This window comes from Ylistrum balloti, unplaced genomic scaffold (assembly GCF_031769215.1).
Source record: "Ylistrum balloti isolate Yb309-2 unplaced genomic scaffold, AGI_CSIRO_Ybal_v1 Utg369938, whole genome shotgun sequence".
Classification (NCBI taxonomy): Eukaryota; Metazoa; Mollusca; class Bivalvia; order Pectinida; family Pectinidae; genus Ylistrum; species Ylistrum balloti.
In genome coordinates, this window is record NW_026782047.1 from 1768421 (window position 1) to 1840509 (window position 72089).

Here is a 72089-nt window from a genome sequence, read left to right on the forward strand (position 1 = left end):
GATAATAATACACATGGTGATGTGTCTGTTTGACAATATTGTGTGATAATAATACACATGGTGATGTGTCTGTTTGACAGCAGTGTATCATATTAATACACATGGTGATGTGTCTGTTTGACAGTATTGTGTGATAATAGTACACATGGTGATGTGTCTGTTTGACAGCAGTGTATCATATTAATACACATGGTGATGTGTCTGTTTGACAGCAGTGTACCATATTAATACACATGATGTGTCTGTTTGACAATAGTGTGTCATATTGATACACATGGTGATGTATCTGTTTGACAGTAGTGTGTTATATTAATACACACGGTGATGTGTCTGTTTGACAGTATTGTGTGATAATAGTACACATGGTGATGTGTCTGTTTGACAGCAGTGTGTGATAATAATACACATGGTGATGTGTCTGTTTGACAGCAGTGTGTGATAATACGACACATGGTGACGTGTCTGTTTGACAGCTGTGTGTCATATTAATCTGTTTGACAGTAGTGTGTGATAATAATTCACATGGTGATGTGTCTGTTTGACAGTAGTGTGTGATAATAATACACATGGTGATGTGTCTGTTTGACAGTATTGTGTGATAATAATACACATGGTGATGTGTCTGTTTGACAGTAGTGTGTGATAATAATACACATGGTGAGGTGTCTGTTTGACAGTAGTGTGTGATAATAATACACATGGTGATGTGTCTGTTTGACAGTATTGTGTGATAATAATACACATGGTGATGTGTCTGTTTGACAGCAGTGTGTAATAATAATACACATGGTGATATGTCTGTTTGAGAGTAGTGTATCATATTAATACACATGGTGATGTGTCTGTTTGACAGCAGTGTGTGATAATAATACACATGGTGGTGTGTCTGTTTGACAGTATTGTGTGATAATAATACACATGGTGATGTGTCTGTTTGACAGTATTGTGTGATAATAATACACATGGTGATGTGTCTGTTTGACAGCAGTGTGTGATAATAATACACATGGTGATGTGTCTGTTTGACAGCAGTGTGTGATATTAATACACATGGTGGTGTGTCTGTTTGACAGCAGTGTGTGATAATAATACACATGGTGATGTGTCTGTTTGACAGTATTGTGTGATAATAATACACATGGTGGTGTGTCTGTTTGACAGCAGTGTGTGATAATAATACACATGGTGATGTGTCTGTTTGACAGCAGTGTGTGATAATAATACACATGGTGATGTGTCTGTTTGACAGCAGTGTGTGATAATAATACACATGGTGATGTGTCTGTTTGACAGCAGTGTGTGATATTAATACACATGGTGGTGTGTCTGTTTGACAGTAGTGTGTTATATTAATACACATGGTGATGTGTCTGTTTGACAGCAGTGTGTGATAATAATACACATGGTGATGTGTCTGTTTGACAGTATTGTGTGATAATAATACACATGGTGATGTGTCTGTTTGACAGTATTGTGTGATAATAATACACATGGTGATGTATCTGTTTGACAGCAGTGTGTGATGATGATACACATGGTGATGTGTCTGTTTGACAGTATTGTGTGATAATAATACACATGGTGATGTATCTGTTTGACAGCAGTGTGTGATGATGATACACATGGTGATGTGTCTGTTTGACAGTATTGTGTGATAATAATACACATGGTGATGTGTCTGTTTGACAGTAGTATAAACATTGATGTGCCTGTTTAACAGTATTGTGTGATAATAATACACATGGTGATGTGTCTGTTTGACAGCAGTGTGTGATAATAATACACATGGTGATGTGTCTGTTTGACAGTATTGTGTGATAATAATACACATGGTGATGTGTCTGTTTGACAGTAGTATAAACATTGATGTGCCTGTTTGACAGTAGTATAAATGGTGATGTTTTTACGGTTTTTATATTCCCCAAAGGTAGAGTATATAGTTCCTCCGTCCGTCTGTCCGTCATGCTTTTATCAGCAGTTTATCACAAAACCTATACGAATGATCAACATGAAACCTTATAGTTAGATAGATCTCGACATCGAGAAGTGCAGTTTACCAGAACCATAACATTCTTTTGCATTATTTAGGAATAATTGAATCTTGGTGTATACATTGGTTATACTAAAATATTGTGCAGTATACTTTATTCGGGGTATGTTACTTCTTATTTACAGAATTATTGCCCTCTAATTTTGTGTCCCATAAAGTCATTTCCGGGGAGTATTCAACAGTTTCACTGACACTCTAATTTATCAGAGTGATCACTGACAGATAAGAATTACCTGTCTCAGTTTTATTACAAGTGAAATCAAACCTAGATTTGTGATTTAGATTTTTAAACACTATACATTCTGTATAGTCGAAGAATGATCTCCAGTTCTGCCATAGACATACATATCTCGTGGCTCCACGTACTGTAAAAAATAATAGGGCAGATCTTTTTATCTGCTTGTCTGAAGTGAGTGCATCGATAAAATGTAAACTGTTTGTTTTATTTTGACCAATTAAATTAAAACATAAGTTATGTACACTATTGGTAGGTATTATCACGCCCTGTCCTTTTCAATGATCTATATCTGTATTTGATGCTCAAACATCTTTACTTCACATTGTCATTTCTGTGATTCTGTTTCTTTCACAGCCCCCTTTTTTTAACCGTTTCTTGACCCTAATGACCGTGACGGGCGTTAAAAAATACATGTACATGTATGACAATCGATATTTTTTTAATATCGACGTTTTGTGCTTCTTTAACATAATAAAATTTCATTACATGTTGGCTGTCAACTACTATTAATAACCTAGAATACGTGTCATCACTAAAACGGTCAGTCCTTTTGTGCACAATACCATACATGTATATTGCGTGTTTTTGTCCCCCGGTGGGAGACATCGGAACCGGATATGACGTATTGAATTTTTCACATTATTCGTAAATAAGAGGTAGGTTATAAACATACTTTCCATTTTCTGGTTTGTTTAACAAGGAACTGACCTGGACCTTACTGAAAAACGCATCAATGATCTTAATGTCGCACTATATAAACCTAAATTTAAGTTACATCTAAGATCATCTATGAAATATTTAAATTATACATCTGCTTCTGTTTCCCCCAGAGTGCATTGCGGTACTCTGTATGTTATGCGGTAACAAGGAACGACAACTCTCTTATGGACTGTTACGTGCTTACACATTTGTACGTGTAGGTACGTATACATACGTGCGTTCGTGAACGTAAGCGATACGCATGGGTATCAAACATCATTCAAAAAAGTATACCAGCCTAAATGACCTGGATACTTTGTATGTAAAGTTAAGTTATGACGGAAATGTGGCCACAGCTAGCTCCTACTCAAGTCAACACTCCATACATAGAAATTTTATCCGGACCAATATATCAAACATCACTGTGAAGAGGTTAATAAACAACGGACATGCGTACATGCACCTTTTGGCACGGTTTTTAATGAGTAACAAATTAGATCAAATTATAACCACTAATTTTTCCGCCATTCTCCGGTGACAGAATGGCGGGGAATAATGATGATAGATGAAGTGTTTGGGTAGACACGGAGAGAACGATTATGTGGGCCCCGGTCGTTGTGTGCTTTTCCCGTGTACCCCGGGTTGATGCAGTCATTTATCAAACCGTATAGAGTAGCGAGGCAACAGAGAATGTCATGGTTGTTTACACACCTCTCGCGCGGGATAATTTAGAAACCTGTAAACCTAAGTTAACGATCACAACCTGCGCCCGCTAAAAGAGCGTAAACGTCGGGACAATCTTGATAAACATGTTTTCTAGTTTATTGTAATACGCGCACGCGCGCGTCGCGTGCAAAATAACAAATAGAGGTCAGTATGGCCTATTATAAATCACATGTTTGTATCTTGTATACATGAGAACGGGAAAAATTGTTAATAAATAATATTTGGACCATGCACTAGAGAGTGAAATATCAGAAGAAAGAACAACTATTTATACATTTATAATATGTAGTTCATGGATTTCCTATTTCATATACTACACAGAATCGGTGAAAAAAAAATCCCTGTCATGTTGATGAAGTCATTTCAACAGGAAAAAGAATGAAAGAAACTAAAAGGAACTAGTTTTATCGAAAATAATTCAAACCGCACAGGTATGAACGTCTATTTGAAACTTTGTAGGCATATGTGGGTGTTCATAGGAAAAGAGATAGGTACGTTGGCTGATTTGCGCCATTTCGTTATTTCGTCTTTACTCGCGAACGAAAAGACGAGAATCAATATTTGTTAATTCCTAGTCTTCTAACCCGAAAAGACGAAAGAAAGAGAATTTCGATTTTTGACTCTCGTCTTCTCGCGTCGAAAAGAGGAAGGAAGGCGAAATGGCACAAATTAGACACCGTAGACTTGGGATTTTTTGTAGGTCTGGACTTATATAAAGGGAAATTAGAAAACGGATCGCGGAAAGTCTAATTATAGTGTAAAACACCAAAAACAATCGTTTTATTACAGATTGATTTTAATGTTTGAATTAACATTGTTTCCAAGTAGATGTCGCTTTTTTTGTTCAGTGAACAAACGCGTTGTTAACCATTACAGTGTATTAGTGTAAGATTACACGGTAAATTCTTTACATTGGACCTTACTGATATTCCGCAAGTTGCAATAAGACAGACCGCATTAACTTTTCAAAGTATTTCAGTTCAAACTAAAGGAAGAAATAACCTGCATCACATTAACCTGTATTACATGTGCCTAATACAGGAATTGTATATTAACTAACGTACATGAGCATTATCTTGTAAAGCTGATCTCTCACCGCTCCTATTGTATACTTGGAAATAATTTTAGGATTATGAATAGGATAATATACATTATATTTGTAAAATCACGAATTTAAAGAATAGATAAAAGATTGGCGTGTGTGACTGGAAGCATCATCTTTACGAATCTGATTAGCAATAGTCTCCTTTGACACTGCCTGATTTTTGTTCTTTAGTTTAATGAGCGTCCTTGAGAGGAAGGTTATGGGTTCTGTTCCCAGGTCGAGACATACGAGCATCTCTATAAAGGCAGTTGTTACTCCTGCTCAATGTTCAGCAAGTTGGGAGTGTCACGATTGGTTTGTCCGTTGTTAGTGTAATGTGAAGGAATGCCTTACTGGATGTCTGAGGAAGTATAGTTCAGTGAGGTAGCACTATAAAGTCGGCACCAGTTCCGCACTTTCAAAAGAAGACAAACACGAATGTACTTGTACCGCAGCGTTCCAAATCACACATGTAAGCAGCTCTGACACAGGTGAGGTCGTCCTGCAATGATCGTGACTGCTAAAAGAACAGTAAGAACAGACATGCTTTCCTTCCTGTGACTTATTGTTGATCACGTTTTTCAATCCAACCCGACCTTGTCCTGCATTTCTTCTTTTCTTTGATTACTTAAATTTCTGCGGTTCTCAGTGTACCACCAAGAACCGCTTTTTTATTGTGTTAATAAACTACAATAGTTTTACTGCCCAAGCTCGTGTTTAAATCAATTGCCGCGAGATTAATCTCGCAATGGGGGTCACACTTTAACTTAAAATTTTACATTCCAAAACATTTTGGGTTATTCTTTTGTTCTTGAACGCCATAAATTTTGTATAGTGTTATGTTTACGTTAATGGTGCCATGTTGTTAATTACAGTATAGCCGAACGCTGAATATCTTATCATCCTTATCCGTCGTTATTTATAATAACTCTCCGATTCAATTATCATAACCACTGAGTAATATATTATATAAATATTGTGAAGAGAGCTGAATGCATTGGCAATACATTGGGGATATTGTATGTTGTTATGAAGGGGACTGAATATATTGGGGACTTTAAACGTTTGATTTTTTTTGCAGTATCATATACATGTATGTCATAGCGATCTTACATTTGTCACTACAAGGGAAGCTTTCGTTTCTTTAGATGTTTGTTTAATCCGATTTGTGGGTTATACTTGACGGCATAGAATCTCATAATGCTTCCTTATTAAGTGTCGATGTGATATGGAAATTATGTAAAGGTGCATGACATAACAAATTATTTTAACTAGGTTAATATAGTCAAGGTTACAAAGGTACGAATGTAAGATTCTATTCATCATGTAATTGTAATCTAACCAAACAATTAACAAACTATGGAGCTAGAAAACTATTCTTCAATGTCGTCTTATAAATCGAGCGAGCACTCCTAATTATGATATTTTCAGAGCAAATCTTATAAGAGTCCCCCGAGTGTCAATATGGACATCCCTGTGAAGATTCTTATCATTTCTTTTTGACTTGTCCTTTATATGATAATTTCCGAAATGCGCTAAACGGAGAAATAGCATGGTACGACGGGGATATAAATGTTGACATGTTCTGTAAAGGTTATCCCAATATCTTACTTAAAGACAATATGAAAGATTGTGAAATATATATATGTGTATATATGTATGTAAGGAGAGGTCACTATTGTACTTCTACCATTTACATATTTTCATGTTTATAGTATAAATATGTGTTACGTGCGGTATATTTGTAATTTATTTTATAGAGAAGAGTATATAAGTTGTTATAACTTGTCTCTGACCCATTTATCTGCTACCGATGATAAAATATGTTGAAATCAACTTTATTTAAGAGCTAATACACCTCTTCTAGATTTTGACATTTCTTTGTATCAGTTTTAATTTTTCACTATGCGCCCTAAGGTTTAAAAGTTTAGGCCCCTTAGCATCACTGAGTCCAAGATGGCGCTACCGTAATTCTTTTGTACTTTAATACTCTATTCACTTGTGTGTCTTTTGTACATTTCTCTTTATCAAGATAGTAGGCCTAGGTATTTTCAAAGTTAATCGTGGCGGAAAGTAGATAACGTTAGCATATTAACCGTATCTCGCCAGGCTTTCTCTAATATTTTATTGTAAATGTTCTGTCCATATTTGTCACTGACGTAACCACGGCTGTCAATATTTAGATATGTTATAGGAGAACGTTGTTATCGCTCCTCTATCAATTGCCCTTCGCTCAAACACGGCGTGACAGTCGCCACTTCTATCCTCCACATAAGTGCTGTTGGGCGCGTTCTATAAGTGCATTGGCTGATCTTTTGACACTCTGCTTATCTCTGCCGAAGTCAACTTGTTAAAACGGATTTCATTGGTCGATAATCCGCAAGAGTGATGTGTTTGGATTTAGTTAAACATAACATATTACATTTCCTGGAATACATAGCAACGCTTGTGATCTAATTCTACGCGTGCAATAAACATGTATACATGTACGTGTAATATGAATAATGATATCTTCCATATTAAACTCAAGAAACATAGCTGTATAATATAGACGTCGCCATTAGCAACCTATCTTCTGTCTGGACAGAAAGGAATGGCACGCGCCTGCTGCGTATGTACAGGGCGATAACGGTCCTGATTTGATGACGGAGCTCAAAGAGGGATGTTTACAGGATAACACACGGGATCGGAGTGGTCAGTTATATTAGAGTGACCATTTCATAGTTAACTACTCGCGTGCCACTTAGTGTTCCGGATTTGTTTACATGTTCAACAAAGCCAATATAAAAGGCATTCCTTTCACGAAAGATGTGGGACAACAACAGCATAACGGACCATAAGCCATTGATCATCACATTTGTATCAGTAGAGAAAATAGCTCGGGTAACAAACGGAGCTAGAAATGAAACTATAACGCAACCGTTGTTTGTGATCATTACAAATGTAATTTTGGGAATTTACATAATTCATGCTGACCGGAATATATGTAAAAAGCTACCAGACATTACATACATGATCATACATCTTATCTCCCGCCATAAAGTCTCGATGAGAAAAATATATTTATTTAAAATCTTAGAACGCAGCTTTTCGTCGGTTCTGGGGAATTAGCGGCAAATCCCCCACTCTTCTCTCCCTTCAGATACATGCCGTTTGGAGCTCGTATCATTAGCTCAGAATTACCATTAAATTCAAACGTAAAGGGAGTTGGTGTGGTCCCATCCGCCTGGATCGAGTTATCGGGACCAATCGACCAGTATTTGCCGTTCTCGCCCTTCACGAAGTACCCTCCGCCCGGCCCTTGCTCAAGCTGCAACACGTCGTAAGTTGACTTGTTGCAATCGTACTTTGCTTTCCTAGAACCGGAAGTGATCATGGACAGGTAGCCACTTTCTCCTTTCAACACTAGAATTGGTCGGTTTACAACCCTGATCATGAACATTTCCTTTTCTCCTGTGACTTCACTGGCGGCGATGAGAGCTCCCGTCCCTCGGTGACGTAAATATTTCTGATTACTGGCCTTGATCACGGCAGTTCCATCCTTCTGCCAAACGATGTCGAACTGACAATTCTCGTTAGCAGATTTGGCATCAGCAATGATAGATTCATTGTCATCTAGCCGCCAGTATTTGCCATTAGCGGTGTATACCAACCATTTCTTAGTTTTCTTCATGTACTCGATCTGAAATGGAACAAGAACAGATGAGCAAGCATCTAGAATCTCTTATCTCAGATTATTATTCTTCTGATGAAGCACTAGCAAATGGAGCTCAATGTTGTACTTACCTCAATATATGAACAAAGTAAATTTTGACACAGAGATATAAAAAATCCCGCCGAAATTTAAAGTGCTTTTCCGAGCTGAAGATAGAACATATTTATTCTGAAGCGATAAATAGCTCAACAATATCAAACAAGTAAAACAGCATCGTTACGTCAGTGATAAGGTGTGAAAATTGTCGGTCTGATGCCTGTTGAATAGTCAAACTAGTTGAAGGTGTGGTCTGTGCATTATAGTAGCGGGCGGCTACCTCACTGAAGAGCATTAGGCTCACCGCATAGGACGAACATTCTGTTAGAGGGATTTGCTTATGAAACACCCATTTCCCCTATAACTATATGAAGTGTTCACGGGTCAGCTTTATTGTGTACATGATAATGATATGTACCACATGTCACGCTGGAAACTTTAAGTTAAATATTTTGCAGCATTCTTTCTATGCACACAAAAATATGTGGCGCTCTATCTTTTACCTGGAATATCTCCTTGTCGCCAGTCTCCGTCTGGGAAGACAACACCTCTAATCCTTGTCGGATAGACGCTTGCTTGCCGTTGCTAGATACAAAAATAACTTGAAGGTGGCTTTCAACGAGGAAAAACAACTCGTCTCGACTGACAGTCTTATTTCTGGTTTTAAGGACACCCGAACCTGCATACGCTGTCAAATATTTCCCCTCGCAATCTTTAAATGCAAGTCCTGCCAAATCCGAGTCACTGCTGAGCTTTAACTCTAGAGAGAATTTCGTATTCTTGCCATGTTCATCCGTCAAATGGCCCGTATGGGTGAGATAACGGGAGTCAGCTGTTTTAAATGCATATTTTCCGCATTTGAATTCAAGGGTTATGAGAGCTTCCGGTCCCCAAGGCGTCAGCTGAGTACACTGTAATTCATCATTTTCAAGTTTCACGTATCGCTTCCGGTTTATGTTAAAGAAGGTTATTTGCGGATGCATTGCCATTGGGACGTACCAGAGTGAGAGTTCCTCGTCAGAGGCTCCCTTTGCTAAGCAATGGATGTCCTGTTCTGTCCCACCCAGGTAGTAACCATATTTTGTGTGTTTAAAGCTCCACCTTCCAGTTCCGTCGGTGGCGTACTCTATCTGAAATTTCCCATCCTCTCCATGACTTTCACTCGAGCAGGCCACATTTCCGAACTTATCTGCTTCTAGGTAACGTCGGAGGTGACTCCGAATGTACACAGTTTCGTCCTTGTTCAGCTCGAGAACCCATATCTGTTTTCCTTTCAATGATGTCCCAGATACATTGACCTGATTCCCGTAGGGCTCAGCGGTCAGAAACTTCTCCGTCGGATTCTGTAGACCTACTTTCCATTCTAGACGTTTTTCTGAAACCGTCATCGACACTTTCTAGTTGGGAAACTCACACTTACAGCAGTTATTTTCTTATACTCTATTATCATAGGTTAGCAACGCGATTTTCATTGAGACGACATTATGACGTCAAAGCAATTGATAAAAAGATTATGACGTCACAATGAGAATATGCATCACGCTTTCAATCAGGCCCGAGAGCCATAACTTATCTAGCGTCAAACCAAACGTAACTGCGGTTTACTGAGGTATATGAACGAAGTGGGGTAACAAGTTCCGGGGAGGCGAGATAGTCGTATGTGTACCCTATAACTTATCGCTTAAACGATGTTATTTTTTTTATATTAGTCCGTTCTAACATTCGGCATATATCCTCAAGCGCTCGACGTATCTTCTTGAGCGCTCAATTTATTATCTCGAGCGCTCGACGTATCTTTTCGAGCTCTCGACATATTTTCTTGAGCGCTCAACTTATCATCTCGAGCGTTCGAGATATTTTCTTTATTTACTTTATCATAACTCATATACTATCACATGATGGTAAGTAAAATCCGTCGCATCATTGATATATTGGTATAAATAATATAGAAAATTTTGTTATTCATGTCCTAAATGAACACCCGTACCGATGTGAAGATTTTTCTGATAAATGAAAATCTGGTACAATACAACTGAAACATATACAAATACAATATTACAATGTGTTGCCGTGATGAATGATTTGTAACATTCGGAAACGAAGCGATATAAGGCGAATAAGGTGGGTGTTCAATCAATTCAAAGTCACAATCGTTACTGGCGGCCACGGCAATGACAAATTTGTGGAACAACACACCTTTACTGAGTTTCACGCGGCGCTTGAGTTTAGTATTTTCTTAACTTCCTATGAAGTGATGCATAATATGTGCCATTGATTGTTTGTCTCTTTTGCAGATAATCTGCCATCAGAATACTACCAGCATCCCAGAAAACCGATGCCTTTCCAGCTGATGGAACAGTGTTTGCCTTAGTTGGCGGGGGTGAACCAGGATGTTACTATTGTTAAGACTGATCTTTGGCCTCTGGAGTGAAATGATGGACCCACGTTTCATCTAGAACCACAGACCCCTACGGAAGGTTAGCAGTATCTGCCTCTAATTGGTTCAGTCCGCCTGGTGTGCTTCTGATCAACTGTCAGACGTCTTGGTACCCAACAGGCTGAGAGCTTTCCCGTTGCAAGATCTTCACAAGAGAATGGAATGTACTATTTCCTGTGAAATCCTAACTGCACTGGCTAAATATATCTGTAACTCACCTCTCAGGCAAAACAACATTATAGACTATATTGACCATTTCATGGGTTGCAACAGGCCCTCCAGGACAGGCGTCATCCCCAAGGTTCTGCCTTCTACGTTTAAAATTCCGCCGCCTACCTTTTCACTGTTGCATATAAGGGTTATCATCATTCACTGGTGTTGATACCATATCAGTATAGATATCCTTAGGTGCTAGATCTTTCTTATTCAAATAATAGATCACTGATTTTTCATCGATTTTATCCATTTTGAAAAAGTCATCTGCCTTGGTTACTTTAGAGAGCTACCTCTCCGACATAAACTTACCAAATGACACCAATCTTCAGATGTACAGCCCTAATAGTTAAGGAATAGTAAAGCTGAAAAAGGACATCCCTGCTTAACGTCTTCAATACAAAGCTGACAACTTATCAATTAGTCCCAGTAGGTACATAAACCCATTAACAGAATCTGCAATTTATATGTCTAGTATCTGTTTAAGAATCATACATTCTTTCGATTATTTTTTGACATTCAGTGAACCATCCAATAACGATTCACATTTCATCCGGATTTCCATAACACGGCGTGTTTATCTTTCTAATACTTCTTTACAAGTGATCATCGTGTAATCGCCGTCTTTACCTAGCTAGACGTCCCTCAAGGTCATGGTATTTAAAACGACACAGGAGCACTTCGGAATTGAAAATCACTATCTGTATAAAAGTCAAAAACGATTATATTTAATTGATACTAGCGTTGTCCCTTGCTGCTACGAGAGCGTAGAATTGTTCCGGGGTTCAATTAGCTGTGGGGCTATCTCCTCATCAGAACGAAAGCCCCACTGTTTCGGCGTAAGTCCTCGCGTTCTGAGCACGTGGCGAATAGAAGATAGTCATTAGAGCTAATTCTTAATTGCCACACGACCTTTCGAAGAAGATTGATAAAAATTCTGTTGTTTCGTTCGGTTGCTTTGACTTGTTTCTGGTTACAAGTTGTCTGTTAATCTTTACCTGTCTCTCTTACGTTAGTAATTCGTCTGTCCTATCTTGTCCCACAGTAATTAGTTGACTGTCCTCTCTTGTCCGTGTTGTTAGCTTTTTGTCCTATTTTGTCAATGTGTTGGAGTATATGTATTATCATGGCCCGGTAGTTAGTTTTTCATTCTATCTTATCCCGCTGTTATTTGTTGTCTGTCCTATCATGACTCGGTAGTGTTTTTCGTCCTGTCTTGCCCCGCTGTTATTTGTTGTCTGTCCTATCATGACCCGATAGTTAGTTTTCCGTCCTATCTTGTCCCGCTTTTATTTGCGGTCTGTCCTATCATGGCTCGGTAGTGTTTTTCGTCCTGTCTTGTCCCGCTGTTATTTGTTGTCTGTCCTATCATGGCTCGGTAGTGTTTTTCGTCCTATCTTGTCCCGCTGTTATTTGTTGTCTGTCCTATCATGGCGCGGTAGTGAGTTTTCCGTCTGTCCTATCATGGCTCGGTAGTGTTTTTCGTCCTATCTTGTCCCGCTGTTATTTGTTGTCTGTCCTATCATGACTCGGTAGTGTTTTTCGTCCTGTCTTGTCCCGCTGTTATTTGTTGTCTGTCCTATCATGACTCGGTAGTGTTTTTCGTCCTATCTTGTCCCGCTGTTATTTGCGGCCTGTCCTATCATGGCTCGGTAGTGTTTTTCGTCCTATCTTGTCCCGCTGTTATTTGTTGTCTGTCCTATCATGGCTCGGTAGTGTTTTTCGTCCTGTCTTGTCCCGCTGTTATTTGTTGTCTGTCCTATCATGGCTCGGTAGTGTTTTTCGTCCTATCTTATCCCGCTGTTATTTGTTGTCTGTCCTATCATGACTCGGTAGTGTTTTTCGTCTTATCTTGTCCCGCTGTTATTTGCGGCCTGTCCTATCATTTCTATCTATCTTTCTTGTCCTGGTAGTTAGTTTTCTTACCTATCTTGTTACGTTAAGGACAAGTCTTCAGAAGTATAAAGCAAATTTGACGGGAAAAGTTACGATTTGGTTTCAAAAACAAATCCATCTCGGTGATGACTTGGTCCAGTTAATAATTGCAATGGGATTTAGCATTAAATAAAGTACCTTGATATCTAAACATATGTTATATCTTCAGTACACTTAGTTTGTTTTCAAAAAGTATTTGAGTACAAGATTTGCTAAGAAAATTTGTATTATGTTTGCTTTCAGGGTTATTTATCGAAACATGACATTTTAATGAAAAGAAAAAAGAAAGAAAAAAAAAACAAAAAAACAAAAAAACAAAACAAAAACAAAAACACATACAAAATTATTCAACTGATTCAAACGCCATGCGATGTATGTCATCAATTTACATACATGTATGAGATAACATTACATGATATAGGTACAAGAATATGCAAACCTCGTGGTAAGTATATTAATATCCTTTCGACATAAAATCTCTGCGTTAGAGTGTACATTTGGTCGATCATTTTGATGAACACAGACAAGAGCAGTTCCACCATACCGCACATTGTGAGACATCCCCCCACCCCCGCCCCTTCTCTTTTGACAGTGTCGTGAGATTTGGTACAATGTAGTTCCATTCGCAGTTCCATGATCTCGCTTTATTACCTTGTGACAGGAGAATTCCACGAAAGCGCGGCACAGGGTGTCAAAACAGAAATTAAGTGTAGGTGTTTGAGAGACGTAAGACTAAACTACAAAGTCTGCAAGTAAAACGGAAGTTGCTAGTCGTTATGAGGATATGCGTCTGGAGTGCCGTTTATTTGACGAACCGGGGTCAAAACTTCTTGAATCACTTGCCGATGTGACGATTTTAACTGGCCACGGACATTACTATTATGATATTCTTTACTTATCTGTTTCAGCTCAATAAAACTATTTAGTATCCTACAATATATATTACAATTATTTGCCTCGTTTGTCGGTGGGAGCACCGTGTTAGGACAAGAATTCGCGTGGGCCTGTATGAGACCCTGCGGTCGGAAGGGAAACCGATTTATAACTTGCCCTGTGATTTGCAGAAGCTATGCGATTTTTACTTTTACAAACTTGTCAGTGTAAATACGTAACTTTCTTTTACACAGTCAATTCATTATCTGCCAAAAAAGTAATAATAACAAATACTTGCTGTTTATATCTGAGGACCAGTCCGTCACGCGAACAATATTTTTTTTCCGTTTTTTGTGAATATTATAGGGCGATGAGCAAAAATAACATATAGCTTAAAAGCGGATTTATTGGACAGTCTCCTTGACAATAAAAAAATCTTAGAACCATAGACTGCTTAAATGTTTCGATATGAGCAAAATCCCGAATCGATGCTGAATTCAAAAGTTCGCTCAACTTTGCTAAAGGCTCATAATTACTAATGAGCATCAAAGTTTCATATCAATATTGTAACAAATTGTGAATATTTCTGAGGTTCGCGTGGTACTTGTCCAGGTCAGATTTTCTTCACAAAACGGTGACTGTGTAACTTAAAGTGAGTATGTACGACTATATACGGTGCACGGTAGTGAGTTTTAGTGATCGCAGTCCCTTTATTCTTACTACTGGTCACTTTTCTCATATTTCTTGGTCCCATTAATGGGTTGTTCGTTCTTCTTCTGTACATTTTGCTCTTTATTTTTTTTATGACGAACGCGTGTCAGTTTTTAATCTAATTTTATTTCAATACAGCTGTAACTTATAACGACAAAGCATGACACAGTGAAGGTGTTCTGAAGTTTTCATTTCTTTCACTGTTGTTTTTCTTAGATGTGTATCGAATTCATTTTTTTCTGAAATGATTTTTATGGTATAAAAACTAGCTGGTAACTAGGTAAGTCCATTGTTTAACTCCAAAAATCATTAAAAAGGAAGTCAGAGCGCATTTGTATATTTCACGGGAAAAAAAGGTAATTTCTTTACAGTGGCACCAAAACTACTTCAAGAAATTTCAGTAAAATATCATGAAAAGCATGAAATGAATATTAAAACAAACAGGATGAAGTACTAAATTAAGCCTCTGGTTCGCCAGTGTATCACTGCATAGCGACCGAGATCTTATTACAAAAGAACAACAATTTGCAATTGAAACCGAACGTATAGGATTTGCGTTATTTTTTAATTAAGTTAATCAATTATCGGAGAAGTCCATAAATTACTAAGTAACGACAGAAATGGTATGATCGTATCTGTTTCGCCTTTACCGGAGAAGATCCTGAATACCGCGGACTTCCGCAGGTGTTTCAAACACGGACGACCTCTAGTCTAGATATGATCTCGTCGATTTATCTAATCCGACGTACTCTACCCAAGTCTCTCTGCACATCAGGTCATCCCCGAAACCAACTTAGATATTATATTACACAAGGCTGGTGTTGTTTTATGTAACTTTATTCAAATCTCAACGAAATGTTGTCATCCATGACAGTTACGAGAGTTGAATTGAAAGCTGTTAAGTGAGGCGTCCTATTTCACAGGCTTCTTACTCTAAAGCTCAGCACCTCATCATACTGCGATCGAGTTCAAATTAACAAAGACTATCCATCTCAGGAGCACGGACCTAGCTGAGCACAATGTAACATTTATTGTCTGTTTGAAACTGAAGCAAAGTATGATAATATCAGCAGTATGATGGATTTAATTTTGATAATTTAAAAGAGGCGGTAGCATCTTTCGGACACCTAACGCACACTGTATACGGGTCGGTGTTAAATGGGTCAGTCTGTCGTATCGAACGCTCTGAACAGATCTTGCTATTTTTGTCGTTTCATTTACGACACAATTGATATGCACTTTTATGTCTATAACAGGAGACATGTCTGTAAGGAAGGAAATATATAACAAGATGTATTGTTTCGAACGCGATATATCTGTAAGACAGAATATATTACATGTTAAAATGTTCCCGTGTTCTGTTTGGATAAGAGTTCGTAAGGTAGAGGTCGATACGTATAACATATGAGCTTAATGTACATCGCATCTAAATTTAGAGGAGTCAAACCATAAGAACCCCGGAATATGATTTACATGTGTGTGTCTTAAAGAATGATTTGTGATATTCCAATTCTTTGTTTTCTGTATTCTGTTAGGAACATAAACACATTTGTCTATTAGAATGTATTTGTCTGGAGGGCAAATTTTAAGAGAATATTATTTCATGACTACAGCACTTTACGTACTTTCAACAGGGTTCATATAACAACATATGGCCTCATCAAAGGTTCTGAGATGATAAATATTTGTTCTTGTGCTGTACAAATATATTTGTATGGTCGGGATTATCTATTTTGAATGATTTATCTGTATGGTCGGGAGTATCTGTGTATCTGTTTGGCAGATGTATATATGTACCGCTGAGGATATCTGTTGAAGGGATAAATCTATATAGTCGGGGATATTTGATGATGGTTAAATCTATATAGTCGGGGATATCTGATGGTGGTTATATCTATATAGTCGGGGATATCTGATGGTGGTTATGTCTATATAGTCGGGGATATCTGATGGTGGTTATATATATAGAGCCGGGGATATCTGATGGTGGTTATATCTATATAGTCGGGGATATCTAATGGTGGTTATATCTATATAGTCGGGGATATCTGATGGTGGTTATATCTATATAGTTATATATATAGAGCCGGGGATATCTGATGGTGGTTATATCTATATAGTCGGGGATATCTAATGGTGGTTATATCTATATAGTCGGGGATATCTGATGGTGGTTATGTAGTCCGGGATATCTGATGGTGGTTATATCTATATAGTCGGGGATATCTGATGGTGGTTATATCTATACAGTCGGGGATATCTGATGGTGGTTATATCTATATAGTCGGGGATATCTGATAGTGATTATATCTATACAGTCAGGGATATCTGATGGTGGTTATATCTATATAGTCCGGGGATATCTGATGGTGGTTATATCTATATAATCGGGGATATCTGATGGTGGTTATGTAGTCCGGGATATCTGATGGTGGTTATATCTATATAGTCGGGGATATCTGATGGTGGTTATATCTATATAGTCGGGGATATCTGATGGTGGTATATATGATAGTATATCTATACAGTCAGGGATATCTGATGGTGGTTATATCTATATAGTCCGGGGATATCTGATGGTGGTTATATCTATATAATCGGGGATATCTGATGGTGGTTATATCTATATAGTCGGGGATATCTGATGGTGGTTATATCTATATAGTCGGGGATATCTGATGGTGGTTATATCTATATAGTCGGGGATATCTGATGGTGGTTATATCTATATAGTCGGGGATATCTAATGGTGGTTATGTAGTCCGGGATATCTGATGGTGGTTATATCTATAATGTCGGGGATATCTGATGGTGGTTATATCTATATTGTCGGGGATATCTGATGGTGGTTATATCTATATATCCGGGGATATCTGATGGTGGTTATATCTATATAGTCGGGGATATCTGATGGTGGTTATATCTATATAGTCGGGGATATCTAATGGTGGTTATGTAGTCCGGGATATCTGATGGTGGTTATATCTATAATGTCGGGGATATCTGATGGTGGTTATATCTATATTGTCGGGGATATCTGATGGTGGTTATATCTATATATCCGGGGATATCTGATGGTGGTTATATCTATAATGTCGGGGATATCTGATGGTGGTTATATCTATAATGTCGGGGATATCTTATGGTGGTTATATCTATATTGTCGGGGATATCTGATGGTGGTTTATCTATAATGTCGGGGATATCTGATGGTGGTTATATCTATAATGTCGGGGATATCTGATGGTGGTTATATCTATATTGTCAGGGATATCTGATGGTGGTTATATCTATATTGTCGGGGATATCTGATGGTAGTTTTATCTATATAGTCGGGGATATCTGATGTTGGTTATATCTATGAAGTCGGGGAAATCTGATGGTGGTTATATCTATACAGTCGGGGAATCTGATGGTGGCTATATCTATATAGTCGGGGATATCTGATGGTGGTTATATCTATATAGTCGGGGATATCTGATGGTGGTTATATCTATACAGTCGGGGAATCTGATGGTGGCTATATCTATATAGTTGGGGATATCTGATGGTGGTTATATCTATATTGTCGGGGATATCTGATGGTGGTTATATCTATATTGTCGGGGATATCTGATGGTGGTTATATCTATATAGTCGGGGATATCTTATGGTGGTTATATCTATTTAGTCGAGGATATCTGATGGTGGTTATATCTATTTAGTCGAGGATATCTGATGGTGGTTATATCTATATTGTCGGGGATATCTGATGGTGGTTATATCTATATAGTCGGGGATATCTGATAGTGGATATATTTATATCTGTTGGACGGATATATCTATACGATCGTGATATCTAATGGACTGATATATGTATAGCTGTGAGGTTGGATTTTTCCCACGATGGTGTCATCAGTTGGACGATAGGTCGTAAGTTTGGTAAGAAATTGAATTCTTTTCATTATTGTACACTACAGAGAGAGATTCGCTTTTTTTCTCTGGTGGAAATACAAATAATCTTCAGTGCTGATATTTCAGCTCTAAACATGCGATCATCTGTTGTTTTTCATGCATTCAAGGATAACCTTTGAACTTTGTTAATTTCGATAAGTTACGCTATCAACTTGAGCTAATGATGACCGTTATCAAATGTCACAATCTCGTAACAGTTTCATTCTGACGTCATCTCGCGCAAGGCTAAACAATGAAAAAAAGTATGATAAGGGGGCTATATTCATTCATTACTGAGACATGCGTTCTTGCAAAGCTGGACTCTGCTATAAAATATGCTAATATAAAACACTCGACGCTCGGCAGTTACACTGTTACCTATATTCCCATTGACCGCGGCAAAACATTAATTTTCCACTAATTCAATCAACTCATAATCTGCCTGGACTGCTAGCACGAGATCTTCTGCTAAATTGTTTGATACTTTTTCAATTGTTTATGTCACCGCGCGTGCAGATTCGCGCCATCTGTCATTATATTTTTTAGCAAATGTCTAAAACGAAGAAGAGTTTCAATGCCAGGCAAAATAGATCTCACATATGGCACTAGAGTGCTTTTTAGATAGTTTCTGGTCCGCGACTGAAATGATTCTTTTGTTAAGTTTGCGAAATATATTGATCAAAATTCATTAATTAGACAACTAAGGTTGGATGGAAATCTTATGGTGTTTCCGTGCGATCAGCCTGGATTCACCCGTCAGAAGGCTTTCGGTACAGCACATATGGCCATACAGTCAGACTCGTCCTTTATAAAATCATGATTCATTGCTTCCCAATAAATTTTGCTTTAAACAATAAAATGACTGATTAAATCATTAGATGTAACATGAAACAACGTGCTTGATAGGAGACTAGAATCTGCGGTACGTCACGACATATACCGGGATATGCCGATGTCACAACTGTCACGTGGATATACAATAACTATCCATTAACGTGTGAACAGCGTCTAAATATGAACTTACCAACGGAAATAAGTGCACAATTCCGGCACTTCTGAGGTGTAACATGAATTTAATTATACTTTATTGTTATTATAATCATTTTTTGTTTTGATTTTGTTTTTGCTCTTCATAGAACTACTTTAAAACAGAGCAAATTTCTCCAATCATCGCCTTTTTCGCAAAAATTTGGTTAAAGACACTAAGGATAATTGTTTACTCAGCCGTTTTGAATAATAATATCGACATGTTCTGTAACATCGGATATTGGGAATTACCAATCAATGCAAATCATAGGTTTGCCGAAAGATAGTGCACCAATATATATTTTTTTTCACCATGAATATTGCTTAATGTCCTAATCGGGACTGCCCGGTTCCGAATTCTACTTTATCTAGTCAGCATCCGGATCTACGTTTAAGACAGAACATAAAACTTTCCGATAATAACAAAATAAACTTGAACAGTGACAAGTAGTATGTGTTAAATATCTTTAATAATGTGATTTGGTACCAAACATTATACGGGGCGGTATTTTGAGCTAACGACAGAAAGTGTTACATGTGTTTCACTGTCAATCTAAGGTAGAGGATGAGGAACACTACATTGGAACGGCTTCAGACTTAATCCATATCGTATTATAGATTCAAGGGTGGTGATAAAATGTCCATAAATCGGCGCAAAATCCTGTTTTCAGATTTTGAAGAGACGAGGGATCTTTTACTGGAAATTTCATAATGCATACTTTCGGTTACTTGGAGGAAACAGTATAATTTTTGTGGTTTTTTTTTTTTTTTTTTGTTTTTTTTCGTCTCTCGTAACTCTTTACTAGAGAGGTGGCATTGTTTTTATTGTCAAGTACATATAAATAACTGATGAGACGTAATTAAGATACAGTAATATACTTGAATTGTCATTAAATTTACTGATCTGTAAGTGCAACTGCATGACTAATTTGTAGCTTTTTATAAGTCTGAATATTGATCTTCCCAATCCACACAAATTGTATTACAATATTGAAGGGAAATACTCTATAGATTATTTTCCATGCTCGTTATTTTAAGCAGAAATGTCGTCTTGGTTAAGATAGCTGGAAATAATGAATAAGTTAGTTTGATCGAAATATCGCCCCGAGCAAACTTGACTCAGCCTTAAAATTTTTTTTTTGTTTTTTTTTGTGTGTGTTTATTTTAAACAAATGAGACGTGTAAATATTTTTGTATTTGATCAGCTTGATAAAAATGGCAGGAATTACGGCCATAACACGGTTTGATTAAGATAATTAAGGTTAAGATGATACATGTAAGTTTCATGAAACTCGTGGCTTTACGTGAATAACCCAACTTACATCATGAGAACAAAAGTGGTTGGATTTTTTCGGTAAAAATCATCTGTATTCAGGCTGTGGACTTTGGTCCTTTTTTTTTACTATATTTTACCGTTCATGCAAAATTTGAACATCATAAATTGAATACATCTATAACAGTCATCTTACCAATATGTAAGTGTTTACAAAAAGTAGTAAACATACACCAATGTATATGAAATATGGATCTTTTTACAATTACACAGAGATAGGCTCAGTGAATGTAATGTAAAACCAAGTCGGCACTACCGGCCAAATCTTATGGTTAATATTTCAAGTACCCGAATTTGCAATCGGTCACGCGCATGTATGAAAAATACACACATTTTCAAATTCTAATCGGTTGAATCAAACCTCATATGGATATGAATTTATATTTTTTCAAAAGATTTCGAAAGCAAATTTAGTGACATTGATCAGTAATAATGGTAGTTCAACCATATTTCAATGCCGTTTTTACAGTAGAATATTACAGCAAATCTCTCCTGTTTAACTAATACTGTGTTGTTACCTATACCTAGGGTTACAAGACAGATTTTATCATTTGAAGTTGGTTGAATATAGCTTTTCTTACTTCCTTGATCTGGCACAAAAATAACCCCATTTTCCATCAGAGCCATGTTATAATGTAGATAAATGCAGAAACCTACCATTCTCAATTAAGACTTAATTCTGTTGGTCTCATGTCAAGATTTGGAACGTATTTTTGAGTAAGAGAAGTAGACCATACCTACCTCTGTGTCATACACTAGTGGGTGTTCATAAGATAATACAACACATATGAATAAATTTCATAATCAACGTTTTATTTTACTAAACATCAATATTTCCCATACACAACATTTGGTCAACATCTCTCACCCATAACATTTGATCAAAGAATACCTATATTATGTCACAGACAATAAAGTACTGACCCAGGGGCTTTACACAATGAAGTACTGACCCAGGGCTTTACATCATGAAGTACTGACCCAGGGGCTGTACACAATGAAGTACTGACCCAAGGGCTTTACACAATGAAGTACTGACCCAGGGGATTTACACAATGAAGTACTGACCCAGGGGCTTTACACAATGAAGTACTGACACAGGGACATCACACACAATAAAGTACTGACACAGGGTCATCACACACTAATATACTCACTCAGGGACATCACACACTATAAAGTACTGACACAGGGTCACCACACAACAATATACTCACTCAGGGACATCACACACAATAAAGTACTGACACAAGGGCATCACACAAGAATATACTCACTCAGGGACATCACACACAATAAAGTACTGACCCAGGGGCTTTACACAATGAAGTACTGACCCAGGGGCTTTACACAACAATGCACTGATTCATGGATATCATACAGCAAAGTACTAACTCAGGGACATCACACAACAAAGTACTAACTCAGGGACATCACACAACAAAGTACTAACTCAGGGACATCACACAACAAAGTACTAACTCAGGGACATCACACAACAAAGTACTGACTCGGGGACATCACACAACAAAGTACTGACTCGGGGACATCACACAATAAAGTACTGACTCAGAATCATCACACAATAAAGTACTGACTCAGAATCATCACACAATAAAGTACTGACTCAGAATCATCACACAATAAAGTACTGACTCAGGGACATCACACAATAAAGTATTGACTCAGGGACATCACACAATAAAGTACTGACACAGGGACATCACACAATAAAGTATTGACTCAGGGACATCACACAACAATATACTCACTCAGGGACATCACACAACAAAGTACTGACTCAGGGACATCACACAATAAAGTATTGACTCAGGGACATCACACAATAAAGTATTGACTCAGGGACATCACACAACAATATACTCACTCAGGGACATCACACAACAAAGTACTGACTCGGGGACATCACACAATAAAGTATTGACTCGGGGACATCACACAATAAAGTACTGACTCAGAATCATCACACAATAAAGTATTAACTCAGGGACATCACACAATAAAGTATTGACACAGGGACATCACACAACAAAGTACTGACTCGGGGACATCACACAACAAAGTACTGACTCGGGGACATCACACAATAAAGTACTGACACAGGGGCATCACACACTAATATACTCACTCAGGGACATCACACACTATAAAGTACTGACACAGGGTCATCATACAACAATATGCTCACTCAGGGACATCACACACAATAAAGTACTGACACAGGGTCATCACACAACAATATACTCACTCAGGGACATCACACACTATAAAGTACTGACACAGGGACATCACACAATAAAGTATTGACTCAGAGACATCACACACAATAAAGTACTGACACAGGGTCATCAGACATTAATATACTCACTCAGGGACATCACACACAATAAAATACTGACAGAGGGGCATCACACACTAATATACTCACTCAGGGACATCACACACAAAATTAAGTACTGACAGAGGGACATCACACACAATTAAGTACTAACACAGGGGCATCACACACAATAAAGTAAATTTTACTGAATGTTGATATCACATAACCAAGTATTGACCTGACATTAGGGCATCATATTTACTGTGATGACACCAGTGATTCAAGTATAACCACATGATATTACATAACCTGAACAACAATTGAAATCTGTATAAACAACTCAAGACATCACATAACTATGGAGATATGTCTACAAATTACTTAAAATCATATTCCCATGGCAACAGTAAAACAGAAAGCTTATCATAAGATAATCACAAAATAGAACAACAATTAATGTAAACATGGCAGTATCATATTCCTCAAGTAAAACTAAAGTTTAAACTGAATCTCAGAGCATCACATGTGGATAATCATATTTCAATTCTAAAACAAAAACTACCAAGAATAAATTAAGCAACATAAACTTGGACTAAAATTGAAACAATGTTACAGAACTATTTGAACATCAAAGCCACAAATTGACTTCAACTGTCTGTAAAACATCAAATTTCCCAAATCTGTTAAAAAGTTAGTTTTATTTCATCAGCAAAAACTGTGAATGTATTTACTATCTTGTCTGTATAAAATTTAACTGTAAATCAAGGTAAAGTGTACCTATGAGTAATTATTAACCTGTACATCAGGTGTAATATTTAACTGTAAATCAGGGTAAAGTTTACCTCAGTCATTATTAACCTGTAAGCCTGGTATAAAATTTACCATAAGTCAATGTAATGTTAAATTTACCTTAAGTCGGGTATAACATTTGCATGTAAGTTTGGGGTAAAATTTACCTGTAAGTCAGTATACAGTAGCAGTAACACCTAAGTCTGGTGTAATATTTACCTGTAAGTCAGTATACAGTAGCATTAACACGTAAGTCTGGTGTAATATTTACCTGTAAGTCAGTATACAGTAGCATTAACACGTAAGCCTGGTGTAATATTTACATGAAAGCCAGTATACAGTAGCATTAAAACGTAAGTCTGGTGTAATATTTACCTGTAAGTCAGTATACAGTAGCATTAACACGGAAGTCTGGTGTAATATTTACCTGTAAGTCAGTACACAGTAGCATTAACACGTAAGTCTGGTGTAATATTTACCTGTAAGTCAGTACACAGTAGCATTAACACGTAAATCTGGTGTAATATTTACCTGTAAGTCAGTATACAGTAGCATTAACACCTAAATCTGGTGTAATATTTACCTGTAAGTCAGTATACAGTAGCATTAACACGTAAGTCTGGTGTAATATTTACCTGTAAGTCAGTATACAGTAGCATTAACACCTAAATCTGGTGTAATATTTACCTGTAAGTCAGTATACAGTAGCATTAACACGTAAGTCTGGTGTAATATTTACCTGTAAGTGTATAGTAGCATTAACACCTAAATCTGGTGTAATATTTACCTGTAAGTCAGTATACAGTAGCATTAACACGTAAGTCTGGTGTAATATTTACCTGTAAGTCAGTATACAGTAGCATTAACACCTAAATCTGGTGTAATATTTACCTGTAAGTCAGTATACAGTAGCATTAACACGTAAGTCTGGTGTAATATTTACCTGTAAGTCAGTATACAGTAGCAGTAACACCTAAGTCTGGTGTAATATTTACCTGTGAGTCAGTATACAGTAGCAGTAACACCTAAGTCTGGTGTAATATTTACCTGTGAGTCAGTATACAGTAGCATTAACACGTAAGTCTGGTGTAATATTTACCTGTAAGTCAGTATACAGTAGCATTAACACGTAAGTCTGGTGTAATATTTACCTGTAAGTCAGTATACAGTAGCATTAACACGTAAATCTGGTGTAATATGTACATGTAAGTCAGTATACAGTAGCATTAACACGTAAGCCTAGTATAATATTTACCTGTAAGTCCGTATACAGTAGAATTAACACGTAAGTCTGGTGTAATATTTACCTGTAAGTCAGTATACAGTAGCATTAACACGTAAGTCTGGTGTAATATTTACCTGTAAATCAGTAAACAGTAGCATTAACACATAAGTCTGGTGTAATATTTACATGTAAGTCAGTTATAATGTTTACCTGTAAGTCATTTACATCAGTTACCTGTAAGTCAGGTGTAGCATTTATCTGTAAGTCAGGCTTAATATCTAGTTGTTAATGAATATAAAGTTTACATGTAAATTAAGTCTAAAAGCTAAATGTGAGTCAATATAATATTTATCTGTAAGTCAGGTATGTAGCATTAACCTGTAAGTTAGGAGTCAAATTTATTTGAAAGTCAAAGTTTATCTATAAGTCAGATATAATGTTAAACTACAAGTAGGCATGTGTTTACTTGTAAGCTGGCTTTATAACTCAATGTAAATAAGTAAATGTAAATTTTACCTGTAATTAAGGTATTTTGTTTACCTGTATGTCAATGTAATATTTACCTGTAAATCAGGTATTTTATTTACCTGTATGTCAATGTAATATTTACCTGTAATTCAGGTATTTTATTTACCTGTATGTCAATGTAATATTTACCTGTAAATCAGGTATGATGTTTAGATATATGTCAGGTATAGAATTTACCTGTAACTGTAATCAGAAACTGGTGGGTGATACTGGACGGATGTAAAGGTATAGTTTCAGATGTACACAGAAATGATCACCTTTTTTTCCTTCCTGAGACATATTCTGTTTTGTTCCGTATGATAGCACTCTGTCTCTACATTCAGGTGTTCAGTGTATATGGAATCATGTATATAACAGTGTTTAGAAGTGTTAGGTCCTGTCACCGCCAGAGAGTGAACTGTGGCTGAGACAGCTTTTGTTGTGGCTGGCTCTCCTCCTGGTCTGCAAGAACATCTCCGGTCACTGCTGCGTGTATAAATGGGTCACTGTTGTAGGCATAGGCAGACTCTGGTCGACTATCAGCAGCCTAAAGAACAATTACACATAAAACAATCATATAACCACTGAAAGTTACAGATCAATAATGTCAAAGGAAATCGGGATTCAAAAAGTTAATTAATACATTAACAAAGATATCAATATATATCTGCCAGATTGTGTAAAACAGTCACTTGAAGAAAAGCACACACTTCATACTGGTACATTGTACCAATTTTGATTGAAGCCAGTCTGTCATCAACAAATACAAAATTCAGTAAATGTAATTGTTTTGAAAAGTCTTTCTAAACAAATGTCAAGCAGTATCATCAAAGAAAGGACAGAGCAGTAAAGCATGGCACTTCTGATCGTTCATGTCAGGAGATAAATTTTTACAGCACTCTCATTGGGTGTACCCAGTACAACATCCCTTCACCAAATATGAATCAAAATTTCAAGTGTTTGTTAGTCACAAGTTAATTGCAGTGATCTCCCTTTATGTGTGTGTAGCCCCTTTGAATGAGAAGTTAACAGCGATGGTCTCCCTTTATTTTGTACATTTACTGCCACAACACTGACCTCCTTTCATTTCTTTATGTTCTATTTACACAGTTTACATTGTATATGATAGAACAGAGTGACATTGATCACCATTTACTATAGCATCAAAACAAGCTTAACTTAATATACAAGACTACAATACTTTTCATATGTTTGGGTGTAGGATAAGGAAAGATATTCCAACAGAAGGGTCACAATTTTTTTAAATATTGGGCAAAAGTTAGCTTCAGATCAACATACTACAAAGGATGCCATATAACACAAAAATGATATTTTTATTATGCAATTGATTGACAAATTGACAGAGAAATGAATTTTCCGTACTTTGATTTGGCAAGCAAAGTTTTCCCCAGATAATAAAAATATAATAGTCACTGGAAACAACTATTTGTACACAAATTTGTATACAATAAATACATTAAATCAGACGATGATGTCAATTTGGAAGAGTCACATCAATTTGGAAGGGACACATTTCTACATGTGTTTGCCTGTATTGCATAGGTTGGTAGGTAATACAAAAACAGCAAACCTGAGGGTGTACTGCCCTGGACAGACCAGTATTACACAGGTAAAACTGAGCAAAAATGGTTATGAGCTTATTTGTTCAAGTAAAACCTCCATGGCAATGATCTTTGTTTATATCTACAAGTTAAACAAGTTTCCAATCACATGTAATGTAATATGAAAGAGTAATGCAAACCCTCAGGCTAGGTTCAAACTAGAAACCTTCGGTCTCTAGGCGGACACTCTACCTCTTTACTAAAGAGAAATTCCCACCAGTCTAGTTAGGTGATCAGTACATTCTACTTCTATACAACTCCCTTCTCCACAAAGCCTTTGACCCCCAAGACAACAAACCAGGCTAAATATCTACAAAGGGAAACTCTCAAACTCCTACAGCTTCTACCCTTGGAGTGGTCACAGGAACCAAATTTGTATTGGAAGGACTAATGAAAACCACCCTGTCCTCGGTGGGGTTTGAGGCAGCGACACTTCAAACTCTAGCTGGACACTTTACTATTTGGCTAAAGGAAATTCCCGTAAGCTAGTAAGGCAGTCTGTACACTCAACTTCATCATTAAAAAGAGTGCTCTCCCTTTGCCTTCAGTAGACTACAAACAAACGTAGCAACATCTCAAGCCAATTGTTAATAAACAGAACTTACATTATCTTCATCCTGAAAATGTCAGAAATATGTGTTTTTCTCTCTATGCTGTCTAATGATCACACATCAACAGTACTAAGCTACATTTGTACAGTTCTGTATGTTACAACATAAATGTAGACTTTCAAACTTAATGTTACAATTTTTTTTTCAAAGAAAATTATTTACAGTGTACTATATCTCTGATAATATCATTGATTAACTGTGTTATAGCTTAACCATTGTAATATACTTTATTAATCATAGTTATATTTTATCAATCATAAATTAATTTATCTACACCACAGAATACTCGGTCTTTGTATGCATGTAAACTGGTAATCTACACTACTCACCATTCTATATATATACTGGTAATCTACACTACCCACCATTCTATATATATATATATATTGGTAATCTACACTACTCACCATTCTGATTCCTTGTCCTGGGGTTTTGTATGCTTGTCGATTGTTTGAACCAGTTTCTTGAACCTAATTATAACACAATGTAGTAATGCATAAACAAAATTTAGGAATAATATTACACAGAAGAACAAGAGGTCCAATGGGCCTGCATCGCTCACTTGATATTCAAGGTCAAGGTCATTTCTTTGTGCAAACTCTGTTGGACTTCCTCCAAGAAACCGAACAGTTAAATATCATACATATAGGCCTTTCTGTTAACGGCCAGGTGAGCTAACTATAGGGCAGATACATGGAGGTAACATTCATATAACCTGTGGCATTTGATCACATTTGGTAATCTGCTAATTTACACATGATTTGATCCATATGTTATTTTGAAAAACAAATAAGAATCTTTGTCTGAACTTCAACATTAGTACCAGGTATTACTTTGCCCTTAACAGTACTACATATACCAGGTAAGTAAATCTGTACCTTTTTAATGACTCCTTTCTGAATAAGTTCTGCTTTTTTGCTTCTTGTTAATCCAAGCATGGCAAAGTGTGGCCAAATCTTGTCAGAGGCGGAGGCAAAGTCTTTCGCTGTTCTAGAATATAGAATACATAGATGTCCTTAATCATATTGCTTTGCATATCTTAAAGGTAAATGGAAACAATATTTTGTAGATATCTATATTTTGATAAAGATATCACCTAGGTAGTACCCAGAATCAATTTTCACCTCTTGTTATGGTTATAGACAAGTGTGTTTGGCTACAGGTGAGTTGGATTACCTGTCCACCTTTCCGCTTTCTCTGGTAACTTTCGGAAATCTTTGACACCCAAAATCTACGAGGCCAATTTCACCAGACAGTAGCGACAATGGGAGTCTCATATGATATGATAGTTTTATAATCAGTCTTATTTCAGCAGTGACGGTACACTGTGTAGAGGTATTGTAAATCTAGTAATTAATCATACATGTTTATGCAAACATCTTAACACTCAAAAAAAAAAGAGAAACCTAACACAGCTGAGATGAAAGAAAATATCTGCCCAACACATTAATTGGAAGACACAGCAGGTGTTAACATCCCTTTCAAGTCAGAAATATACCTGGGTGAACACTTTGTCGCACCTGGACACAGGTGTGTGTTCATGGTCATCCCCTGGTCTCAAGACATGTTATTTACCTTTATATTTCCATACAGGCAGAGCAGACCTAGAGAGTGGATGTTATAAAACCCTAAAGATAATTATTATATATATATCAGAATATAATCACAGATTCTGACAGAATAGTTAAATTCTCAAAACTACACATTTAGGTATTTCATTATTATAGTATATTATAAAAAAGTTTACTCTCTGTAGGGACTTATAATACAGGTCTATCCCTGCTCATTAACTGCATTTATGAAGTATCCTAATCTATCTTTAAAGATATATATGTACAGCTAATAAATTATTTTTGTCGTTGATGTTTTATTACCCGGCAGCTATTGATTTAAGTCTACTTGTTCTAGGATAACAACGGGCAAACACTGAATATTAATTACATGATATATTCTATTGATGAGGAATTTGTTCATAATCAGAAAGGAAAACATAGCACGTGGAGAGTATTGCCCTTTGTGGTAGTAACATTTGTCTATATTGATCCCTGAAATGGTCTTACCAACCATACAAATTTCCATAGAAATTGAAGTAACATCATAAACTGATGTCGCATCATAGTCTCAGTATAAAGTAAAAAGTATAAAACGATGGTCCTGTCTTAGAAGGAAAACAATCTATAACCTTTCTATTTTATCATAGATATTGGAATGTCAGCTGATTAATTTGACTCCTTTCAGTGTAATGATAGAGGTTAATCAAAACACTGCCCTCTGTTTAAAGTTTTGTAGGTGCCAATTTTTTTATTTGTCTTGCTAAACATTATATGTTCCTTTTCCTCTATCTTTGTCCCTGGTGTATCACTGTGGCCCCTTGGGATCTGTCCATTCTATTATCACTGATTGTATCAGTCTTTTTCCTTTCATATTATTTGACCTTTGCTTTGTCCCCATATCATCTCGTTTCCAGATTTAATTTCCCTTCAGATGTGCAGGATCATGTGGACAAAGGTTATAATGAATATCCCCATTGGGGTCTGTTTATCTTTTCCAAATCAGACACCTACATGTATTTTATGTTGCAATACATTGTCAATTAGACTTACCTTCCTTCAGAGTCTGGCAGTTCAGGTTGAGCACCACTTTCAAGCAATACCATCACGATCTACAAAACAGAAAAATAATAAAAACATTGATATCACTATTTGAAATTAAAAAAGGACTACAGTAGAAGTGTTATTACACATACATTGTATCAACACCTCTTGGGTCTGTAGAAGTGTTATCACACATGTTAACATCTCTCAAGTATGTGTTAATGTTATTACACATGTCATCATCTCTCAGGTCTGTGTTAATGTTATTACACATGTCATCATCTCTCAGGTCTGTGTTAGTGTTATTACACATGTCATCATCTCTCAGGTCTGTGTTAGTGTTATTACACATGTCAACATCTCTCAGACCTGTAGAAGTGTTATTACACATGTCAACATCTTTCAGACCTGTGTTAGTGTTATTACACATGTCAACATCTCTCAGACCTGTAGAAGTGTTATATCACATGTCAACATCTTTCAGACCTGTGTTAGTGTTATTACACATGTCAACATCTTTCAGACCTGTAGAAGTGTTATATCACATGTCATCATCTCTCAGGCCTGTAGAAGTGTTATAACACATGTCATCATCTCTCAGGCCTGTAGAAGTGTTATTACACATGTCAACCTCTCTCAGGCCTGTATAAGTGTTACAACAGATGTTAAAATCTCTCAGGTCTATATAAGTGTTGAAATACACATCAAAACCTCTCAGAGCTGAGATTTTTAAAGAATCTGATATCTAAGATATGATATCAATACTAACTGGCCCGTGTTCCTGGAAACTTGCTGCGTGTAGAGGGGTCCACAATGTACCTTTGTTCTGACAGTTGGGGTCTGAAACAGTTAATCATGTATCAAAATTAAGGCATCCTGCTAATTCCAATGAATCTGTGCAATACTGCCTAATAAACAGTACTACAAGAGACTGCTTTGATTTTCCAAAAAGGTAGGTAAATGTCTAATGTAAAATATATGTTGATAAGCTAACACCTTCCATTACACTGAATGTGCCAGGCATTAAATAAAAATAGTTCAAATAAAATCAGGTCCAAATTCAATATCAAAACAACTTTATCCAAGTTTTAAATTGTCCAAATACTTTAGGCAGTTTTCTTCCTATTAAATATCAGAATAACACAGACATATATATTAGGTTAAAGTGCTGGTATAAATAGTTTTTATTTAAAATAATATTATAATACTGTAGTACATGTTAGATTTGAATCTAGAATCCTACATTTTGTAACTTACCACATCCTTTGGCAAGTAAAGTCATCACAATTTCTCTTATTCCCCAGAAACATGCTGAAACAAAGCAACTGATAAGCTTTAAAACATATCTAATACCAATCAAACTAATTAACTAATAAAACTAAGACTTATACCCCTGCTCCCTGTCATTTGCAAAATACAGTTCTATAGTGTACTGACACAGTCATTTGAATATATTTACAAATTTACAATAAATGATACCATGGAACAGTTGCTATGGCAACCAAATGTTTTTGGGAATGTTGCATGTACATCCCCACATGGTTGCTATCATCACAATATGTAATTTCATTGAACTTGACCCACTAGTTTTGGTGGAGTTGTCCTGACAAAAATTTTGATGAAAAATCCCATTTTATAATTACCTGTTACTGAGGCAACCACACATTTTTTGTTTAAAAAGGGATGCATGCACATTTCCACCTTGTAATTAATATTTGTGAGTTATAAAAATGAAACTGGTACATTTGTTTAGGAGAACTTTCCTGACAAAATTTTCAAACAAAATCCTATTTACATGTATACTGACTGGTTACCATGGCAACCAATACTTTGCTGGGAAAAAGAAAGATTGCTTGCACATCTACACATGGTCCCCAACATTCCTGCTTAGTTTCATTGAAATTGATTCAGTAGTATAGGAGGAGCTATCTGGACAAAAATTTTCTATGCACAGATGGACAGACAAGCTAACCTTGTTGCAGGAGGTACAATAATCAGAAAGTGTGACCAGTAAACAAAGCTTGACCTTGACTTTATTACTTGACCTTGACTTTATTACTTGACCTTACAATACCTATATTCTTTATAGCTTGACATTACATGCACTGTACAATACATATATATATATATATATATATATATATATATATATATATATATATATATATAACTTGATATAACCTACATATATATATATATATATATATACATAACTGGACATTACCTGCAATGGTTATATACATTGTAACTTAACAGAAAACATAACGTGATCTTACCTATACATAGCATGACCTTTCATTTTTGTATCTATATATAGTTTGACCTTACCTACAGTATTTATCGTGACCTTACCAATATAGAGCTTGAACTTACCTACAGAATACACAACATTACTTAACTATACTGTAAATGCATTTCTTGAAGCTTGACCTAACATATATATAACATGACCTTATCTATATATAGCATGACCTTACCAATACAATGTATAGCTTGACCTTACCTATATATAGCTGACTTTGCATGACCTCCGGCCCATTGCCCTCCACCCTAATGTTCTCTGTGAGGAACCTCTCCACAAGCTGAGAAAAGACAATCAAATAGATGTAACAACACTGCAAAAACCTGAACTATTGAGCGATACTGTGATGGTCAATTACAGTGTAGTACAATCTATCTAAAAACAACATATTGTTTTAAAATTCCCTATTAATATACAAATATCTGTGATTTACATATGTTACTACAATATAAATCGTACTCATAAAATTGCATCTCCCTGAAGAACTAGGGTAATAACTAAATCACAAGGATTTTTCATACACTTACTAAGCATGCCATTCAACATTTGGTATTTTCTCATATAAATACATTACATATTTGATAATCAACAATGATCAAGTCAAGATCATTTACAATTTTATATTCTATGATGCAGATGATAGCATTTACTATTTAAGACATGGAAGATGATAATTAAAATCTAGCTTATGAAATATTGATAAACCGATATGCTATGAATAGGATGGAAATTATTTTAGCCTCATCTTGACAAACATATATATTTTTTAAATAATTTTAAAACAGCTGCCCATATATAATTGTTGTGACAGAAATCTAATGATATTGACCTTGTTAGTTACAGATGAGCCTCGATAATTTTAAAAGTTGCTCTATTCCCTGTGCTATCCAGTCAGAATTTAGAATAATCTAGTGACCATCTGCCTTGTTGTTTTTCTGTATCTAGTCAGCGTTAAGAGTAATCTAGTCACCATCTGCCTTGTTGTTTTTCTGTATCTAGTCAGTGTTAAGAGTAATCGAGTGACCATCTGCCTTGTTGTTTTTCTGTATCTAGTCAGCGTTAAGAATAATCTAGTCACCATCTGCCTTGTTGTTTTTCTGTATCTAGTCAGCGTTAAGTGTAATCTAGTCACCACCTTCCTGGTTGTTGTTTTTGAATCCTTGCTGTTTTGTATCTATTTACTGTTTGGAATAATCTAGACACCATCTAGTGGCTATTTTGTATCAATGGTTGGGAGTACTTCATATGCTAGTCAGCATCTAGTTGGTTTTTTTTATCCAGTCAGTGTTTAGATTAATCTAGTCACTATCTTCCTGGTTGTTGTTCTATATCCAGTCAGTAATTAGATTAATCTAATCACCATCTTCCTGGTTGTTGTTCTATAACCCATCAGTGTTTAGATTAATCTAGTCAACATCTGCCTGATTGTTGTTCTATATCCCGTCAGTAATTAGATTAATGTAGTCACCATCTGCCTGATTGTTGTTCTGTATCCAGTCAGTAATTAGATTAATGTAGTCACCATCTGCCTGATTGCTGTTCTGTATCCAGTACAGAGAAATATATAGGCAGCAATAAATTTCACAAGTCTTGCCATAACCATTCAGTCACTCAAATCTGATTAAGATGTTGATGCTTATAATCTGTAAAATATTTAACTAGCCACCAGTAGCATAAGACGAGGAAGCAGTTAGCAAACTGACAATATAAAATGCATTCTTCTTTGAAGGGAGGTAAGGTTTTAGAGGGCAGGAGGACAAAATCAATGTGTTAAAAAGGCATTTATTTCTGGAAGGAGTTTAAGGTTGAATTAGGTGAATGTGAGGGAGACATGTTTTGTACATAATTTCTTCTAAAATTCAACAACATAAAATTGAACTTCCGAACTCTGAAGTAATTACGTGCATAATACTGATAGATAACAGCAGAAATAAAAACAAAATTAATGAGAAACAAAAAAATCCAAACATTTGAGGAAGTTTAAAATATCAATATCAATGTATCATATCAATAAATAAACTTAAGAAATGACCAATTCATCTGAAACTGCAATACATATGACTTTCCCATCAAGAAACCAATGTCTGGTTAATAAGCCCACATTTGTATATTGCTGTTTAGTAGAATTAAAAACTTAAAACATTTTTTTTATCCTGCATTTATTTCATCCCTGGACTCTGAGTAAGAATTGGTGCACTACATATATTCCAAGGCTTTTTTGATGAAAAATAAGGTTAATTGATCTGTATTGATGAGGGACTGAAGAAACTTTGTGTGAGATTGTAATACATGTACATGTACCTTAGCTAAAATTAAACATACATTTGCATTGACTTTCATTACATCTAAGTGTTTGACCAAACCCTTTTTCATGTGATACTGAACAGAAATTTCATAAAGAATAAGGAAAATTAGCATACAATTCAGATAAACCATAGGTCTAGCAGACAGTGACGTCTTTACTGCTTGTGACAATTTTTGTTTCATATGGCAAAAATCAAAAGTTAAATAAAAGTTTGTCCTTAGAAATACATGAAATTTTAATTAAACATATAAAATGCAATTCCATACATAAACTTCCTAAGTAACAGGTAGTATATAATGGCCTTATATCAGATTTCATTAGTACCAGGTATGTGTACCAGGCCTACTCAATTTGGTATATATAACTTTTTTTCATTTTATCATTATTTGTTATCAGAACACTCTACTACCTTTCAATAAATTTGAGCACTTATCTCAAGTGTACATGATGTACACATATATGTTATTATAAATAAGATTTGTGTGAATTAAAACACATGTTAATGTGTGTGTGTACCACACCTGTGATGTTATGTGGTGTAATATATATGTGTAATACACTTGTGTAATTAGTTGGTCTGACATAACAAGCTTTTGGAATCACTAATTGCTAACTTAGACATCACCAGAAAATGTGTATGTCCTGATTACTGGTACTTAACAATGTGACTATCATATTCTGTCTACAAGCCATGCAGCAAAATGACTATTGTTGTAATACAGAGCACTGGTAGACCTAAGAAATGTAAGCAATGTGTTATAACTTATTATCAATATATTTGAATAAAAATTTATTCAGACAAAGTAAGTAAATTATACATTGAGTACATCCAATTTACATTATGGTCCAAAGAGGGACATGTATAATTCAGAATAGAATAATTTGAACTACATTGTACATGTACAGTGTTCAAACTGCGAAGTCATAGCTCAATTTACCACTAATTAAACAATCAGATTCTGGTTCAGATTCCGCTGTATAATTTTTACAGGGACGTATTATACGTCCCTGCTTTTTATAACAAATAATGAAGTTTGTAGTTTCCATTTTGAAAACATGTTATATCTCATAATTATCAATAAACTACATAAGAAAAAAAAATAAATATGCAATATTTCATACAAAAATGTGAAAATTTATTTTTGATTTATGGCTTTTATTTTCATGTCCACTTGTATTTGTTCCAAAGTTAACAACAAATGATGTCTTTGTGGAGTTACTTATCCCAGAACCATGTAATTACTATGTCATTATGCCATCACCATTCACATCTGTCTGACACCCCTATATACAAACCTTTCATCCTCGGTACCAAATGAGTATAACACACCTAAAGGACTCCATGAAGTCTCTGTTGTCTGTGGTATTAAAGTGCAACAACGTGTCAACAACAGCCAAAAGCAACTACAAATGAACTCAACTTGGCTACAATAATTAGGATTTAACCCACCTTGAAATCGTGTCTATCCAAAGCCCAATGCTTACAGAAAAAAGCGAAGAAGAGAAGTGAGACAATATTATAATACAGGTAATAAAGTAAACAGCGAAGAGGACAAAGACAACAAACAAACCAGACTGATCTGTTTCCTAGCTGATATATCTTATTTATTTAGTAAAGATTTGAAAGGAAATTCTAAAAAGATCCTCGGAAATCTTTCTAAATGTTAAACTACAAATTAAATGAATATGAGACAAACGGAGTCAAATAGTAATTATGATATCATAACATAGAAATATGACGGCAATGTATATATTTTATAATAAAAAGATCTGCCATTAATTTGAAATGATACAATCAGATCAAAAGTTTTTTTTGTTATGTATGCATTAATTCAAAATCCTACTAGTGAACCAATTTTTAATAAACCAGTTTTCAAACATATTTCTATGTTAAAACATTGTGAAAAACAAAATTTGCATGTCCATAAGAGTAGGTCTGGTGTATATTGTATTGAAAGATAAATGGGAAGTTACAGTTTGGTAAATGTGTTGATACATGGTAGCATTAAATGCTCGAGATTCCACTTTGCAGCCAACACAAGTGAACACCAATATGAAGACAGTGATCACAATTAACTTTTCCTATAAAAGGTTTCACTATTAATAATTTTGCATGATGATTTTTACTTGATACATTCTTATTTCTCCATCCTTCAAAATTGCATGTTTACAGACACTCCTTCCTACAATTCAGCTGGTTCCACATGAAGTTAACCAATTTTAAATATTTCTGGCACATCGAGAGCCCTGAATACATATTACTGAGACCTATTTATGAATATGTCTTCTGTACTACATCTTTTTGGCATTACATTTGTACCACTCAGATTCAGTTCTGTTCATATCAGGTTTACTACACATGTATGCAGAATTGCATGCGAGATGATTTCAGGTATAGGCTGAGGAGAGCTCTTTCATAACTATTTTACACGGTAAAATACTACAATGATGTTACAATAAGATCATTCACTAATCCAATCGAGTAATGAACCTCGGGAACGGACGATAACACATGCATGATCGGTGTGCAGTTGTTCATTTGCAGAATTTCAAACTAGCAAATCATAGGGAAAATTCATAATCGTAACAAAGTTAGAATTTGACATAAGGCACGGATTTTCATACCGAAATGCTAGGTAATGTTTTACAAACAATGCAAAGTGTTAACATTACCAGGAATGGCATGTTCCATGTAAATATTTTAAAGGAGATATGACTATTTATTTCACAAGTGAATTTGGTAAATGAATATATATATATCTTTTATCGCAAAGATTTGAGTCCAAGTAAGATTCTGAGGTTGGCAATGTAAACAAACGCATCCGATTCTGACGAGGTCAGAACTACACTTACAAACAAAATTGTAAAACGGCCATATTGTATTTTCATCTTACCTTGTCATCTCCTTGTTTTGCAAGAGTAGATAGTTGTTCGAAAGGAACTTGGGCCGTGCGAAGATGCGTTTGTAAATCTCTAAGGACATTAAATTCTTCGTCGGCCATGATTAAGCGCGTAAATGAGTATGAATATGATCAGTATCACAAAAACGTTCCGTTTTGCAGTTTGTAATTTTAAAGCCGGAATATGTTACATATCCGGTAAAGGCCTATGCCGTCCTCTCTCCATTGTTTTAAAACAATATTTGGTCATATTTAGCATACTTGCCAAATGAAATGTGCTTTAGATATATATGATTATTTTGAAGAAGAAGACAGGAAGCGGGAGTTTCTGCTTCTACGTTGTAAGACCATATCATAAAATTTCTTCTCACAGAGAGTATAGGAAGTGTGGAACAACCTACCCGAACATGTAATTAATGTCCTTAACACCAGCACTTTTAAAACCCGTCTGGAGAAGCTATTGAAACACCAGGAAATCTACTACAACTACAGAGCTGACGTAAACAACATGATGATAGGAAGTGACAGACCAACATGTACATTTTATTACACGTTCCATACATGTGCATATATATGCCAAGTCCCTGTGGGGCCTTCTGATCACTCAGAGTACTGCCCTTCGATTCACTGTAGTCAGGTGGTACTCATTCTCTTGATTAACTGACGATGCCGAAAGAGGTGAATAATCCAGTTGTTTCGTCTCCTATTGTGAATTTTCCATTTCTGGATAGCCATATTTTTCAAAATCCAAGCTATGGTGTTTACATGTCGCTTTTGGTCCCGTATTCAAGGGCCTGTTCCCATTATCGCGATTTTCATGCAAGATGTTGTCAACTAACGGACAAACTCATAACACAGGGTTTCAAAAAATGCAGGTTGATTAAATTTATGGGAAAGTTTTACGGTCGTCGAAATGAATTCATTGAGAAATATTCTATTTCTTTGTGCGATATCTAGCTGGGTATGTTTTATGCTCTTTAGTTTGCCTGTTGACTACGTTGGTGTAAACCTTGTTCTTATTTGAGCATTATTGTGGCGTTGTCGCGGTGTTATTTTTTTGCCACCCTATCACGCTGGTATTTCAATGCCACCCTGTGCGATGTTATTATTCTGCCACCTTGCCGTGGAGTTAATTCCTTACCATCAAGTCATGGTGGTCTTTCCCTGCCACCCTATTAGGGTGGTATTTCCTTGCCACCCTATGGTGGTGGTATTTCTCTGCCACCCTATCACGATGGTATTTCCCTGCCACCCTGTGATGGTGGTATTTCACTGCCACCCTATCACGGTGATATTTCTCTGCCAGCCTATCAGGGTGGTATTTCCTTGCCACCCCATCACGGTGGTATTTCCCTGCCACCCTGTGGCGATTGTATTTCCCTGCCACCCTGTGGTGATGGTATTTCTTTGCCACACTATCACGGTGGTATTTCCCTTCCACCCTATCAGGGTGGTATTTCCTTGCCACCATATCACGGTGATATTTCTCTGCCATCCTATCACGGTGGTATTTCTCTGCCACCCTATCACAGTGGCATTTCCCTGTCACCATATCACAGTGGCATTTCCCTGTCACCATATCACGGTGGTATTTCCTTGCCACCTTATTAAGGTGGTATTTCCCTGTTAGCCTGTGGCGATGTTATTTCCTTGATACCCTGCCCTTGCGGTATTTCCCTGCCACCCTATCACGTTGTTATTTCCCTGCCGAACTTTCACGGTGGTATTTCCCTGCCACTCTATCACGTTGTCATTTCTCTGCCACCCTATCACGTTGTTATTTCCCTGCCACTCTTTCACGGTGGTATTTCTCTGCCACCTTATCACGGTGGTATTTCCTTGCCACCTTATTAAGGTGGTATTTCCCTGTCAGCCTGTGGCGATGTTATTTCCTTGATACCCTGCCCTTGCGGTATTTCTCTGCCACCCTATCACGTTGTTATTTCCTTGCCGCCCTTTCACGGTGGTATTTCCTTGCCACTCTGCCACGGCTGTATTTCTCTTCTACCCTGTTTCATTAGATTATTGATCTTTATAAGTGTTATATTTCTCATTATTATTTGGATTTCGGGATTAAAAAAGTGGGGGAAACTAAACAGACAAACAAAACAAAACAAAAAACGAAATGGGCCATGTGACTTAGACTGACCTCATTCTCTAGAATGTTTTGTTGTAAAAGAAGTACGAAGATTGTGAATTTTGATATTTTGGAAACATCTGGTTCTAGAAGATAGCAGACGAATACTGTAAGATAAGTCTTAGCTAAAAGTATGGCCATCAAGCCAATCATCCCATGGCTATGGCAGTCTTCATCGTCAATACTCTGGGATGACATCTGTGTAATCAAAATAATGGACTTTGCCAAGAAACACCGTTTAAACAAACTAGTGTATAACCCCCAATGAAAAATGCTGAGGGTTCACGCACTTATATATTCTGTTACCTTATCAAAGGTTCATAAAACGTCAGTACTAATTTAGATGCTTGGGCTGAGGTTTAGCGGAAAAAGAAGTCCATATTTAGTTCTCGGAGAGGAAAGGTAGAGCCACTTATGGTAAAGCGAGGAAACTCTACATCGGTTAAGACAGTGAATGTAAGATCTATAGCTGACGTAGTCTCCTGTATGGAAAGTAAAGAGCGTTTAGTTTGGAATGGGTTTTAAATCAAAAAATCTTTTTTGTTTTCATTTTATTTTTGGTTACATTAAGGTCGAATCATGGGGTTATACGCCGTACCTCTTTGTATGTAAAAGGTGCTGTTAACTTGTGTGCAAAGTGTGTGTGTGTAATTTGTACCTTCACACGAGTAGATGCAAACATTAAAAAATAAAAATTCGACATTGCCCTGCTTTATGATATTGATTATATCAATGAATAAGTCTTTTCAAACAATTTTCAAATTATTTTAAAATTAATAATGATTTTTTTTCAGTTTCGCATTACATCTGGGAAAAAACTGTTGTGGGAAACAGTATTAAACAGACGACCTTTATCTTATCTTGATGCACTAATAACCTTCGTGAACCCGTCCGCAGGGGACGGCAATGGTTGGCACACCTTCGATTGTATCTAAATAATATATATATATCGATATACATGCTATATTATACAGGGCGTTTGTTTCCGTCCCCTGTGTCTTTGACCCGCCTTTCCGAGCAGATATAACAAAGGCGTCACCTTAGTTAGTGTAGCGCTTCTAAAGTTCAGACGATCGAAATGTTTCTCGCCATTTTTATTGCTGTTGTCTGCGCTAGTGTAGAAGGTTCTTCTTCTAATTATAATACTTTCATCTTTTGTCTGGTCATTTGAATTAATGTTTGACATTCGTACAACGACCTACTTATTCCGACATAATTTTGTTTTTGTTTTTTTTTCGCAAAACAAACGCGTTTTGTAAAGTAAATGAGTAGTAATATGAAATGAGTAAAACAGAATCTATTTTACATCATCAGCTAAGTCGCCATGGTTTCAGCGGTATGAGGAGTTTTTCACGGAGGTATTGCCTAACAATGCTACGCTGAATGCATTATGGAAAGAACATGTGGCCTCATATCAGCGACAGGTACGTATCTGATACAGAACAAGATGAGGCGTAAACGACACACAAGGTTAGTTCTCCGAAACAGTGAAACGTAAACGACACACAAGGTTAGTTCTCGGACACAACGAGGTGTAAACGACACACAAAATTAGTTTTCCGATACAATGATGTGTAAACGACACACAAAATTAGTTTCCGACACAATAAGGCGTAAACGACACACAGGGTTAGTTCTCCCCGACACAGTGAGGTGTAAACGATACACAAGGTTAGTTCTCGGACACAACGAGGTATAAACGAAACACAAGGTTAGTTCTCCCCGACACAATGAGGTGTAAACGACACACAGGGTCAGTTCTCCCCGACACAATGAGGTATAAACAACACACAATGTTAGTTCTCGGACACAATGAGGTGTAAACAGTGAGGTGTAAAAGACACACAAGGTTAGTTCTCCCCGACACAATAAGGTGTAAACGACACACAAGGTTAGTTCTCTCCGACACAATAAGGTGTAAACGACTCACAAGATACATGTAGCATACATATATGTATATTTATAAAGCATGGTGGAACATATTACCTAAATGAATAAACCGGAATTAAATACTGAAACAACGGATGAGAATGTTAGGGAATTTAAAACATTGGGCTACTTGATGAATCAAGCTGATTTGATTTCAGGAGAGAGAGATAAGCTTCTCAATTCCACACTTTGACTGCCACCTAAATCAACCGCACAGTGGAAATTCAGCTACTTCTGGTGAGTTAGACAACAGGTTATACATACAATTAAGAAATAGGTAGCTAAGTTTGTAAACAGTAATTAACAAAGTATTTATATGATAATACCAATTATTGTTTTACTGACTGTTGCGACTGAACTGATCAGAATCGTTAACTAAATCAAATGATCTGACCAAACGGAGACATTGTAAAAAGTTTACTTACCGAAATATAAGTTAATTTATGCCCAATAGTCAGAAGTCGGCTGTTTTCTTTCGTCGCTATATTGGTTCGATTGTATGTGGCGTTTGAACGTTTGAAAGAGTCAGTATTGCAAAACTTCTATACGACCATGATAAAACGGATAAACTTTCGATTTTTTACAACTTTTTTTTGTTCGATCACTTTATTTAATTTATAAAAATAAAATATTTACAATCAAATTATTTTCGTTTTGATACAAAAACAGTTTATGGAAAATAACGTTCTGGTTCCGAATTCACGTTAGCACGTCGTCTGCTTCCTGGTTCAGGGTAACAAGATGGCGGCATTGAGAGGTTTTGCATCGATGCAGAATAATGAATCGACAACAAAATGTTTGTTGATCAGAGGTATTTTCACTTTAAGAAAATGTGTTATATTAGGTAGGATTCAGTTAGAAGTGGCAAACTATGACGTGGTGACCAGTTACAACTCAAGAATTAGAAACTCATCTGGGATATTTTTATCATGTTCCAAAAATCGTTTCCTAACACAGAGTTTTACATATGTTTATCTTGTATCAAATGTTTCACCCCGACCACAGTATCATGTGTTACATAACTCCAGTAATACACAGTTACATAGTCATACTTATTTACATTGTGTAAATATGTTGGGAAATTGATGGCGTTGTAGGGTCTGTTGAAAATTGTCGACTTCTATAGTCGATGACTGTTTATGGTCTACATCCGAGTCACGCAATCACTATTTTGGAAATAAGTATATATTTCTCATTGCCATGTCTACAGTCCATAGACTACATCCGGGTGACATAAAGGTAGTGGCAGCCATGGGTGATTCCTTAACGGTAAGTACTCATACTTGCATGATGAAATCCTTTGGGCTTTGATCTGTTTGGTTTCTGATGATCGTATATCAAGCGTTTCACGCGTTATACATATCTTATAGATTAAATAGATAAGTTTACATCATGTCCAATCCCTTGTCTGCTAAATGCATAAGTTATACATAACTGCAGCAAACATTGCTGAAGTTGTTAGCTTCATCTACGTCAGGATACTTACAACTGAACCTATATTTGAACTTATTCTAGGCTGGTAACGGTATCCTGGCAACCAACGTCATCGGTGACTTATTGGAATATAGAGGTCATTCATGGAGGTGAGTCTTGAAAATTCAGCAAGAATGCCAAAGGAAATATTCTTCAAAAGGTGTGCATTGCGTTATATTGATGAAATCCTGGAAACTACTTGGAATCAAGTTTTTCTTTTGTGGACTAAATGAAACGTTGTAATATTACAAACTACACAAATACATTAAAATTTGCTGACGCACATTGTTTGAGAGTTAGCCCTCCAAACCTCACGACATCATGATATTGATACACGCAGTGAAACATAACACGAACGATGGGATTATCGGAGAATTATAAGAAAATGGCAAATATTGCTTTACTGATTTGTCTTCTATTCTCGAATTAAAGTAGAATGCATGCTTTGTTTATAACATTTCACCCAGTATTTCAACTGTATATATAAATATGTAATACAAGTATATAAAACGGTAAAGATACATTCGAAACTCGTTATCTCGAACTCTTATAACTCGAAGACCCCGTTTAATTCGATGCATTTCGTCGGTCCCTGCCTAACTTTACACAAAACATTCGAACTCATTTAAATAGAATACTCAGTTATCTCGGGATTTTTTCCATTGTTCTGCTGAGTTCGAGATAACGAGATTCGAATATGTATTTTAAAAAAATGATAGAGTATATACAAGCATTATATACTTATATATTGTTTGCATAGAAATACGTTAGATTTACGTAGATAGATAATGATGATTGGATTAACATTATCCAGAAATGTGATTTTTTTTTTCAGTATTGGCGGAGATGGCGTACTCGAAGAGGTTTTAACATTCCCAAGTAAGTCAAACATCACCCGTTCCTCCTCAGAGGAATATCACATATATCGAAGAATATTATCGACAGAATACAGTATTTCCGGTTTTTACATGTCACATGTACTTGTCCTACCACTTATGTCAAAGAGATAATATCAACTGTTTCCCTGTGTGATAAATTGCCGTGACGTAATGATGAATGATCTACTGGTTCTATCTTGCCATGTACGTGTTAAATAGTTTGTGTGATGCAGCCGCTTGCAAGTTAGCAGAAACATCACTACTAAAAAGTATCATTCTGTAGATGTCACAAACACGTTTCTTGCTTAAAGTTTTAGAGACGTGTTATTCTGAAGGTCTCCTAAAGTAGTTTGGTAAATAGCTGTGTGGAAATGAATATGTTGTTAATATAATTAATAATTTGGTAGATATCTTTGTAGAGATGTACTATTTTGTAGATCTCTTAAAGAAGTTTGGTAGATATATTTGTGGAGGAGATGTATGTGTTATGATGTAGATATCCTGAAGAAATTTGGTGGATATCTGTATGGATACTCGGAGGGAATTGCCAAGAGAAACCTGACAGGTGCTAATCTGAACGTCGCTAATCCTGGAGACGTGGCCTCGTATGTACAGTTGTAACACAACTTCCTGTAAACAAAGCAAAACTAAATATATGTTAATGTTTCTGACATTTGTTTTCCTTTAGTAGTTAAGTAAAATCTGTCAAAAGATTCAAATATGTTGTTAATATGTTAATGCAAGAATGTTCGTGAAATGTACTGGTTTAAAATGTATGTTAATTGAAGTAGAGGGTTTGAATATCATGCTGTCGACGTTTGTACTCACAATCATAGTACTGTAACTACACACTGATTTCTATACCATTATTAGGAATATGCCAGAACAAGCTCATCTCCTAGTAGCCAGAATGAAGAATAATGCTAACGTCCGTATGTCGGATGACTGGAAGGTGGTGACGATGTTTATTGGCGGAAACGATCTCTGTGACTACTGTTCTAATCCGGTAATAACACATTTAAACAACAATCTGTCACCAGATAGCGTACACAGTTAATATGAAGCCAATTCGGGCGAAAGATAAAAAGAATGGCGCCTGTTAGAACGCCATGAATATATATCCGAGAACGGTTGTAATAATATCGTTCCTCGTGTCATCATAAATATCAATTGCATGAAATACATTCTAGTACAGTCACAAGTCGATATTTCATTAACAATGATCGGCTCTCGATAAGATTTCACAAAACCGCCAATGTAGTTTTAATTGAATGAATAAAGTTTTCGTGTCGTGGAATGGACTGATGTGAAAATAGAACAACTACGGAAATTATAAATGGAAGTCAATCTTGACAACATTTTGTTTGCAACGGATTCTGCGTTTGAAATTTGGACTGTCAGGTCGAGGTCTAAGCCCTACTGTAGAAGACGAAGTTGACAAACTTGGTAACCAAGTAAATTATGGCGATAGTAACGATATTGTGGCAAAATTACATGTTTAACAATAAATTTGTTCTGTCATAATTTGATAGTTTGTAAAGTTACTTATTTTTTGTGAAGGTCTTACTTGCGGAGATAGAATGATGGTTTTAGTCTGTGAACGCAGAATTCCAAATAAACAATTTCAACAAAACGTCAAGGAAATATATATTCTGAACCTTTACCACCTATACCACATACGGTATTGTTCCCATGAAAGTATTGTCTGATTTAAATTGCAAAGGTTTGAGATAACCAGTCCAAAGAAGTCGTTCTTTCCTGCCATTTTTATCTTTTTATCTGACTAATCAACACATGCCATTAGATGTCCACTCGGTTGATATTTAAAACAAAATCTTTTGATTATGAGGAACTAAATGTCCAAAGAGTATATGAATCAAAGTTACATGCAGTCATGCTAGTCATTAACAGCAGTAATAAAGATATACTCTTTCGCAGGTTCAGTACAGTCCAGATAACTACGTAAATCACATCCGGGAAGCTTTGGACTTCCTGAAAGCCAACCTACCAAAGACATTTGTTAATGTCGTCAGTATATTTGACATAGCTCCGATTGCGTCCATGGAGAAAGGTTTCATCTGTTCTGTAGTGCACACGTAAGTATATTAAGTTCTGGTGGTAAAGTGATAATTTCGGAATGAGATCCATCAGTGATGATTTCTGTTTGTGGTTATTGTGCATAAGATAAATATTGATATACCAATACTTCGAATTTAAACATCAGGCACTATACAGGAAAACATTCTCCATGTTGATATATAGTCAGCCAAATTATTGCTGAATTATCAATTTATGAATTGTAACCACAAAGACACAAGAATGAAAATGTATAAAGTATTAGAAAAGTCCGATAATTGAAAGTCACTAATGTTATTATCTTACAGCAAATATTTCTTTGCATGCTTACTGTTTTCTAGATTCGTATGTGAGTGTGGCCAAGAGCCCACAAACGGACCAATGTTGAGGCAGGTCACGCATGCGTATCAGAGAGGTGTAGAAGATCTCATCAACAGCGGACGCTACGATACCAGTGACGATTTCACAGTTGTCGTTCAGCCATTCTATAAACACACAGAACCTCCCAAACTGGTAGGTGTTACAGGAAATATCGGCTCTTGGGGCAGCCAATTATCATCCAAATCTGGTAGGTCTCACAAGTAATCTTGCCTTTCGGAGCCCACAATTATTCACTCAAACTTGTACGTCTTACAATAATAATTGTCCTCAATAATTTTTTTAACATCGGTGTTTTGTTTTTCTGTATGATAAATAAGGCAATTATCAAGTACAAGTTGTACATCACACACCAATTAACAAAGGAGTTTAATTTCTAAGTAAAATGTGATCTTTTGCATGTGATACATGTTGGTCATCATTTCAGGACTCCACGGGGAAGATCGACATGTCCTACTTCAGCCCTGATTGTTTTCATTTTAATCACAAAGGACACTTCGCGTCAGCTATCTCCTTGTGGAACAATATGGTACGAACCTGACAATACTTCGATAATTCTATTTCCTATTTTTGTTTTTCAGCCCTACTTCATTTAATACGGAAAATTCATTCCTACTTCATTTAGTACGGAATATTCAGTCCTACTTCAATTGATATATATATTTTTTAATTTTCAAAATGTCATGAATCCTAAACCAAAACACACTGCAAGCGGAATTTTCAATGCATCACAGTGACATAATCACTATCTAGGTCCTCCCACCACTCTGACAATGAAGCCTGTATTTGGAAAGTGGTAAATTCATATTTTAATTAGCTTGGATGGGACGTTTAGCTCGATTCATCGACACGAAGAATCGCTGTATTTGAACATATTATGGAACAAAAGTCAAACAAGTGAATTACACTTTTCAATACAAATTTAGATTTGGATACAGATGAACTAAACTGCATCATACAGCTGTTTCGTCCTACTTGGTCCCATTTTTGTTTTTTAAATTTAAGGAGTCGACAGAGGAAAATCAAAATCGGGTAAATACTAGTAATTGATCGGATAATTTCAGAAGGAATGTCAAGTACATGTGAATATGCTGAACGGTGCCACAACGTGGCATGTTGATTACGGCAAAACTCGGGGACCAAAAGTTCATAAGCTGTGTCTATCACTTGAAATCTGAAAAAAAACTAAATGTATTTGAAATGTTTTTGTTACTACAGCTGGAGGCGCCATCCGTGAAACAGCAGGAATGGTATCTCAACCAACCTTTCCATTGTCCCCTTATTCAGGTACGCCTAGAAACACCACGTAATTACTAAACTAACAGAAACTACGACGGTCTTTACTTATTTAGATACTCGTCGCTAAAAAGTTTGTAAGAGACAAACTGTACGAGGTTTTAGCAAGAATTCTAACAAAACATCATTACGATTAGCTGAAATGTGTGTCCTAAGAAACAAACCAAGAAAAATTGTACAAGAATTGGTATGGAACTTCTAAAACTACTTTTATTTAAACAGGTGCTTATATAGTTTTTTATTTTCGAAAAGTGTTCTTTCTCGTCAACAATGCTGTATTAAAATATATGCATATATGACCTCCCTGCCTAAGGACGTAACAATGATAAAATAAATTCCTATGGCAATCCGAAATATTACTTCTTCCATTACCTTTAACGTCACGTATTCTTCCTTATTTCAGTCTTACAATCCTTCTGGGTTCTTCACTACGTACAAAAACTGATTCGTTCCTCAGAATGTTTGACTTCATGAAATAAAATATTTTATGGGCTATTGTATTTGCCTTCTTCGTGGAATAAGCTGCGTTCTTGAACACTATTTTAGCGGATCGGCATTACTACCTGACAAGAATTTTAAAAAATGTAAACATGTCAACACTGTCTCAATTCAAACGATATATCGATGATACGTGGGTGAAAATCAGATTTACACTCGTCTGAAACTCATGGACAGGTGAATGATAATAAGACCAGGTGTTCTGGAAGGGTAAACATCATCTGCTTCATCGCTGACCCTCGCCATGTATACATATATATGTGACATATGAGGAGTATGTTTACATACAGGATACCTACAACTGACTTGTTACATAGTGGAACTAACATCAGTTTTCTTTTCATATCGGATTCACAACGAAACCACTGGACGGATGTCCAAATAGAACAACCACCATGTTTATATTTTTACAGAGATAAAATGAATAGAGTCGCTATGCAGATGGATATTCGATGAAACCAACTGCTATTACGACAGGCGTAAAAACGATGTTGTCCGTGCCCTTCTTCAGATGATGTTCATGTTACGCATTCGTATAAAAGAAAAGACCTGTCTCAGAAAATTTACAGTAAATCTATTGTAGCGTACCGGAATATTTTTGAAATATAATAACATAAGTCTTACTTTTGAAACAATATGCATATCAAAAGTTATAGACAATCTACAAACTGTAGTTTTGTCCATACATTATAGTTACTTTGAATTTTTTATTACGTGAGTGGTAAAAATATCTAAAATTTGTGTTCATTTTCTATGAGTTTTTATGAAACTCGAAGTTGTTTTTTCTTGTTTTGAAATGTGTATTGCAATGATAAATAAGGTAGTTATGCGACAAAACACACTGTTTAATTGTTTCAAGGATTGGAACACTGAAGGACCTAACGAGGACACATTTATTATGACGAGATGAAAGGATCTATTGTTAACTAAGACCTGAAGAAAACATGATACGCAAAGACAATACAGAGTAAAACTTTATTGATAAACGATTAACATATAATCAAGCTGAATTCAAGCTTGTTGCTAAATATGGACCGGTTCTGACTCCCTGTGAAAGAAAATGAAATATTTCAAGAGATCAACAAACACCTTTCTTCACCAAAATTATTTTAGATACAATTCAACCAGATAATAGCATTCATTATATTGACCTACATATTCCGTAAAGTATTATTAGTAGGTGCAAATTTGTAATGATAGCATTCGTATACTCTACAACATATCGGGATATTTTTACTCCGTTGTCGTCTGAATAAAGCTGTGTACTATCTTATAATGGTGTTATTGACAGTTATTCAATACAATTAAACAATTTTATATGGAGAATTACATGTAATATATAATAGTATTTGTAGTTCAGATATGATAATTGTTTTCTACTATCCTGAAAGATACATATGGAATTCAAACCGTCTCGTGACTCCCTCGAAATATACATTGTATATCAGTTGTAATTCAATCGATTGGTAAAATTACAACAATTCGCAATAAAGTTCATTTAAGTATTCTAAACACGAAAACTACGGTGTGTAGCGCTGTTCACTATGTGTATATATATATGTGTGTGTGTATTTGTATATGTATATTACCAGTGTCTGTATTCCAGGGCAGTAGAAAGGTTCGTTCAAATGCCATTCTTGCTTCTTCTCTGAATAACTCTCAACCTGCAACCAACAAAAGATATACTTATCTTAGTCCAAAAACTAAAAATTGTTATTACCGTTTTTCATGTCAAATTCTTTCAATTTTTCAGAATGTACTGTAATCACATCCATTTTAGGTAATTCTAAAATCAGAGAATAAGTATTTTACAAATTGTTTTTAAAAAAGTATTACGTTTTTTCCTTTGTCATTGTCATTGAAGATTCAGAATCCCTGTTAATGACAATTTGATTTGAACCCGTGTTAATGATTTTTTGATTAGCAAGCATATTGGCGAAACGGTCCACGCTGTATCTTTTTATATATATCTTCTCTTTCACGAGAATATTATTTTTTATTAATGAAAATAAGTTGTTTCAAATACGGAAGAAAAGATAGAATATTTAAAAAAAGAAAAAAAATATATGTGGCATTGCTCATTTGTTGGTCTTTGTGCAAAATAATACTCCAAATAATGTTTCATGACTTTTTATGTTGATATAAGTGAATTATAACAATTTACTGTGGGTCAGTGTGAAACTTCTCCTTTGTTCATATTTCCTTAAGTTGACTGTCCATGATATTTCCAGACCGTTTCGAATCTATGTTCATTTCCGAATGTTATAAAGCAAAGGCTTCATTCAACTGTCAATCATTTTTATGAACAATACCAAGTAATCAATTGATGAGCTTCAATCTGTAGCATGACAACTTTTGACAGAAATAATATGGAAGAGTATATAAACACTGTTTTATATCGGTCATTAAAACGTAAAAACGGAAGACATGTATTTCTACGGACACCGAGATATTTCTGTGTGATTGTGGTTTGTTGCATTGACATCACGCTTTACAGTTCTAAAGTAACATTTTAGTTGATTTGTTTCTAGTGTTTTTTGTTTCATTGGATTCATCTTGGACTGTTTGAAGCTCAGAGGAAAAATTATACATACCACATGTAAGTACCTACTGAACTGTGTTTTCCGATATGAGTGGTATTATTTTGCAGAACGTCCTAACAATAGCTTTAGTCATTTAAAGACAGGGTGCTGGTGTGAACACAAAGACACTTAACTTACGCTGACAGAGCAAGCTAACTAATGCCATTAGTGTTTGGAGTACTTTAGGGAATGTCCCTGAAGTCGATGACATCTTACGGTCATCGTGTCTAACTTACTTGGAATATTCGATTTTAAACAGCTACATACTGTAAATCACTTAGATTTAGCGATTAGTAAATTTCGCAAACTTACCCCTACAGACATTTTCGCGAATACATGGTTTCACGAACGATGATCAAGAAATGACTTTAAAATTGCGAATGATGAGCTATCAGAGCCTGCCATCCAGAGTTATTTAATTACAAAAAGAATAACGAGGGTTTTGAATTTGCGATTATCTCTCCTCGTGTAAATAAATGCCACGCGAAATGTAAATGATTTACAGTAACCTGTATATCCGGTTAGCGCCCCCTATAGTGCCATGTCAACTAACGATACGAAAGCCAAATGACAATTTCATTTCATACAAATTTGAAAATATCTGACCATATTGTTCCATAGAGATAGGGCAGATGCAGCATGCCCCTTGGCGTTGAAGTGGAAACAATCCGGAGAGAAATAGGTCAGGTCTATTTCGCCAGACTGAAATCACAAATTTGTGTTAAACAGGTAACGTAAGTCAGAACAACGTCGTAAAATATCAATAAATTATACAGGAAAGATATTTCAGGTTGAACACTGATTGATATGATCCATAAAAACAGGTGTCATGCTAGCTGGCTACCTTTTAGACGAGGGAGTATGTTATAGGCAGTTAGGAATTATTAACTACTTTCCGTGACATCTTAACGCATTCACTATCCGTTTTGTGGTAATGGAAATTTGTCATAAATGTGATCGGAGATGATAGCCCTGCAAGGTTTCAGAGTAAAAATAGTAGTCATATCCCTTTAATTTATTACGCATACGAATAAATGTTGAATAGAAATAGTTTGAGGTAATGTACACCAGCTTTCAAATTATTCATATAAAGACATCCGGGGTCAATGTGTATTTACATACCTCCGTGCTTTTTGGTGGGACGGTGTTACTAAAGAAGGGCTGGATAACAGCGGTGAAGTCATCTCGTGTATCGTATCTGCCGCTACTGATAAGAAGGGTGGTTTCCATCTGGTACGCAACACTTGCATCATATAACAAGTCTGCATTACCTTTGTCCTTACCACAGGCACAGACGAGGCTGCAATGGGGATCAGAAATTAAAAGTAACAGTTTTTTTGAAATGAGGAAAGAAAATATAGATAATAAAATACAAAATTAGAAAATGAACTATACGTGAAACAAAGGAAGACAATGTGTAATAGACGATGCATATTAACGTGAAGCATTTCAGCTTTACATATTAATAAAGAAAGCATTGCTCCTTACAAAAAATGTTATAAATATTGGAGCGGTTTTTATAAAGGATGTGAATTATACAAATCATGTTGCTGTACAAATAGCTTTTCATGTGACATAAATTCGAAAGTTACAAATTGTGTTGTTATCACAAATTGTGTGGTGAACGTGTATTAGTGTAATAATAATAATAATAATAAATTCGCGAAGAAAGTCTATATTTAAAACACCGACATACACGTAGCAAATTAACTATTTTTCCTTAAATCTTAAAACTGAATTCCAGTAGGAAACTACATATAATACATCAATATTGTATCGTGTAGAAAATGGAAAATACATTGTTGTTACAAAATATCATTTGCAATACTAGCACATAAAACTGTATGTGAACACTTATAGAGAACTTTTGTTTTGCATGTTCCTTACAGAAACCTTAAGAGATGCTATGGGTCTGATATGCGAGGATCTGGAAAGTCAAGAAAACCAAAAAACAAACAAAAAACGAGACAATAAAACTACTAACAAATGGGAGGAAACATATATACATTTGTATATAGAGAGGGAGACTATGTGGATTTTAAATACCCGGTACAGGACAGTTTTTTTTAGTACGGCACGTATGCATGACATACATCACATCCCAGAAAAAATATCGAAACTCTATTAAAATAAACGAACTTACGTGTGGGCAAGGTTACAAAAGAAACCGCCGTCCATAGCCGCGATCGGTGCGATGTCGAAGATTAGAACGACATTCACGAATGTACGTGCAAGGTTGTCGTGAAGAATATCCAGTGCCTCGGCAATGTGGTTGGCGTAGTTAGCGGCACTAAATTTAACCTAGGGTGAAGGTCACAATTACTATTCATAGAAAAAATTGTCCGCTATCGGCCTGCTCCATTCCATGGGGGTATTTTGATATGTTTTAATCATGTCATGGTTTCAGGATTGTAGTCTAAGATAAAGGTCATCGATGCTATTTTTAGAAAATCTTTGGCAGCAATTTAGCGGCTTCATTTCTTGAAGGATGTTTGTTTTAAAAAAAACAATGCTATTATTTACTTTTATTAAATGACGGTTAACAGAGTATTTTCAAATTTAATTTTAGACTGCTTCTGAAAGATTCGGATGAATAACTTACTGGGTCAATACAGAACTCGCACATGTCGTTACCACCTATGAACAGTGTCACCAGTTTCCAGTCTGTTGCGGCGTTGATATTAGGATCTGCATTGATTCTACTGACTAACATCCTGGCCTGGTCAGGCAAGTCTCTATAAGAAAACAATCAACTTTGTGTTATATGATACAACTGAAAAGCTATCATTTATCAAATATATTTCTATAATATTTACATATATTTCTGTTGTTACATCATTATTCAGTTCGCCATTATTTAGGAAATCGGGTGGCCCAGTGGTTGTGCGATCGACATTGCCTTTGGCGTCAAATTCCTCAAATTGGTATGTGGTCACCTGACCGACCACGTGGATTTCCTCCGTTATTCCGCTTTCCTCCCAATGCCAGACCCAATAAAGGTCAAAGAAGTGGATCACTTGTTTCTATGACAACCCAGGTTGTCATTTATTCACGGAGCAATGTTGATCATTTACTTAACCAAATTATGTAAGGTAAATAAGATATCTAACTTATTAATTATATATTCTATTTTAAAAAATATATATCTTATTTAGTTAAGAACATATATTTTTAGTTCGTAAGACATCTAATATCTTATTTATTAAATTAGATAATTACCTCATTATATTTTCTTTTTAAGATATCTGATTTGTTGAATGAAATATTTTATTATCATTACTGGATCGAATACATAAACATATGAATAATAAATCACTTGTCTTGTATATTTCACAATTGATGTAAAATAAATACAGTTTATATTTCTGATTTCAATATCCTGACATATTTGTCATCTTGTTTGTCACTGATAATAAGTGTACTGGGTCCGAATTGTAAACGAATTCTACCAAGATCCGTATGTTTAATATATTCAATTTTATTCATCAATGATAATCGAGATAATCAGATTGCTGACGTATATGTAAACCGTTAGCTGTAACCAAGGATACGTACGCTGCGATACTTCCCGTGACGGCTACATTCAAATGTGCGCCTGCGCTGTTTACATTTCCGGTGCCAGTTGACCATCCACGAACGTTTGGGTTGTATAGTTTCAGGATATCTGAAATGACGGAAAATGCTGAATAACCTTAAAATGTTTCAGGAATATCTGTTATCATTGACAGGAATACCTAAAGTTTTACCTATAACAACTACAATGTATGTCAAAAAAGTGCAACTAGTGTCAGTTTACATCTCCGTGATACTGATGAAATGAAATGAAATAAATATTCATACTTACTCGGCAAGGTAAGTCGACTATTTAAGTTGCCGTCTCCTCCAATACTGTACAGAATAGCGTAATTCTTTTTAATTTACAGTTAGCATATACTTCTTAACAAGCAAAACAACTTTTTCTTTACACAATTGCAATATCTGAAGTAGTGACTTGTAATATAGAAAAAAAAGACTTGCTCCTCTTGCACATATATACACATCTTCATCGATAGCCAAAAGATACACTTATGTACGTGTGTTGTACCACTTACCTCCAAGAGCGCCCCCTATATTCAGTGAAATCTCCAATTATGGTGAGAGCATCGATACCGTTTCCAGCCTGAAAACACAATATCGATTAAGATTAAATAAATGATAGATTCTTAGGCATTTTTAATTAGTCATTCCTGATGTGAGAAAGAAAAAAAGACCAAAACCGATATTACGTCAATACATTACAATACATGAGCAGAATTTTATAGGAAAAATAACGTTATCATACTTCATGAAAGATAACAAAAGTGAAAAATTTTAAAACAATTTGAAAAAAAAATGAAATTTCTAAGTTCAAGGGACGTTCCTCTGTAAAGTATTAAAGTACACATTTTAAAGTTCAATAGTTTAGGCCAAAGTTTCTCACATGTAAGTCAAATGCCACGTTCAAGGTCACGTGGTGAAAACTTTTGGTAGCACGGGAATGGTGTAAGCACAAGGAACACATATGCCAAATATGAAAGCCCTACCTCTTATGTTGCAACATGCATAGTTAAAGTTGACAACAGACAAACAAACAGACAGAGAGCAAAAAACAATACGCCCCGGTCTTTCTATCCGGAGGCATAAACATATCCAATAAAAATTTAATGATGGTCTTACCGTGAGTGAATCACCCATAGCAGCTACCACTTTAATATCGGAGGGGTGTAATTCATGTACTACAACAACAATGACAGTAATTAGACATCTGCCATGTGTATATAATTAACAAGAAAGACACTTGTTACCAATAATCTGTTTCGTATGGTATCAATACTCCAATATTTATGTGTATGATATCCAACACCAATATTTGGCATAAAATGTCACTTCTACTCCAGAAATACAAACGTAAAGTTCCTCATGCTATTGTGTTTAAACTAAAATATCCATCTCGAATCATTCCTTCATTCTGAAATTATAATTAAATATACAAATTTATGTATTACATGGTGTCATGCAGTTTTGGCTGCTCCCGCAGACACAAAAAATCCCCAACAAAACAGCTATCAAACTATTTCGAATGAAAATCGGTACCTACCACTACGCGGCGCTATGTTGAGTGAGGATGTCCCTGTACTACATGTAAACGATGGAATAGGATATGTAGCTTTCTTAGAGTGCTGTAGAAAGTCAAACATTTCTTTTGTTAAAGTGAAGACGATAAACAGTGAATAAACAGCTTAACTCAGAACAAAAACAAGTGATGATGAAACAAAGTCATGGCGAACCGAAACAATATTGCTATTGCTGTCTTTGTCTGTATACAGTACTGTAATCGTTTTTAAAATGTTCAGAACTGACCTTGATTTCATATTGTGCCACGTGGTCCTTCCACATCTGCAACAAAGTGCTGTTGTTCGGAACCGTCTCGTTATAGAATTTCACATAACGCTCATACCAAGTAGATGCTACAACACAATATAAGCTTCACATGATTTCCCGATCGCATATAAATATATACATCATCACAAAACAATCACATATAAGCTGATCGTTAATGCTACGATATATATATTTACATAAAGTATACATGGTCAGTGTCTTAAAATGAAAGCTATATTTTGGCGAGGGTGAAAAAAGAAAAAAGTGGCAAGCCTCTAGCGATCCACTTTTGTCTTTCTGTCCCGAGCCAAAACACAGATTATATTTTAAGACATTGATCATGTATTCTCTTTGGTTGAAAGTCAGACTATTGAAACAAACGGATTTGTTGGTCAATATAGGTTTACCCTGACATTGACGTTACGCTGAATTTTGCCGAGGAGTAATTATGTCGAATTACCGCAAGTGCTAAAATGCAACTGTTTTCCGTCACTGCTGAATACAACAAAATATATGTCGCAGGTGTATTCCGACAATGGTTATATATATAATTTTCATTAATAATATATATAAAATATAGTTACTGACGATACGCAAGTGATAATATAAAGAAAATTGTTAAAAAAACACACAAGAAAAAGTTAAGTTAGTATTTTGTATAACGTTTTCACAGCTTAGCTGCTCCTCAGTGCAATGCAATTTTCTTTATATATATATATACATATATATATTATTAATGAAAAATTCAAATATCGCCTTGGCCGAGTGGATATTTCATCACGTGGATACTGTGATAAATAAACCCTTGATTCCTATATAGATAACGGTACCTACAAATCGATGTCATAGGATCCAAGATGATTTTTTCACTGACATGTAAGAAACACCATTGTATCAAGCTCAGTGATGTAATAATGATTTTGATGTAAAATTGTTAGCGTCGTTGCATAGCACGAACGTTTTCATTATCAATTCACAGCTTCTCGTGTCGCGAAGACTTTAATACTGTCACAGATATCTCGACAAGCTAACGATGTGCAATACCATAGAATGAACACTAAAAGCTCACGAAGCGCAATATGTCGTCTTTCAAGCCGTCATAGATGTAACTGGCTCAAGTGCCTTTTAACTGGCTTGCCGAACAATTACGGTGCAGCAACAGGGTCTCATTCGACTGCAAAAGTCCTTACTTTATCGATCAGTGGGGCGTCAGCGTTTTTTCTAACGTCGCGTGGAACGATATGTTATTGATCTACAACGACCTTGAAAGTCCCTTCGTCGACATTGAAGGTAATTTTAAAGCTCGACCTTGGCATTGTTTTATTACCTCTCGCGTTTTGCCGCCTGCAAGACCAGGCCCAGTGCCAGGCGGCGAGATCCGCTATGGACTTGCTTCGTCAAATTAATGTCGGCATGTTAACGTGTCCCCTATACATTCCCAAATACTTGCTTATTGAGCATGCGTAAAACATGTTCCATCAACGCATCCTAATTCCCCGATGGTCCCTCCTTCTGCAGAGTGGCAGAACATTTCTATGACACATATTTATCGAAAAATGTGATAATTAACAAATCCTAATTGGGACAGACAATTTACTCGTTAAAGTAATCGGAAATTCTTACCTACGGTTCAGCCTTGAGTCTGTCAACGGGATACCAAGGGTTATGTCCCTTTAACGTTTATCGAGTCATAACATTAGCATAAATAATAAGTTTGAGAGACAAACAAGGTTCAATTTTCTTTTTTGAAAGAGACATTTACATTTTAACTCAACAATTAAAAGGTCTAGAATCAAAAACCTAACGGTAGCAGAGTGGTAATATCCCTGCTCTCATCTCCAACATTCTTGCATCGAATGCTCCTGTCGGCTTTTTTTCTGTTTTTTGAATTTTTTTTTTTTTTTTTTTTTTTAATTTTTTTAATGGAAATCGCAAGGTATTCTTTTTTGCTTCGAAAGGAAAAAAATTAAATATGAAGCAATTAAATCGTTGGTTTTTTGAGATGTGAAATGAAGTGAAAATATCAATCGTCTCCAATCACAAAAAAATCATAAAAGTTATTAGAGTTGTTGATAAATACCTCTAACGTTGGCGAACGTGCACAACGTCACGACGAGGAGAGAGGTAAACATGGCGCCTTTACTCTTCAGTGCTGCCTACGGAGTGTTTTTCTCTATCTTTCTTTAAGTCCAAATCGGTAAGTAATTCATGTCAAGTATCGAATCTTATCTGACACGATAAACTTTGGCCGGCATATTTTTGGATATCTCATAATCAGTTAATGTATTCCTTACCTCAAGAACATTGGAATCTCTCGGACGATAACAAAGCACGTTGCATGCCTATGAAGGATTTACATTAATGTATGGTGTTTATATATTATAAACAGCATATTTCCCTTTTTACCAATAAAGTGAACTCTCTCGTTTTATGTTTATATACCTATAGAATCTAGTACGTCATATAGACGGTATGATCCAATATTTGTGCCGGATCCTAAAAAAACATATGTTCGTTGGATGAGTATAACTGGAACAGATATATGATCAATGAAGTAATAACGATAGTACGAAGGTGAATTCTTAAATTTTCGATTCAATCTGCCCCTTTATAAGACACAAATATATCATAAATTACATCACACACATAGAACATAAAACAGATACAAAGTTATAAACTAATATTGAGAGCGGCGATGTAAATTTAGTTGTCTCGCAGTAATATCTTTGGCCGATGGAGGCCGAAGGTAAAACAAAACATCCTGCGGTAAGACAGCACGAGAATTGAAAGCTATAGCAACCATCTAGTATAACAGACATTTGTTATCTGACATTGTTACTACTTACTTTAGCGGTCTGTGAGAAGATCTCTTCTCAAATCACTCCTCATACTCAAACATGTATGTATTACAAACTTCTAAAATGTGTGTTTGGTTTAATTGGTTTTTTTTTTTATAGCGGTAAGTCCAATTAACAGCCAAGGTCATTTAAGGACGTGCTGGAGTGAAAGCCGGAGTTTCCGGATTAAACCAACGACCTGCGACCAGTGTCTGGCGACTGTCCCAAGTCAGTCTCGAATCAGCATCCTAGAGGTGGAGGGCAAATGGTAAACAAATGGTTATTTACATTTGTCGAGGTTGTAGGAGGTAGACCCTATCAGACCTTTTGCAACACTGACGCGTCCTAGAAGGATGAAACAGCTGTATGATGCAGTTTCATTCATCAGTTGACTCTACCGTCTCTAAATCCGAACTTATATTGAAAAATGTTCAGCAGTCGAGATTTCAGAGAGAAGACATTGCTGTTAGACCTTTAGTATCCAAGGTTTGTAATCTACAAATAATGTTTAATCCATTCGAATAATGGCACGTTTAAGATTAAGGATATACACGAGTACATGACATTCTTTTCAAGTTTGATTTTCCCAACGTTTGGTCAAATCTCAGCATCACTGAAGAAATCTAGAGAGATGATTCTATTTAATTCATTATTTAACTCTAAATTTGTATTGCAAGATGTCTTTCACTTAATTAGGTTGGTATATAACATCTTGGATTTCAGGGTTTTTTTTTATCAGGACTTGAAAATGAAACTTCACAGCTAATTTTGTCACAGACTAAACGCTAATTGCAGACGTAGGGGTAAGTTCAGATAACGGAACTATTGGTTGAAACCAGGTTATTTTGGGTCACGATTCGATACCATAAACAAACACAGGACACGAAAACTCTGACCGTTACATTTACTGATAAACCATTTGGCGACGAGTGTGTTTTGTAGCAACGTCAAGTCGAATTCTTGAACGTTACGAACTATGGCCTTGACGATGGCCTCAGAAGACAATAGTGAACATGCAATTATCCTACTCAAGTATTCGAAAGTATCAGAAACAAGGAAAAATCCAGAGTCAATTTTCTCTCCATTACTTCCATAAATATATCCACAAGAAAACGTGCTAGCAGCCAGTATAAAGTTGAAAAATGACCTTCGTTGAAAACGGCCCATGACCCATTTTCAACGTTGAAAATGGAACCGACGAGATGTTGTAAGTGGGGGTGGAGTTGAGAGGGGCGGTCCTTAGACTTCAACTTTATATTGTAAGATGTGTAAATGAAAATGATATAATATTGATTGATATCGATGATCTATCTGATCTGTGACCTTTGATGACTTATATTGACCTTTGACATATCTTTACATTGTAAAAAGATGTGTAATTGAAAAGTATACAATATAAATTGATATCGTTTATTTATTTGAGTGAGCAGATCCAGGATTCAGGGTGAAAGTGAAGCACATTTTGGTCTGTGTTCTGAAATAGTGTCCTTTCCCCATCGCATTTCCCAGATTTAAAAAAAAAATCAATGCATTGTACACAGAGGCAGGTCGGGGGCTGTCCATTTTTCACTTCGAGGACCGTCGACCGCCTATTTTGAAAACCTGTGGCTTTCTCTTCGCTATTTTAGAACGAGCTCGAGCGACGATTCACAAATTCCACATATGCTCGTAGATGTGCTAGTGTAATAAAATTGAAGAAAAAAAAGGAAAAGCAGTTGACTCCATCTTGTTTTTTTCTTTCCGGGCACTGAAGGGAAAATTATAACTTTTCTATACATAGAATTCCTTACTTTAACTGATGCTTTCATATACATTTACGTTGTACTTAATCCACGTGTCGTAACAACGACTACAAAGAAGGTACCGCAAAAACTCAGTCTCCTACGTATGTAGCCTCTAATGAAGATCCCACGCGCTCGATGGTCGGTGCTCGGTACCCTTGGCGGTTTGTGTGTCTCGGGAAGCTGAAATTGGTTTATACTGATGTGTTTGTGTCCTTTGACATTTTACCTTAAGCTCTGGATGACGTGTGTTATTCGGTGAGGAAGTCACCAGCCACTACAAAAGGACCAGTCTCAAAATCCAAATCTGTCGACACTTCGATCGTTCCCTGGTCCACTAACAGTGTATGTTGTCTTCTTGGTTAAATTCTCTCATTGCTAAGACCCATAAGAAAGTTAAGACGACTTGCGAAACTTTCTGAACTTAACGATCACAACTTTTTCTTGTGTTAATTTTTAGCTTACATTTTAAGTCCTTCTGATATTGCTCTAATCTCGTGACGCTTTGGTGATGTTTTTTGTTAGCAATTTTAGTTTAAAAAATAAGACGTCTGAGTGTCTTTACCACTAGCCCTCCGATATCTGTGTCGCTGGTTCGAGTCCTACGTGGGGCAGTCGACAGGTATAAGTACTGACCGAAGGTCGATAGGTGTTCTCCAAGGACTCTAGCTTTCCTCCACCATCCAAACCTGGCACGTCCTTTAATGACCCTGGCTGTTGATAGGACGTAAAACAACAATATCAAACCAAGTTTACACGTGTACCTGATTTAAGTCTTGAGGTTTTAACAATGGTTGTTTCCTTTGCTCTCTCTTAAACCATACTGATATCGATATTTCACGTGTTTTATTTAAGTTCATGTGAACTCTGTCAAGTTAACAACTGTACGTAAAAACGTGTAAACGTTTGGTTGTTCAAGGAAAATATACTTTGGATCTGTCTATATCTATTCTCGCTTTCATAAAGACAATTTTTTCACTTCTAATATCTTATCTCACACGGTATCATCTGTACGTCATATTTTGTATTTGAAGTGAATTTCGCTTTATGTGGGGAAGGCTGTTTGGTTTGTCCCAAAGTCGCGACATACCAAAGTAAATAAAATGTTACTTCCCGCTTATTTTCTTCTCTTCAGTATAGAATGAAATGCACCAGGACACCACGCCCGTTGTTATGGTAATGTGATCGGTCGGGTGTCATGTCACATTGTACAATGTCCAGATTATGACTTTTCAGTATGGTAGCACTATAACTGTGTCCGTCCGCGGCACCATCGTCCATGGACGTTGCGATAAAATAAAATCTTTACTACAACGTTTTCTCATACAGAAGAAAGGGAAGTGATCACCGATACCAACTAGTAGAACAACTAACTGACTCATTACGTGTATCACTTAGCAATTTAAAGATAAGATATTTAGTAGAATCTGTTATATATTGTAATCTCGTTAGATTTTAGATATAATTTCCAAGATTAAAAAGTTGCAATAACATGCAGTATGAGAAATATAATTGATTACATGCAACGTTTTGGAATCAAATAATAGAATCGTTTGTTCAAATCTATCACAAAAGTCACTTTGGTTCTATGGTCTTTAACAGGTTCCCACAGTAATTGGGGTCGTTTTGTGGAGATAAAAATCAACAAAAAAATTCCTCTGATTCGCGACTTGTCACATCCACTGGACCAACATATAAATCCTCTCTGACGTAGGCGAATACTTTACCACTCCATCTACTCTTCATATACAGAAACAAATTACGCTAAAATAAAGTGGTCAAGGCATTGCAGTTGCCAAATCACTATTCATTGAGAGGCCAGTTTCCAGGCCAGCTATCCCGGCCCAGGAGTGAGCTTGTACTGACCAAGTTCCTTGGCTGGCTTCCATGTATTCCATTTAACAAAGTCAGTTAACACAGCCTCGTTATCCACAGTTATTTGATACGAATTCCCGACCCCCCAGACCGTGGGTCGGGAATTTGTGCCAAATTCCTGTGCCGCTATCCATGTACAACAGGATTTGCATTGACATATATAGTATTTTAAGCTGACCGTTATCATGTTAGGCTGATCAAATCGCCTTTATTAGTCCATGATCTCGATATCCCAATCCATCGATTTTTAGGTTTTCCGTCTGCATTTCATCATTTAGGTCCCATGTTATGATTGCATGATCACGTGTCTCCTAGGGATGCCATTATTTCTACGACTTTGAATTAAATGAATTTCGTAATTTTCCTATATAAGGTAATTTTAGAACAGCGTCACGTTCAGGAGGAGTCACGGAAACGGAAAACCTGTCAACCAACCAACCAATCAACCATCTGCTATCTCAATAACTGTACAAGAGACATACAAGCAAAAAGCACCTTGTAATGATCTAGAGTGAGATACCGTAGAGTCATACAATGAATTAAACTGCACCAGACAACTGTTTTGTCCTACTAGGACTCATGAATGACGCTAAGGGCCTTACATTTTGATGCCTAGGAGGCGACTGAGGAAAATCCAAGGGGATCGGAAAAAAAATCAAAATTTAGACGGGGAGGTGCATCAGTCCCATTAAATAATTTAATAAAAATTAGTTGTTAAAGACAGTGAATTACTCTAATTTATTCCTTACGGGAATTAACAAGAACTTGCATGTTTCCGACTAATAGCCAATATGTCTCATTTAGTTTAATTTAATTTACCACCTAAAACAACATCCTCTCTCTCAGTCTGAAGAATTCAGGAATAAACTAAAACCATCTCGATGAAAATCTATGAGTATCCTGACTGGTTTTAAGCATATAACACCAATTTATTTCACACCTAGCTTTTCAGTTCCAATCTTTTAAACAAAAAGTCGGTATTACTGTATATAATTTCTTATTTTGTAGGGAGATATCTGTATTTAATTACAAAAACTTCAGGTTCCCTGTTCCATTAAAAATAATGTTCATCCTTTCTGGTCATCCGCCATCTCTTCTTCTCTTCAGCTCCGAAGGCGGCGGATAATACAGTATCTCCTAGGCCATCATTTTCAGCGATGTCTTCTGGAGATTTTGGTCTCGGAACAAACGTACATTGTACTTATACCTGGAGTAAGATCGGTTTTCTGTGTATTTGTTGACATCCTGGTATATGAATTCTCTTAATCTTAAACTTTGTCTCTCCATTTGATATACCGTATGCCTTTCTTTATGTCGTCTAACACCTCCCACCCCCTGTTTTGATCCCTGGTTTTCGATTATCATTAATTTTTCCTCACTCTTCCTTTTTCCGCTCTCTTCTTTCTCTCCATTGTCAAGTCTATTTGTTATTTTCATAATGCATCGCGTTTTCACTGCTCATCGTTTTATAATGCCTTGTAACAATTATCTTTTTGAATCGTTTCTCCTCGATATTATCAGATATTTTTCATTTTTCTCAGAATTATTTCTCTCGGATTTCTTTGTTGACTTTTGTCAAGTTGTCATATAATTTTGTTATTTTCATAATGCATTCCTTAGACGTTACCTTCCCACATTCCTTAAACTGTTTTTTTCACTGCTCATCGTTTTATAATGCCTTGTAACAATTATCTTTTTGAATCGTTTCTCCTCGATATTATCAGATATTTATCTGCATTTTTCTTTTTATCGACAGACTTACAAGTATAAGGAAAAAGACAGAAATAAAAACATGATTGTATTGAATTTCCAACTTCTGAGATATATCACTATGGTATCATGAAACCTGCTAATTATGTATTATTATTAATGGTGTATAAAATATGAAAATTGAAAATACATTACATTTTCCATGGTATTGAAAATGCGAAAATTCTGGCAGAGTGTGGTTTACAAGCACAAGCTAAAACTGCAACAAAATTTCGGTACTAAGTGGCAAAAGACATCAGCATAACTAGTCCAAAATCAGCAAAACAATTAAATGACAAATAACAAAAAAAAAAAAAAAACCAGAAACAGTCTCAAAACAAAAATACAAACAACGGTATTGCAGATGAAGTTTTATCAATCATTTCTCAAATTCACACGCATCCAAATATTCAAAAAGTTGAGCCGGTAAATAAAAACTTCCTAATGTCATTTTATACACAGAGGGGCAAATGTTAGATCTATGAAATCAAACTGTTCTGGTGAAGGCGGTAGCAATTTAGGAGTTGATAGAACTTTTAATTTAAGTAAATGCTTTGTGACAACATTTACATACAAGAATCAAGGTGTAGTTCACACAAAATCAATCATGTTAGGACCGCTTTTCTTTCTATGGGATGAGGAGATGGAAGACATATCATTCTTTTTTCTCGTGGTCGGGTAGAATTAGGAAACGTTCCATTAATCATTAGTATTTCAACATCTGTCTCTGACTAAAATATGCATTACTTTTTGTGCAAAAAACTTCTTCATATATTTTAAATGGAGTTTGACTTGAATGGATAATTAGAGACGCCACATAATTATTACAAAACATCAATTTATAACATCTATGTGCAAGTGTCAATAGGCTCTAGATTTTAGCAATTAAATGTACTCGCTAGTTTTGTGTTAATGTGATGTCTTTTCTTCTATTTCATTACTGTGAAAATTCCATCTCGATTGCATGATGTCTGTTATTTATCAATCGTAACTATTAGTCACTGTTATTTTTCAGAAGGATTAGTAACATTTATAATCAGAATGATAGTATCAGACGAATGGCAAGAAATAAACAGATTAAATTTATAACATTAGTAAGCTTAAATTAATCGCCATTCCGTGGATCAGGGGAGGTAAATCTTACGCACGTCACCGTTCAGAAGAGAAACATGTTAATTCTCAGTGTTATATTTTTAAAATGACTGACAGTCTCTACTTATTTATTTATTGTTTTGAAGTTTGTACGGGGCTTTGGGGGGTCTCTTACAGTTTTTTTTGTCTTCCTTGATAAATTGTACCGTCCACATTCTCCTGATATAAACCGGAAATACAATAATCGATTTTCATTTTCACGAGGTATTCCGAAAGACAATAGCAAAACACTCCGAGGAAAGCCTAGACCCACACACGACGTACACAGGCATCGTTAAAGTGACACATTTGCAAATCTACACGGAAACGTGGTATTCACCGAAGGTAAGAGTCGAAAGTGATTGTGCTAGTCTTAATTGTTATGATTTTTGACACTTCACGACAAGTTTACAAATGCTGGACTAAATTTGTCTTAGATTTTGTTGTGTTATTGTTCTGACGAAGCACTCGCCACAAGTCGTGGTGGTCTTTCGTGACAACTGCGTTACGCATCATGAACTTCTTCGTATTTACTCTGGGAATACTTCCAAATCATCCTCGATCGATTGCAGACAGTTTCACTTGTTGGTGACATGCAGTATTGTTGTACCATATGTTCACTCCAGTAGAGACTCATTACTATGATAATCATATGAAACATTTTGTCCAGTCGGTTCACGTAGTACCATACATCGGCTTGAATAGAGGTCCCGACCTATATGTTCACCCAAAGCCTTTCATGTTATATAATTAGCAAATTTCTTAGTTGTACAAAGAATTAGTAAAACAGAACAATAAAAAATTGGTTACCCACCAGAAATTAGAAAGTAAGCATATTTCTTATTATTGAAGTGGTACCATTGAATATAGAAAGAAAATCAGAATTTGAGGTTTTGATGTGCCTCACAGCAACTAAGCTGTCTTAATGATTATTGTTATCAGCTGTAATATTTCTCAACTGCCTTGGGAGTGTAAAACTGGAGCTACCATTTGGAGCTTTAATTATGGTAGCTTGCCCCTTACACATAGTCAACAGTGACCAATCCGTACTCACTTACCGCTGAGATGACAAGTAGGATAAAGTATCTTGATAAGGAATGGAACAAAAATTTTGTCCAGGGATACAAGATGTCCATGGCAAGAGTTGAACTACAAACTGCCATTTCATTATCATCCTACCATTAGACCACCATGTCTGTAAAAAAAATTGAATTTAAAGAATACTCTTTAACATCACTGCTGCAGTACTAATTTTAGAAAATCCTTCTCAGCGCTCTATCAGCTTCATTCCTTGACTGATTTTAATCAATAAACTTCACAAAATTTAATTCCTATCCCTAATTAGTTTTAAGTGGCAGGGCTGTAGGGTTACCATTACTATATTTAGAAAATCTTTCTCAGTATTCTTTTTCACTTCTAGGGAATTCCTTCCTTAAAGGAGTTTGATCTTACTTCACAATTTCTTATAAAGGATGATAATGATGATAATAGTTTGGATGTATTTGAGTTGCAGGGTTGTTTAATGGTCAAAATCATTGCTAGTTTTCTGAGATTCTTCCTTGTGCTCTGCTGTCTTAGTTTTATCGACCACTGTATGTGAGAAAAATTAGCTTAAAATTCAAAACCTTAAACTGCATTTTTAATTCCTTCTACATAGTAGAAAGACTTAAGTTAAACTAAATTACATATATAGTACTTATATATTTAAACTGTGAGAATGTAAAACTCGCACCTCAAAGATGACCCACATAATTGTCAATTGGCAGATGATCACTCCATATTTTTTTTACATTGGATTCTGGAATAAAACCCAGATATTTGTGGAGGCTTAAGCTGCAAAAATATTTCCACTGAGCTGCAAGACCACACATTGAAATTATTTTAAGTGAGACATGGAGAATGTGTCCAACTTCAAGTAACTACTGTTAAAAGAGTAGCATCTGAAAACACACTACAGCCACTACTGCAATACTACATCTACTTGGCAGTAGGAATACAGTGTGTCTTTCAAATCTACTGCACTGTTCTTCTTCTGCTGCAGTAGGCTACCACAATACTACCGTTAAATCTTAGCATAAAAGTCTCTTACTGAGCACTATTGTAATAACACTGCATTAACTAAGTTTGGAACAATAATTTATGAGCTAATACATTTGTGCTTGCAGGACAATCCTAATGGGGTTTTGAAATGCAAGTGACCTTTACCATTCCCTTAATAATCCTTTATTTCCTAATTGAATTCTGCTGTCAGCTTCTTAATTGCTATTCTAAAAGCAACTTTGAAACTTTTTGTACCGTCTTACCGTTCCTCTAATGTATCAGAGTGCAGTCTGAAATATTATAACAATGTTATATTATTTCATGTCTTCTTTAGTATTACATAAAGAATGTCTGTTACTCTAAAATCTGATTGTATATTGAAAACTTGGGTTGAATATTACATTTATTTTAACATTTAATCTTTGGAAGAGTTTTGAGTTTTTGTGTTTTCGAGTAGCCTGGCGAATTGCTTGATGTCATTAAAGTAATAAGAGTCCTGTGTAATTTTGAAATTTGTCAACCAGGATATAATATCAATATTAATTGTATTTTCATCAGTCAATTCTGATCTCATTTTTCAAAGCATAATTCATTCTAAACCATGCAATTTCGACATATACATTGAATTTATCATTCGTAAGAACTGTTGATGTGGTGTTGTCAAGTTTGTTCATGTGTGATATTAGGTGTTCCAACGAAAAAAAAAGCCAAAAGTTTTTCCAACTGCAGCCCAAGTTGCAATAAGTGCTAAGAATATCAGGATAGACAACTACTTCATTTTAAAAAGTTTACCCTGTTTTTCTTTATACTACTGAAATTGCCTTTAAGTGTTTAGAGCATGCATTCCTAGCCTGATTATCGTAGGTAGATAAAGAGTTTGACCCTGTCGAAAATCATACATCATTATAATTGAACTTTTTTTTCCCATTCAATTCTGATCACTCTAATACTTGAAGCTCCAATACATAGTTTCCGCTTCACATGCGCATTGTTTTTAGGAGTGAGGCCCGACAGGTCAGGCCTGGAAAGTAGCAGAAAGCAATGTTTGTTCTGTGGGTTGATGATAAAAAAATTGACCAGAGGATTTTTTGACATGTTTGTAAGGATAGTATTAGATCATGTGATGGGTGTTACTTGTCTTTCAAGGGATTTTAGATGGTAAGTACAGCTTGTGACAATGGATTCGTCTATCAATAGATAAGTTTCTCGACAGGTAACTTTCATTTTTAAATTAAATTTTACTAGAGAATTTGTTGCACTTCCCAAAGTATAATTGCAAATTGCAAAAGCCTCATATTTTCTGCATTTCTCACGCTGAGGAGGATGAAAGGAATAATAAAATAACTTTAATTTATTTCCCATTGCTTTTTTTATTTGAGATCACGAGACCACTGATCACAGGAAGTGTGAAGTTACAACAAGAACTTTGTGTTGTATTTTCAGCTGCACTCTTCCAACTCCACTGAAAGGAAGTGTCATGATGCTCTAGTAAACCATTTGTTTGATGAATGAACATACTGTAGAAAGAACATTTCATCATTCTGATGATTTTGAATACATTTTTGTTCTCTTGCTCAAATTGTTTTTGGTTTTTGTTTTCTGAGGTGTGATCACATAATGGTATTGTGTACTAATCTGTCACCAAACTGTTTTGTCAGATCCTAAGAGATTAATCTTCATATGATAACTTGGACAATTGTTTCTAAACTGACCCACTACCATTGGGAAGTTTATCAACCTACTTTAGGGAATGTCACATTATTTCCTTGAGGATTTTTTGGTTATTGTCCAATGTTTTAAATTAAGATACATCAGTGGATTTCCTTTCAAATTGGATCAGCTTACCATTATGACACATAGTTTTATTTTAAAGAATATAATGGCACTGTCATTTGTTTTATTCTGAAATTCAGTCTTGTAAATAGATCAGTCTTACTTGTTTTATAACCAATCGCTTTTACAAGTGTTTGACTTTTACTGTGACATGTGGACATGTAGTTGTGTTTGACTTTTACCGTGACATGTAGGATATGTAGTTGTGTTTTGACTTTTACTGTGACATGTGGTCATGTAGTTGTGTTTGACTTTCACCGTTACACATGGGACATGTAGGTGTGTTTGACTTTTACTGTGACATGTGGGATGTGTATTTGTGTTTGACTTTTACTGTGACACGTGGCAAATGTAGGTGTGTTTGAATTTTACTGTGACATGTGGATGTGTTGTTGTGTTTGACTTTTACCGTGACATGTAGGACCTGTAGTTGTGTTTTGACTTTTACCTTGACATGTAGGATCTGTAGTTGTGTTTGACTTTTACCTTGACATGTGGTCATGTAGTTGTGTTTGACTTTTACCTTGACATGTGGTATGTGTAGTTGTGTTTGACTTTTACCTTGACATGTGGTATGTGTAGTTGTGTTTGACTTTTACCTTGACATGTGGGATGTGTAGTTGTGTTTGACTTTTACTGTGACATGTGGACATGTAGTTGTGTTTGACTTTTACCGTGACATGTAGGATATGTAGTTGTGTTTTGACTTTTACTGTGACATGTGGTCATGTAGTTGTGTTTGACTTTCACCGTTACACATGGGACATGTAGGTGTGTTTGACTTTTACTGTGACATGTGGGATGTGTATTTGTGTTTGACTTTTACTGTGACACGTGGCAAATGTATGTAGTTGTGTTTGACTTTTACCGTGACATGTAGGACCTGTAGTTGTGTTTGACTTTTACCTTGACATGTGGGATGTGTAGTTGTGTTTGACTTTTACCGTGACATGTAGGACCTGTAGTTGTGTTTGACTTTTACCTTGACATGTGGTATGTGTAGTTGTGTTTGACTTTTACCTTGACATGTGGTCATGTAGTTGTGTTTTGACTTTTACCATGACATGTAGGATGTGTAGTTGTGTTTGACTTTTACCTTGACATGTGGTCATGTAGTTGTGTTTGACTTTTACCTTGACATGTGGTCATGTAGTTGTGTTTGACTTTTACCGTGACATGTGGTCATGTAGTTGTGTTTTGACTTTTATCATGACATGTGACTTTTACCTTGACATGTGGTATGTGTAGTTGTGTTTGACTTTTACCTTGACATGTGGTATGTGTAGTTGTGTTTGACTTTTACCTTGACATGTGGTCATGTAGTTGTGTTTTGACTTTTACCATGACATGTAGGATGTGTAGTTTTGTTTGACTTTTACCGTGACATGTAGGACCTGTAGTTGTGTTTTGACTTTTACCATGACATGTGGTCATGTAGTTGTGTTTGACTTTTACCCGGACACATGGGACATGTAGGTGTGTTTGACTTTTACCGGGACATGTGGGATGTGTAGTTTTGTTTGACTTTTACCGTGGCACATGGGACATGTAGGTGTGTTTGACTTTTACCATGAAATGTAGGACCTGTAGTTGTGTTTGACTTTTACCATGACATGTGGGACGTGTAGTTGTGTTTGACTTTTACCGTGGCACATGGGACATGTAGGTGTGTTTGACTTTTACTGTGACATGTGGGATGTGTATTTGTGTTTGACTTTTACCGTGACATGTAGGACCTGTAGTTGTGTTTGACTTTTACCATGACATGGGGGACGTGTAATTGTGTTTGAATTTTACCGTGGCACATGGGACATGTAGGTGTGTTTGACTTTTACTGTGACATATGGGATGTGTATTTGTGTTTGACTTTTACTGTGACACATGGGACATGTAGGTGTGTTTGACTTTTACCGTGACACGTGGGATGTGTATTTGTGTTTGACTTTTACTGTGACACATGGGACATGTAGGTGTGTTTGACTTTTACTGTG

At 35.9% G+C, this 72089-nt stretch overlaps 5 protein-coding genes across 7 annotated transcripts in view; 2 read left to right on the plus strand and 3 right to left on the minus strand.

The window, feature by feature from the left end:
• Nucleotides 1–7864: 7864 nt before the first annotated feature.
• Nucleotides 7865–9936, minus strand: LOC132547242 (fascin-like). The gene is made up of 2 exons (XM_060211008.1): nt 9052–9936; nt 7865–8479 (listed from the first exon to the last, which is right to left on the minus strand). The coding sequence occupies exons 1-2, from the start codon at nt 9934–9936 to the stop codon at nt 7865–7867; spliced, it is 1500 nt and encodes a 499-aa protein (XP_060066991.1).
• Nucleotides 9937–21801: 11865 nt separating this feature from the next.
• Nucleotides 21802–38307, minus strand: LOC132547197 (26S proteasome non-ATPase regulatory subunit 10-like). 2 transcript variants are annotated; one of them, XR_009554099.1, is made up of 9 exons: nt 38200–38307; nt 33202–33280; nt 31956–32009; nt 31468–31538; nt 30708–30766; nt 28983–29094; nt 28512–28574; nt 24927–26418; nt 21802–24878 (listed from the first exon to the last, which is right to left on the minus strand). XR_009554099.1 is itself a non-coding variant. In XM_060210958.1 (8 exons), exons 1-8 carry the CDS (start codon nt 38305–38307, stop codon nt 26272–26274), a joined length of 693 nt encoding a protein of 230 aa, XP_060066941.1. In that variant the 3' UTR covers nt 24917–26271. The 2 variants fall into 2 exon arrangements, 1 of the variants encoding a protein (XP_060066941.1); XM_060210958.1 differs by lacking the exon at nt 21802–24878 and having other exon boundaries at nt 24917–26418.
• A 3113-nt stretch (nt 38308–41420) lies between these two features.
• Nucleotides 41421–48817, plus strand: LOC132547236 (phospholipase B1, membrane-associated-like). The gene is made up of 13 exons (XM_060211002.1): nt 41421–41466; nt 41657–41766; nt 42430–42508; nt 43482–43540; nt 43787–43854; nt 44580–44623; nt 45119–45227; nt 45496–45628; nt 46561–46718; nt 47040–47211; nt 47504–47605; nt 48295–48363; nt 48776–48817. Exons 1-13 carry the CDS (start codon nt 41421–41423, stop codon nt 48815–48817), a joined length of 1191 nt encoding a protein of 396 aa, XP_060066985.1.
• Nucleotides 48818–49870: 1053 nt separating this feature from the next.
• LOC132547229 (phospholipase B1, membrane-associated-like) lies at nt 49871–56668 on the minus strand. The gene is made up of 11 exons (XM_060210995.1): nt 56569–56668; nt 56148–56206; nt 55544–55611; nt 55297–55340; nt 55008–55116; nt 54055–54187; nt 53596–53753; nt 52575–52752; nt 52059–52154; nt 50460–50534; nt 49871–49918 (listed from the first exon to the last, which is right to left on the minus strand). The coding sequence occupies exons 1-11, from the start codon at nt 56666–56668 to the stop codon at nt 49871–49873; spliced, it is 1068 nt and encodes a 355-aa protein (XP_060066978.1).
• A 9821-nt stretch (nt 56669–66489) lies between these two features.
• Nucleotides 66490–72089, plus strand: part of LOC132547208 (transmembrane ascorbate-dependent reductase CYB561-like) — a 23322-nt gene continuing 17722 nt past the window's right edge. The window contains exon 1 of one of the 2 annotated variants that reach the window (XM_060210969.1): nt 66490–66570. The gene's annotated coding sequence lies outside the window, so the exon portion shown is untranslated. The remainder of the gene's footprint in view (nt 66571–72089) is intronic. The other variant, XM_060210971.1, reaches the window with a different exon arrangement.

Coding starts and splice junctions, on each gene's coding strand:
- LOC132547242 (XM_060211008.1), bottom strand. CDS start 9,936: ATGACGGTTTCAGAAAAACGTCTAGAATGGAAAGTAGGTCTACAGAAT. Junction 8,480..9,051: donor GCGACAAGGAGATATTCCAG/GTAAAAGATAGA, acceptor GTTCCATTTCAG/ATCGAGTACATGAAGAAAAC.
- LOC132547197 (XM_060210958.1), bottom strand. CDS start 38,307: ATGGCCGACGAAGAATTTAATGTCCTTAGAGATTTACAAACGCATCTT. Junction 29,095..30,707: donor CTGCCAGACTCTGAAGGAAG/GTAAGTCTAATT, acceptor TCTATATTCTAG/AACAGCGAAAGACTTTGCCT. Junction 26,419..28,511: donor CAGGACAAGGAATCAGAATG/GTGAGTAGTGTA, acceptor ATTGTTCTTTAG/GCTGCTGATAGTCGACCAGA.
- LOC132547236 (XM_060211002.1), top strand. CDS start 41,421: ATGTTTCTCGCCATTTTTATTGCTGTTGTCTGCGCTAGTGTAGAAG. Junction 41,767..42,429: donor TGGCCTCATATCAGCGACAG/GTACGTATCTGA, acceptor ATTTGATTTCAG/GAGAGAGAGATAAGCTTCTC. Junction 47,212..47,503: donor ACACAGAACCTCCCAAACTG/GTAGGTGTTACA, acceptor TCATCATTTCAG/GACTCCACGGGGAAGATCGA.
- LOC132547229 (XM_060210995.1), bottom strand. CDS start 56,668: ATGTTTGACTTTCTACAGCACTCTAAGAAAGCTACATATCCTATTCCA. Junction 56,207..56,568: donor CAACATAGCGCCGCGTAGTG/GTAGGTACCGAT, acceptor TTGTTGTTGTAG/TACATGAATTACACCCCTCC. Junction 54,188..55,007: donor GTCACGGGAAGTATCGCAGC/GTACGTATCCTT, acceptor GTTTTCTTATAG/AGACTTGCCTGACCAGGCCA.